Source organism: Salvia hispanica, chromosome 4, assembly GCF_023119035.1.
Source record: "Salvia hispanica cultivar TCC Black 2014 chromosome 4, UniMelb_Shisp_WGS_1.0, whole genome shotgun sequence".
In the NCBI taxonomy this organism is placed as follows: domain Eukaryota; kingdom Viridiplantae; phylum Streptophyta; class Magnoliopsida; order Lamiales; family Lamiaceae; genus Salvia; species Salvia hispanica.
In genome coordinates, this window is record NC_062968.1 from 57,054,061 (window position 1) to 57,121,384 (window position 67,324).

The 67,324-nt window shown below is 38.3% G+C and overlaps 13 protein-coding genes and 1 pseudogene across 14 annotated transcripts in view; 9 read left to right on the forward strand and 5 right to left on the reverse strand.

Annotated features, from left to right (window-relative positions):
* The first annotated feature begins 403 nt into the window (after positions 1 to 403).
* On the forward strand, positions 404 to 7,034 carry LOC125221502. The gene is made up of 8 exons (XM_048123621.1): positions 404 to 568; positions 676 to 893; positions 1,121 to 1,614; positions 1,712 to 2,522; positions 4,793 to 5,033; positions 5,165 to 5,382; positions 5,483 to 5,982; positions 6,114 to 7,034. The coding sequence occupies exons 1-8, from the start codon at positions 433 to 435 to the stop codon at positions 6,916 to 6,918; spliced, it is 3,423 nt and encodes a 1,140-aa protein (XP_047979578.1). The 5' UTR covers positions 404 to 432; the 3' UTR covers positions 6,919 to 7,034.
* Positions 7,035 to 9,134: 2,100 nt separating this feature from the next.
* On the forward strand, positions 9,135 to 11,397 carry LOC125218732 (protein NRT1/ PTR FAMILY 5.10-like). The gene is made up of 4 exons (XM_048120468.1): positions 9,135 to 9,365; positions 9,436 to 9,653; positions 9,947 to 10,437; positions 10,508 to 11,397. Exons 1-4 carry the CDS (start codon positions 9,212 to 9,214, stop codon positions 11,310 to 11,312), a joined length of 1,668 nt encoding a protein of 555 aa, XP_047976425.1. The 5' UTR covers positions 9,135 to 9,211; the 3' UTR covers positions 11,313 to 11,397.
* Positions 11,398 to 12,284: 887 nt separating this feature from the next.
* Positions 12,285 to 14,306, forward strand: LOC125218733 (protein NRT1/ PTR FAMILY 5.10-like). Its single transcript, XM_048120469.1, has 4 exons — positions 12,285 to 12,518; positions 12,581 to 12,798; positions 12,881 to 13,350; positions 13,425 to 14,306. Exons 1-4 carry the CDS (start codon positions 12,365 to 12,367, stop codon positions 14,206 to 14,208), a joined length of 1,626 nt encoding a protein of 541 aa, XP_047976426.1. The 5' UTR covers positions 12,285 to 12,364; the 3' UTR covers positions 14,209 to 14,306.
* A 1,108-nt stretch (positions 14,307 to 15,414) lies between these two features.
* On the forward strand, positions 15,415 to 24,005 carry LOC125218730 (annotated as a pseudogene).
* Positions 24,006 to 24,096: 91 nt separating this feature from the next.
* On the forward strand, positions 24,097 to 24,668 carry LOC125218734 (protein NRT1/ PTR FAMILY 5.10-like). Its single transcript, XM_048120470.1, is given in 2 exon segments — positions 24,097 to 24,211; positions 24,214 to 24,668. Coding segments are annotated over 2 exon segments (486 nt in total). The 3' UTR covers positions 24,585 to 24,668.
* Positions 24,669 to 25,879: 1,211 nt separating this feature from the next.
* Positions 25,880 to 31,542, forward strand: LOC125221738 (protein NRT1/ PTR FAMILY 5.10-like). 2 transcript variants are annotated; one of them, XM_048123960.1, is made up of 6 exons: positions 25,880 to 26,041; positions 26,145 to 26,362; positions 26,730 to 27,939; positions 29,554 to 29,634; positions 29,733 to 29,950; positions 30,160 to 31,542. In XM_048123960.1, the coding sequence occupies exons 1-6, from the start codon at positions 25,903 to 25,905 to the stop codon at positions 31,474 to 31,476; spliced, it is 3,183 nt and encodes a 1,060-aa protein (XP_047979917.1). In that variant the 5' UTR covers positions 25,880 to 25,902; the 3' UTR covers positions 31,477 to 31,542. The 2 variants fall into 2 exon arrangements, with proteins under 2 accessions (XP_047979917.1, XP_047979916.1); XM_048123959.1 differs by having other exon boundaries at positions 26,730 to 27,899; positions 29,541 to 29,634.
* A 405-nt stretch (positions 31,543 to 31,947) lies between these two features.
* Positions 31,948 to 32,964, reverse strand: LOC125223924 (cytosolic sulfotransferase 12-like). Its single transcript, XM_048127235.1, has one exon. The coding sequence runs from the start codon at positions 32,937 to 32,939 to the stop codon at positions 31,971 to 31,973; it is 969 nt and encodes a 322-aa protein (XP_047983192.1). The 5' UTR covers positions 32,940 to 32,964; the 3' UTR covers positions 31,948 to 31,970.
* Positions 32,965 to 38,664: 5,700 nt separating this feature from the next.
* LOC125221647 (patellin-3-like) lies at positions 38,665 to 41,088 on the forward strand. The gene is made up of 4 exons (XM_048123831.1): positions 38,665 to 40,031; positions 40,141 to 40,265; positions 40,354 to 40,495; positions 40,575 to 41,088. Exons 1-4 carry the CDS (start codon positions 38,787 to 38,789, stop codon positions 40,824 to 40,826), a joined length of 1,764 nt encoding a protein of 587 aa, XP_047979788.1. The 5' UTR covers positions 38,665 to 38,786; the 3' UTR covers positions 40,827 to 41,088.
* A 5,177-nt stretch (positions 41,089 to 46,265) lies between these two features.
* On the reverse strand, positions 46,266 to 48,948 carry LOC125222304 (patellin-3-like). Its single transcript, XM_048124832.1, is given in 5 exon segments — positions 46,266 to 46,655; positions 46,726 to 46,876; positions 46,952 to 47,076; positions 47,824 to 48,653; positions 48,656 to 48,948. Coding segments are annotated over 5 exon segments (1,500 nt in total). The 5' UTR covers positions 48,807 to 48,948; the 3' UTR covers positions 46,266 to 46,412.
* Positions 48,949 to 51,743: 2,795 nt separating this feature from the next.
* Positions 51,744 to 54,262, forward strand: LOC125219401 (pheophytinase, chloroplastic). The gene is made up of 6 exons (XM_048121371.1): positions 51,744 to 52,233; positions 53,008 to 53,119; positions 53,194 to 53,287; positions 53,355 to 53,532; positions 53,620 to 53,689; positions 53,831 to 54,262. The coding sequence occupies exons 1-6, from the start codon at positions 51,875 to 51,877 to the stop codon at positions 54,140 to 54,142; spliced, it is 1,125 nt and encodes a 374-aa protein (XP_047977328.1). The 5' UTR covers positions 51,744 to 51,874; the 3' UTR covers positions 54,143 to 54,262.
* Positions 54,243 to 57,005, reverse strand: LOC125219402 (60S ribosomal protein L6-like). Its single transcript, XM_048121372.1, has 4 exons — positions 56,686 to 57,005; positions 56,483 to 56,589; positions 54,577 to 54,758; positions 54,243 to 54,487 (listed from the first exon to the last, which is right to left on the reverse strand). The coding sequence occupies exons 1-4, from the start codon at positions 56,928 to 56,930 to the stop codon at positions 54,332 to 54,334; spliced, it is 690 nt and encodes a 229-aa protein (XP_047977329.1). The 5' UTR covers positions 56,931 to 57,005; the 3' UTR covers positions 54,243 to 54,331.
* Positions 57,006 to 57,630: 625 nt separating this feature from the next.
* On the reverse strand, positions 57,631 to 59,548 carry LOC125219403 (MICOS complex subunit MIC10-like). Its single transcript, XM_048121373.1, has 3 exons — positions 59,282 to 59,548; positions 58,746 to 58,885; positions 57,631 to 58,007 (listed from the first exon to the last, which is right to left on the reverse strand). Exons 1-3 carry the CDS (start codon positions 59,412 to 59,414, stop codon positions 57,993 to 57,995), a joined length of 288 nt encoding a protein of 95 aa, XP_047977330.1. The 5' UTR covers positions 59,415 to 59,548; the 3' UTR covers positions 57,631 to 57,992.
* Positions 59,549 to 61,886: 2,338 nt separating this feature from the next.
* Positions 61,887 to 63,657, forward strand: LOC125224551 (60S ribosomal protein L6-like). Its single transcript, XM_048127970.1, has 4 exons — positions 61,887 to 62,201; positions 62,303 to 62,409; positions 63,075 to 63,256; positions 63,351 to 63,657. Exons 1-4 carry the CDS (start codon positions 61,957 to 61,959, stop codon positions 63,504 to 63,506), a joined length of 690 nt encoding a protein of 229 aa, XP_047983927.1. The 5' UTR covers positions 61,887 to 61,956; the 3' UTR covers positions 63,507 to 63,657.
* Positions 63,658 to 65,443: 1,786 nt separating this feature from the next.
* Positions 65,444 to 67,324, reverse strand: part of LOC125222379 (U3 small nucleolar RNA-associated protein 14 homolog A) — a 4,631-nt gene continuing 2,750 nt past the window's right edge. The window contains exons 6-11 of the mRNA XM_048124940.1: positions 67,162 to 67,324; positions 66,955 to 67,032; positions 66,776 to 66,874; positions 66,324 to 66,695; positions 65,863 to 65,994; positions 65,444 to 65,759 (exon numbers count right to left, since the gene is read on the reverse strand). The exon at positions 67,162 to 67,324 is cut by the window's right edge and continues 200 nt beyond it. Of these exons, the coding sequence (XP_047980897.1) occupies positions 65,625 to 65,759; positions 65,863 to 65,994; positions 66,324 to 66,695; positions 66,776 to 66,874; positions 66,955 to 67,032; positions 67,162 to 67,324 (979 nt within the window). The 3' untranslated portion in view covers positions 65,444 to 65,624. The remainder of the gene's footprint in view (positions 65,760 to 65,862; positions 65,995 to 66,323; positions 66,696 to 66,775; positions 66,875 to 66,954; positions 67,033 to 67,161) is intronic.

A 67,324-nucleotide genomic window follows, 5' to 3' on the forward strand; every position in this document is an offset into this window, starting at 1 on the left:
TGAATAGTATAAATGAAATTTATCATAGGCACTTATTACGCCTCGTCAAATAATACGCAAAATTTCTAGGCACTCATTATTGTCATAATAGTATTAATTTGTTAGGACATTTTTTCCACATGGTTCACTAAAAATAGGAACAATTCAAATTATAGTAGTATTTACGATCATGTTAAGCTTATGTCTATATATTCTAAAATAAACATAATAATAGTAATATTAATTATAATCTTAGATAATTAGTTTATTTCCAAAATTCTTGTAAATTATTGCTAAATTCTCGAACTAATTTTGATACACGTACCAAAATGAAAAAAATAAGAATGAAAGATAAAAATATGGGATCCCCACTACAAATATTGATATAGTAGCCCCCCACTAATATTTTGTGGTAACCAAATAAAATTAGGCCCTCTAACAAAATCTTTTCGCATGGCTATCACCGACGCCGGAGAAGCAACCGCCGCGGCCGAGCCAAACGACGTCGTTCCTGGCTACGTCGACTTCAACGGCCGCCCTTCCATCCGCTCCAAATCCGGTTTCTGGAAATCAGCTTTTTTCATCGCCGGTACATTCAATTTTCCCACTTTTTCTTTACTTTTTTTTTTCAATAATTGCATTTTTTTATATATATTTGTTGAAATTTAGTTTTTTTTTTTTTTTTTGTGTTATAAGGTTTTGAAATGGCGGAGAGGTTTTGTTTCTATGGAATCAGCTCGAATTTGGTGAATTACTTAACCGGCGAACTAGGCCAATCCACGGCCGCCGCCGCCGCAAACTTGAATGCGTGGTACGGAACGGCGGCGCTCTCGCCTATCCTCGGTGCCCTTATTGCCGACACGCTTTTGGGCCGCTTCCGAACCATTGTCTTCTCATCTCTCCTATATGTATTGGTCAGTAATTCTTTACACTTTCGCGATTCGACGAATTAAAATAAGACAAATTTTCACGGACGGAGGTATCTAGTCTTAGATAACTTATAATAATTAAAAAAAAGTAATGTGTAGTAAGTAACTGATAAAAGTACTTTGGATAATTGAGCTTTTTTAATTTAGATTGAAATTACTATAATTTGATTTTCTAAACAAATTATAAAATTATACTACTAATTCTTGAATAGGGACTTGGCTTCTTGACTCTATCTTCTTTACTCAATTCAATGGGCTCCACAAGCTTCAAAATTGATGGAAACAGCAGCAACACATTATGTTATCCATCTCAGATTCAGACAATTTTCTTCTTCTTTTCTTTGTATTTGGTTGCATTTGCTCAAGGTGGGCTCAAGCCCTCCCTGCAAGCATTTGGTGCGGACCAGTTCGACGTTGCGGATGATAACGAAAACGCGGCGAAAAGCTCCTTCTTCAACTGGTGGTTCTGGTTCTCGTGTCTAGGCATCGTCCTCGCCCTCGCTGTGGTTAATTACGTAGAAGAGAATCAAAGTTGGGTGGTCGGATTCGGAATCCCTTCCATCGTTATGCTCGTCTCCTTGATTCTCTTTTGCATCGGGTCACTGGTTTACCGGTTCAGTACTGAGAGGAAAAGGAAGAAGGGGAGGCATCCGTTTGTCAGAATGTTTCGCGTTCGTATGAAAAAACGCGAAACTTCTGTCCTTGAGTGAGTCCTTTACAAACAGACAATTTTCATTTTTTGAAAATTACATGACACTGGTGTTGATGTATGTTGATCCTGACACTGATATGACATGTGTCAGGTCTTTGGACAAGGCACTGCTTCCACTGTCAGACACGCCCTCGGCTGAGTCTGACAATGTGGAAGGTGCCAGGGAAGCAAAAGCAATGCTAAGGCTTGTCCCGATTTGGTGCACAAGCCTGGGCTACTCCGTCGTGTACGCACAACCTTCCACTCTGTTCACGAAGCAAGCCGTCACGATGGACCGTCGCATTGGCCCGACTTTCGAAATCCCTGCGGCCTCGTTTCAGATCTGCATCTCTCTATCAATCATGGTCTTTGTCACGATCTACGACCGCGTGTTCGTCCCCATTGCCAGGTCCATAACCAAGAAGAGCTCGGGCATAACAGTGTTCCAGAGGATCGGGGTCGGGCTGGTCCTGTCCCTCCTGTCCATAGTGATCGCGGCCGTCGTTGAGGCCAGGCGCCTCAGGACTGCCCGCGAGCACGGCCTGGTGGACCAGCCCGACGCCGTGATCCCGATGAGCGTGTGGTGGTTGGCCCCACAGTACACGCTCTCCGGGATCTCAGACGTTTTTGGCATGGTTGGCCTACAGGAATTTTTCTATGACCAAGTCCCGAGTGAGCTCAAGAGCACAGGGCTTGCCCTGTACTTGAGCATACTCGGGGTGGGTAGCCTTGCTAGTAGCTTGTTGGTATCCGTGATCCAAAAAGTGACGAGTGGAGGCGGTGGGGCCGGGTGGTTTTCCGACAACTTGAACCGGGCGCATCTCGACTACTTCTATTGGCTGCTGGCCGGGATTAGTGCACTCTCCCTTGTTGGTTATGTTTACTCGGCTAAGTACTATGTTTACAGCGGAAGAGCCGCTCACTAACTAGCCTTTTTTGTCATGTTCATATTAAGTTATTTAAAATGTTAATGATTGTTTGCCTAGTTAATTTTTCAATTATTGTTTGCAATGAAAAGAGAGGATCTTGCCTAAATTCACAATGGCCCACTTAGGTATGAGAGTCCCAGTTAAACTCTCCAAACGTTGTTATATGTGCAGGCCCAATATTGTCGCATGAAGTTATTACTAGTATTTAATTTCGTCTTGTTGTATTTATATCATAATCTAGTGCACCTAGATTTATTAGACTTTGTTCAGTATAATGAAATTGAGCCTGCATAATTAAAATTGGAATCTTCAATTTCAAATATAAAATTTTATTACTATAAAAAAAAATTGGATTTGGAATTAAATCACAATTTGAATTCCATATCAAAAATGGATAAATGAAATTCCAAATAAATAGAATAAATTAAGTAACTTCGCATACACTTGCACAAAGACACTACACATGCACAACTGACACACTACACAAACTCACACACATACTCGCACTTGCATACACAATACCCAAACTTGCACACACACAGTAACCACATTACCTTGCACACACACACACACTTGCACACACAATACACAAACTTGCACACGCAGAGTAAACACATTACCTTGCGCACGCACACACACTTGCACACACAATACACGAACTTGCACACGCACAGTAAACACATTACCTTGCGCACACACACACTTGCACACACGGCGGGTGCACACATTACACTTGCACACACAAGCACACACCATATAAATGATTTGAATTTGAATTATAATTCAATTATATGAAATTCTAGTTTCATTCAATTCCTTCGTATTCAATTCCATAGATCAAATTTTAATTTCAATTCAAACCAATTTGTTTTCAAAAATAATTGACATATACCGTAAAAGAAGCCTACGTATAAGTCAATTAGAAGTAATTCGGGAAATTAATCTAACCTTTCATGACTGATACATATGGGGCAAGATTTTACTCTTTCTCATCAACTTTCCCACATGTATGCATGAAATTCAAGAAATTAGATTTATATTAATTAAGTGAGGTGATGTGTTAGAAAAGACTTGATAGAATCCCTTCCGTTAACATTCGTTGCCTCCAAAAAAAATATGTATATGTTTCAATTTTTCATTTTATTGTCCAAGTCTAACAATCAAAATTAGTCTATATTTAATTTTATACTAAATTCCCCTTTTTAACTAGGTAAATTCTAGGGGTGGGTAGGTACGGTATACCTTACCGAAACCACCATACCGTATACCTTACCGTAAATACGGTATGCGAAAAAGTCATACCTTTACCTTACCAAAGTTTTCGGTATACCGAACTTCGGTATACCTTATTTTTCGGTATGACGAATTTCTATACCGATACCATACCTCATTTTCGGTATACCGTACCGAAGTTTGGTATATCTTACTTTTGCGGTATACCTGACTTTCAACAACAATTAAAATAGAAAATTAGAATTTTTAGAATATTATTTATATTTTATAATTTTAAAAATAAATTAAATATAATTTATTCATAATTATATTTATATTTCACAATAGATTTTATAATTTAAAAATATATAAAATATATTTTATATGTAATTGCGTTTATATTTTTGTGGTATATACCTTAGTTTACGGTATACACTTTAATTTACGATATGTACCGAATTTCGGTATGTAGCGGTATGCCGCGGTATTTGAAAATTCATACCGTTACCTTACCGGAATCTTTCGGTAAGGTATCATACCGTACCGAAAGTCACGGTATACTGAAAATTCGGTATTTTTGATATTTTTTCGGTACGATAAGACCGATATTTCGGTATTTCGGTATTTTTCCCCAGCTAGTAAATTCCATTATTTTAGTAATTTGACATTATAATGTGTAGTGTTTAGTATCAAGACTATATTTTGTGAACATAACAAAAGTCTAAAAACGAAAAAATATGGTCTTGGATGGTCTAAAATTAACCACTCCTCTTAGAAGTACTAGGTTCACTTTAAAATGATATCAACTAGACAACTACCACTATAATTTAACATTTAAATTTAATCAATCAAACATCATTATACAACTAAAATATAAACATAACAACTACAATAAAAATAAAATATCTCGTTGATTGTAAATTTACAATATTGTATGTCGATTTTCAACAAAAATAAATGAAAGACGTGACTTCAAAAGTTGTTGATGATTAAATTAATATCAACGTGAAACACAAAATGATTCCTTATTTAGTTATTTTTTCAATTTTCAGTGCTTATTCAGTAGAGCAATATGTTACGTAAAAAACTACTCCTTCGACCAATTAAAATTTAGCACAGCAAACCCAGAAAACGAGAGAGATCAAATGGGAAGAAATGCGATTACCGGAAACGGTGGATCGGAGGCCGAAGCTGCGCTGATAAACGACGCCGTCAGCGGCGCCGAAGACTTCAGAGGCCGGCCGGCGTCCCGATCGAGAACCGGCAGCTGGAAATCCGCCTCTTTCATCATAGGTAGGAGGAGAACGCTGCTGATGATTTTGAGCTGTTTGATTTTATGAATCTGAAGCGAATCGAGCTCGATCGAGTGATTTTGCTGAAATTTTTGAGCAGTAATTTGATTTTTGGGGGTTAATTTGATTTAGGTGTTGAGGTGGCGGAGAGATTTGCGTATTACGGAATAAGCTCGAATCTGATCAGCTATTTGACGGGGCCGCTGGGGCAGTCGACGGCGGCGGCGGCAGAGAACGTCAATGCGTGGAATGGCACATCGCAGCTTCTTCCGATTTTGGGCGCTTTCGTCGCCGATTCGTTTCTCGGCCGATTTCGCACCGTTGTCATCGCCTCTGTGCTCTATGCGGTGGTGAGTGCCCTAATTTGGGGGTTAATTTTGCAGATTTGATGAAATTAATTCGATAAATTGTGAAATCATGGCTGAATTTTGCATTGTGATGAGACTACAGAGTATTGGCCTGTTGTCTATGTCAGCTGCATTTCACTCATCCAACTCTGCTTCGTTTCTCGAGGTCGCCTTCTTCTTCTTCTCCTTGTACTTAGCTGCAGTCGCGCAGGGCGGGCATAAGCCCTGCGTGCAAGCGTTCGGGGCCGATCAGTTCGACGATGAAGACGAGCACGAGCTCCGTGCGAAGAGCTCGTTCTTCAATTGGTGGTACTTTTCGATGAACATAGGGATCTTGGCGGCTCTCTCTGTTTTGAGCTATGTTCAAGAGAATCTGAGTTGGGAGCTTGGCTTTGGAATCCCCTGTTTCGCGATGTGCTTCGCGCTAGCCGTGTTCTTGTTAGGATCCATGACTTACCGCTTCCGCCTGAGCGGGGACGAGAGGAACCCGTTCCTCAAGATCGGGCGGGTGTTCGTTCGGGCGGCGAGGAACCGGAAAGCTTCCCCTTCCTGTGCGGAAGAGGAAGCTCGCTGCGTATTGCCTCGTGAAGGCGCCAAATTTAAGTAAGTTGTTAATTTTGAATTGTATCATGATTTAGTTTTAATATATTATATATAATAACTCTTTATTAAATGTTCGCGAATGATATTAGGTGCCAATAACCTTTATGTATTTTTGCGTTGGATTGCAACAGATTTCTTTACAAGGCAACCCTAGGGCCTCCAGACAAGGACGGAAACGTGAGCACCGCGGCCGACGTCGAGGCCGCCATTGGAATCCTCGGTCTCGTCCCGATCTGGTGCACGTGTCTCGGATACGCCGTCGTTTCGTCACAGGCCACGACCATGTTCACGAAACAGGGTGCCACGCTGGACCGCCACCTCACCCCCGCCTTTGAAATCCCGGCGGCCTCGCTTCTATCCCTCATCTCCGTCTCTATTATCGCCCTCGTCCCAATATACGAGCGGATCATCGTTCCAGCCACTCGGTCCATAACCAAGAAACCGGCCGGAATATCCATGCTCCAGCGAATCGGCATCGGCATATTCCTCTCCTTGATGACCGCGGTCGTTGCGGCCGTAATTGAGGGGCGCCGCCTCGCCATTGCAGCCGAGCACGGGCTGCTCGACAAGCCGGAGGAGACGGTTCCCATGAACGTGTGGTGGCTGGCGCCGCAGTACATCCTGCTTGGCGCCGCCGATGTTTTCGCAATGATTGGCTTGCAAGAATTCTTCTACGATCAAGTTCCTCATGAGTTTAAGAGCTCAGGGCTTGCTCTTTTCCTTAGTATCTTTGGTATCGGCAACTTTTTGAGTAGTTTTTTGATATCGTTGATCGAGTTTCTCACGGACCGAGCTGGGTCCGGAAGCTGGTTCTCGAATAACCTGAACCGGGCCCACCTCGACTACTTCTATTGGCTCCTTGGAGGGATTAACGCCGCCACTTTGGCGGCGTTTGTTTGCTCCGCCAAGTGTTATGCATACAAGAGGAGAGACTAGATAGGGTTACTAAAATCGACTAAGGCCTGTTTATTTTTCTTGTACATGTAATTTTGTTTGAAAGGTTGCATAATCATAAAAATTGAAGTCTAAATATATTATGAATTCAAGTGCAAGAGGAAAAGAAAGTTTATCTTACTATAATTATCATATGTGAAGTTTATAGCTCAAACTTACTCTCTACTCTATTTTTACCAATTTTGCACTAAACTCATACCAAATTCAAAGTATATATATTCTTTTGGTATGGAGGGAGTATATCATATTCTCTTTCTATCCCACTACAAGTGAGACGTTTCTTTTCGACCGTTGTTTTGCGAAGATGATAATAAATAGTTAGAGTGTAAAGAAAGTAGAGTAAGAAAGAATTACTCCCTCCGTCCCACGTAATTTGATCCAGTATTCCATTTTGGTTCGTCCCACATAATTTGACACATTTCACTTTTACCATTTTTGGCAGTTGACCTCATATTCTACTGACTCATTCCTACTCACATTTTATTATAAAACTAATACTTTAAAAGTAGGACTCACATCCCACCGACTTTTTCAACTCACTTTCTATTACATTTCTTAAAACGCGTGCCGGATCAAAGTGAGACTATCTTTGTGGGACGGAGTGAGTATTTTATAGTTAACTTACTTTCTTTTCATTCTAACAACCAACTCTGCATTTTTTTTAAAAATGGGAGTGGGTCCCACACACGTTGCCATCAACGGGGATGGATCCTCTGCTGTGTTAAAAAACACAGCAGAGGCTGCGGTGCTTAAAACGCAGACCAATCCCCTTGAAACGCAGCAAATATAATACAGCCGCATTTCTTTAATCAATTCACTATGGGCCCACATACAGTTGAAATATTATGCATATACGCTGTCAATACTTCTCTTTCTCTTTTTACAATGTATGTAGTAAAATATTTTGTTTTATTTTTGCACCGTTTCTATTTACAATGGAAATATATGTACACGCCCTCAATTCCCCTTTTCTTTCTTTATAATGCCAAAAATATTTCGAAATCAAATATTATATATGTATTTATATACTTATAAATTGTAATTATGATGTAATAAATATTTGTATATTTCATATTTCATATTTTAATTTTAAATTTTAATAATAACAATATTGGGACCCACTTTTTATTGAGGGTTCAATAAATAAATGTTATAGTGGATGTTGGGACCCACTTTTAATACTTTTAACACTTTGTAGGCAATTTTTTATTAATTTATCTCAATCGAGACTCCTAAAGCGGGACGTCCAAAATTGATCAACCGGGACTCCTAAAGCGGGACGGAGGGAGTAATAAATATTTTTATATTTCATATTTTAAATTTTAATAATAACAATATTACAAAATCAATCTGTCTCACTTAAGATGACACGTTTTTCTTTTTAATTTGTCCCAATTAAGATGACACACCTTTTTTCGGAAACTTTATTTCTCCAATTAATACACTCAACTATTTTTTCTCATTCCTATTAAAATATTCATATTTCTTTATGTCTCTATTTTAATACTTACATCCATCTTTTATCTCTGTAGTTAAACTTTTTAACAATAACTCAAAAAGTCTCATGTCAGCTAAAAAATGTGTCATCTTAGCCGGGACGGATGGAGTATGCATGTATATTAATATACTGTAACTATAATGTAGTAATAAATATTTCATATTTCATTTATTGTATAGTTTATTCTTTCATATTGATTCACACATGAGTTTTATTTTTATTTGGAGATGTTCCTATTTGATATTGATAAATACGCAAATATTGAATTTGATAAAACTCAAAAATTTTAAATTGTTATTATTAAAATTTAAAATCGTAATATTGTTATTATTAAAATTAAAAATTAAAATATGAAATATGAAATATACAAATATTTATTACATCATAATTACAATTTATAAGTATATAAATACATATATAATATTTGATTCCGAAATATTTTTGGCATTATAAAGAGAGAAAAGGGGAATTGAGGGCGTGTACATATATTTCCATTGTAAATAGAAACGGTGCAAAAATAAAACAAAATATTTTACTACATACATTGTAAAAAGAGAAAGAGAAGTATGGACAGCGTATATGCATAATATTTCAATTGTATGTGGGCCCATAGTGAATTGATTAAAGAAATGCGGCTGTATTATATTTTGCTGCGTTTCAAGGGGATTGGTCTGCGTTTTAAGCACCGCAGCCTCTGCTGTGTTTTTTTAACACAGCAGAGGATCCATCCCCTGCCATCAACATATATTTTGCTCACATTGAGCTGAGAGAGACGCAATGGCGGAAAGTTCAGCTACCTCCGCAGAGAGCGACGCAATGGAAGCTCAAGCTCCGCTACTAGTCAACGCCGTCAGGGGATGCGTCGACTTCAAAGGCCGCCGCGTTCTCCACTCCAAATCCGGATGCTGGAAATCCGCTTCCTTCATCATAGGTAGTCGATTGATTGATTCCTTCGATTTTATTCATTTTTTCGTTTTATTCAGATTTAAAATCGATTACAGGCGTTGAAATGGCGGAGAGATTCGCTTACTACGGAATCAGTTCAAATATGGTTACCTATCTAACCGGCCCGCTAGGCCAATCCACAGCCGCCGCCGCGGCGAACGTCAACGCGTGGGCAGGGACGTCGGCACTCACGCCGTTGCTCGGCGCTTTCGTCGCCGATTCGTATCTCGGAAGATATTGGACGATTATCGCCGCCTCTGTCCTATACATCCTGGTAATCACCAACTCATTCAAATCAGTTTATTCCGATTTATGAAATTGAATTCTTCGTTTGCTTCAATCGGTTGATTGAAGAGTTGTTGAAATTTCGGATCACGCTGATTTTAAAATTGAATCGTATTTTTACGATTTGTAAGCTGAAATTGGTTGTTGATTCACATCGATTAGTCATTTAGATTCAAATTTTGGATCGTATATTGGCTAGCCTGCAACAGATTGTCGCATTTGATTACCATACATTTACCATTTAGTGATTGAAATTATGTTTAAATTTTGGATCATATATAGGGATTAGGTTCACTGTCTGTATCAGCAGCTCTCAATCCGTCCGATTCGTCGTCTCCTCCGTTAATTGATGTGATTTTCTTCTTCTTCGCGTTGTATTTAATTGCGTTTGCAGTAGGCGGCCACAAGCCTTGCTTGCAGGCGTTCGGAGCTGACCAATTTGATGATGAGAATGAGAAAGAGCTCCAATCGAAGAGCTCATTCTTCAATTGGTGGAATTTTTGCTTGTGTGTTAGCACTCTGGTAGGTTTATTGGCCTTGACCTACATTCAAGAGAATCTAAGCTGGGAGCTAGGCTTTGGAATCCCCTGCATTGTCATGTGTTTTTCCCTATTTGTTTTCGTGTTTGGGATTGGCACATACCGATTCCGCGTGAAGAGTGATCAGAGGAATCCATTTGTGCGAATCACTCGTGTTTTCGTGAGAGCTCTGAAAAACCGACGTGCTTCCTCCCCTGAAGGTGTTGCTATTGAGGAGGAAGTAGCTCACTTTAGGTAAATTATGAACAATTGGAAGATGAAATCACATGTTTTCTTATGATTAATTATGTGGTGTTTGTGGTAGATTTCTTGATCAAGCATCACTAGAGAGTAATGGTGAGGAAGCTTGCAGCATGAATGATGTTGAAGATGCAAAGGCAATCCTAAAGCTTCTCCCAATATATTTGGCATGTCTTCCTTTCGGCGTTGTCTATCAACAATCCGCAACTCTGTTCACCAAGCAAGGAGTCACGATGGACCGTCACGTGACCAGCAATTTCCAGATACCAGCTGCCGCCCTTCAGGTCTTCACGGCCAGCTCCATCATCCTCTTCGTTCCACTCTACGAAGCCGTACTAATCCCCTTAGCCAGAGCCATTAGCCACAAACCGACCGGCATATCACTCCTCCAAAGGATAGGAACCGGCCTAGTTCTTGGCGTAGTTTGTATGGTCGTTGCAGGCTTTACTGAGCGTAAACGCTTGGAGACTGCTCTTGAGCACGGCCTGGTCGACTCTCCTGAGGAGACCGTGCCAATGAGCGCGTGGTGGCTGATTCCTCAGTACTTGGTTATGGGGGTTGCGGATGTGCTGACCTTCGTTGGCCTTCAGGAATTCTTCTATGATCAAGTCCCCGGTGAGCTGAAAAGTTTGGGAATTGCTCTGTCGTTTGCTGTGGTCGGCATTGGTGGTTTCTTGAGCAGTTTCTTGGTGTCCGTCGTGGATAAGGCCACGGGTGGAGACGGCCGAGATAGTTGGTTGTCGGATAACTTGAACCGGGGCCATCTTGACTACTTCTATTGGTTGTTGGCCTTGCTTAATGCAGTGTCTGTAGCCTTGTACATCTATTTTGCAAAGTCTTTTGTGTATAGCAAAAGAATCACTGTTTGAAAATATATGTGAAGTCTAGCCCAAAAATCATTTGTGTTCAACTATGATTTTATTTAGTTTAGAAATATTTTACTCCACTTCAATAGGTCCTATTTTGTCATTTCACGATTCCACAAAATAATTCCATTTCTAAAAATGGAATGAAATTAAATATTTGCACATGTAGATCATTGGTTTCCTTCATTCAGATAAATTATTGGCACATGGTCCACAAGTCGTACATGTCCCCACAACTTCAATATCAATCAATAAAGTAAACTGTTTTTTCGTATTTTTTCGTATGTGTTGAGAAAATTTACAAAATAAACATGAAATCATAGAACATTTAATTTATGGAGTATAAAACGTTCATCTCAGCCATAGATATTGTTTTACTATTTTATACTCCATCCCGATTAAGAGTCACACTTTTCCATTTCGATCCGTCCCCAATTAAGAGTCACACTTTATTTTTACCATAAATAGTAAATAGGTCCCACATTCCACTAACTCAATTCACTCACATTTTATTATAAAACCAATATAAGAAAATGGGTCCCACATTCCACTAACTTTTTCAACCAACTTTTCTTTACATTTCTTAAAATTCGTGTCCGGTCAAAGTGTGACTCCTAATGGGGGACGGAGGGAATAGTATTTTGCAATATCGGAATCCGCAATTTAAAGTTTCATTTATTTTTTTTCATTCTAAATAAATGGACTTTATCGTTTATCTAAATTATTACACTCATATTCTATTATAAAATCAGTATCTAAATATGAGATCTATATTCTATTAATTTATTTTTTCTATATTTTTATCCAAAATTAATGAAACTATAAATGACAGACTAACGTATCTAAATAAAATATACTACATGTCAATTAAAAATTATAATAATAATATAGTATAAATAATGTTTTGAAAAGTTTCGTGTCGTTATAAGAAAAAATGATCATTGCGTGCTAACGGTGGGACCCACACAGTCACAGTGTCGTCAAAATATGTTTTGTTCACACTTCACAGTGACCTGAAAACACACCTCCGACGTGAAAGGAGAGAGAGAGAGGCAATGGCGGCAAATTCAGCTTCCGCCGCAGAGAGCGACGCAATGGAAGCTCAAGCTCCGCTGCTAGTCGACGCCGTCAAGGGATGCGTCGACTTCAAAGGCCGCCACGTTCTCCACTCCAAATCCGGCTGCTGGAAATCCGCTTCCTTCATCATCGGTAGTGTTAGATGCCTACGATTCTAATCTGTTTCGATTTCGTTTCTAAAAATTCGATTACAGGCGTGGAAATGGCGGAGAGGTTTGCTTACTACGGAATCAGCTCGAACATGGTTACGTATCTCACCGGTCCGCTCCGCCAATCCACGGCCGCCGCCGCGGCGAACGTCAACGCCTGGGCAGGAACCACGGCGCTCATGCCGCTGCTTGGCGCTCTCGTCGCCGATTCATTTCTCGGAAGGTTTTGGACGATTATCGCCGCCTCTCTCCTCTACATCCTGGTAACAATCACCAAATCACTGAAATAATGAAATTGAACATTTGATCTATCATCTGGTGATTGAAATTCTGGATCTAATGTAGGGATTAGGTTCGCTCTCTGTATCAGCAGCCCTCAATCCGTCCGATTCGTCGTCAATTGATGTGATCTTCTTCTTCTTCGCCTTGTATTTAATCGCGTTTGCAGTAGGCGGCCACAAGCCTTGCTTGCAGGCGTTCGGAGCTGACCAATTTGACGATGAGAACGAGAAGGAGCTCCGATCGAAGAGCTCATTCTTCAATTGGTGGATTTTTTGCTTGTGTATTAGCACTTTGGTAGGCTTATTGGCCTTGACCTACATTGAGGAGAATCTGAGTTGGGCGCTAGGGTTTGGAATCCCCTGCATTGTCATGTGTTTTGCCCTGTTTGTGTTTGTGCTTGGGATTGGCACATACAGATTCCGTGTGCAGAGTGATCGGAGGAGGAATCCGTTTGTGCGAATCGCTCGTGTTTTCGTGAGACGTGCTGCCTCCCCGGAACGTGTTGCTATTGAGGAGGAGGGAACTCACTTTAGGTAAATTATGAACAATTAGAAGATGAAATCATGTTGTTGATTTCTTATGATTAATTATGTGGTGTTTGTGGTAGATTTCTTGATCAAGCTTCACTAGAGAGTCATGGTGAGGAAGTTTGCAGAGTGAATGATGTTGAAGATGCAAAGGCAATCCTGAAGCTTCTCCCAATATGCTTGGCATGTGTTCCTTTCGCCGCGGTATATCAACAAACCACAACTCTGTTCACCAAGCAAGGAGTCACGATGGACCGACACATAACCAGCAGTTTCCAGGTCCCAGCTGCCGCCCTTCAGGCCTTCACAGCCGGCTCCATCATCCTCTTCGTCCCACTCTACGAATGCGCACTGCTCCCCCTAGCCAGAGCCATTAGCCACAAACCAACCGGCATATCGCTCCTCCAAAGGATAGGAGCCGGCCTAGTCTCTGGCATAGTTTGTATGGTCGTTGCAGGCGTTATTGAGAGGAAACGCTTGGAGACTGCTCTTGAACACGGGCTGGCAGACTTGCCTGGGGAGACTGTGCCAATGAGCGCGTGGTGGCTGATTCCTCAGTACTTGGTTATGGGTGTTGCGGATGTGCTGACCTTCGTTGGCCTTCAAGAATTCTTGTACGATCAAGTCCCCCGTGAGCTGAAAAGTATGGGACTTGCTCTGTCGTTTGCTGTGGTCGGGATTGGTGGTTTCTTGAGCAGTTTCTTGGTGTTCGTCGTGGATAAGGCCACGGGTGGAGACGGCCGTGATAGTTGGTTGTCGGATAACTTAAACCGGGGCCATCTTGACTACTTCTATTGGGTGTTGGCAGGGCTTAATGCACTGTCTCTAGTATGCTATATCTACTTTGCTAAGTCTTATGTTTAGGGTGAGTTTGGTATAACGGAATTCGAATTTTTTAATAATTGCACATTTATGTATTGACTATTGAAGTTTAATTTATATTATTCTAATTCGATTCCAAATCCATTTCAATTTTCTGTATATTCTAGCATATCAGGTGTGTACGTGTGCCATATATGTCAAGTGTTCGTGGTGTATCGTGTGTGCTCGTAGTGTGTGCACGCACAATGTTGCGTGTGCGTTTGCGGTTTTTGTTGTGTGAGAAAATTTCAAATATTTACTTTAGCTTCAAATTATAGAGTTTGTTATGATTACAAATTCAAATAATTTTTGTGATATAAAACAATGGGATTTACAATTGAAAATTAAATAGAGCTACATGTATCATTGATTATGCTTATATATATTGTTACCTAAAATGTGTATAAATCATTTATCACCATGATCTTGCTTGTGAATCACAATTCACAAATATGGCTCATGTCTACATTTTTGGGATGAATTTTAGGTATGGAACCATTGATATTCTAATTAACTTTGTGAATTACATGGAAATTTATTCTACTCTTGAATTTCAAGACAATTCACGCAATTTATAAAGTATAGAAACTAGGCAAGAATATAATAAGGCAGTGAAATTATTATATTGGCCATTACTTTCAAAATTAATTGTGACAAAATGCCCGATGTTGATGCGTCACCAATATTGCCATTATTTAGTGAGACCAAAAAGCTTATTAGTGATATTTCTAGCTATTTAAGTTGTACACAAATTATTTTGACATCGATTATTTTGGCAAATTGTATAGTAACGTGAAAAAGTGTATTATTTCTCGTGTTACGTCAAAACAAGTCATTAGATAGTTGAATTCAAGATTCGTATTGGATTTATTTATTTATGATTAGACTACCACAATGGGAAGATGTTGATTTGATTATTTGAACATGAATCGTATTAAATTTATTTATTCATGATTACACTAGGAAGATACCAATTTGAAAAGTAAATTTATATAATGTCTTTCAATTTCGTAGCCTAATTTCTAATTATGTGCGTTGGATGTTACGTTATTTATATGATATGACTATCTAAATGCATACAAAGAGTGAATTTCTATAAATAAACAATGCATTTGGAAAGTAATCCTTTCGTGTGATTTTAATCTTTTTTGTAGAAAATGCATACCATAAATCTTTGAATTTGATGCTCAAATTATTCCGAGAGAGAGAATGGATATCGGAGCGGCCATTCCGGAGGCCGAAACTCAGCTACTAGATGACGTTGTGCCGGGTTTTGTCGATTTTAATGGCCGCCCTTCCGTCCGATCAAAATCCGGACGATGGAACTCCGCTTCTTTCCTCGTTGGTAATCGTCTCGGCCTTTAAATTTCTTTTCATTTGTCCATTTAAAAAAAAGAGTTTTGTTATATTTTTTTCCTTTTAATTTTCTGCATTTTATCTAATTTTACAATCATTTATTAGTGATGATTATATCTAACTAGGTCTTTATAATTTTCTTTAGCATTAATTTTAAATAAAAAAGTTGGGACATCATCGTAAACCAATTCCACCAACATAAGTAAAAAACATTGTAACATCGAATATTTAGTTGTGTAGGGTTGAATTTCTAGCTTAACCAAATTATATGTAAATATATGAATATATTCTTGGGATTTTTGTGAAAGTCACAGTTAAAATTTCTTTACTCAGATTATATTTGAAAGTAATATGTTTAATAGGTGTGGAAATAGCGGAGAAATTTGCAAACAGCGGAATAAGTTCAAATCTCATCATGTATCTAACTGGGCCGTTAGGACAATCCACGGCGGCCGCGGCCGCGAACGTCAATGCCTGGAATGGAACGGCATCGCTTCTTCCGTTGTTGGGTGCTTTCGTGGCCGATTCATTTTTGGGCAGATACCACTTGAAAAGTATAGGGCTTGCCCTATACCTTAGTATTTTGGGAATTGGGGATTTTTTAAGTAGTATTTTAATAGGTTTAATAGAATGGATGACAAGCCGAGGTGGCCACGCTAGTTGGTTCGATAACAACATGAATCGTGCACATCTTGATTATTTCTATTGGTTGCTAGCTTTGATTAGTGCGCTTGTCATGTTAGCTTATGCATTCTTTGCAAAATCCTATATCTATAAGGGGAGAGATTTGGTTTGTTGATATGTCTTGTGTGTATAAATCAACAATAAATATAAGGCTACTTGGTCATGTGGTATTTACCTTTTTTTAGTTATGCAAACTCCTAAGTAGCTACTTTTGAGTTTAAATTTTTTTTGCTTAGATAATTGTTGAGGGTCATAATTTTTTATTAGATGGATCGAGATTGGAATCCAAATTGGATAACACTATGGCATATTTAGGGCGTGCAACCGTTACATATATTCGAAAAAATGCTTTAATAAATATTATACATACAGAAGTTGGGAGCGTTGCTAACTTTTTAAGTTGTTAACTCTGTTAACTCATCAACACAGTGTATTAAAAATGTCAACACGATATATTGAAATGTTAACAAAATTATGTGTTGAAATTTTAATGTTTTTGTGTTGAAATTATTTATAAGCTGCATTAATGAGTTAGCAGAGTTAACAACTTAAGAAAATTAGCAATTGATCATACCCCTATAGAGAGTTTTGTACTCCCTCCGTCCCATAAAAGTTGAGACAAAACTTTTGGGCACGGAGATTAAGAATTTATATTAAATAAATAGGAGAGATGAAAAAAGTAGGAAATATAAGAGAGAGTAAAGTAAATGATGGAATAAAATAAGAGTGATTAGATGTTTTGTCTTTAGTTAAAAAAGGAAATGACTCAACTTTGTTGGGACAAACTAAAAAGGAATACGACTCAACTTTTATGGGACGGAGGGAATATATATTTTAGAGTTAGGATATGAATACATTATATTAAAAAATGTCAATACAATAACATATGAGTATGTCAACACAAATTTATATTGACATTTTATGGATGTCAAAATAAAAATTTATATTGACCTACTCATGTCATTATGTTGATATTTTTAATATAATGGATTGATTAATTAGTAAATAGCACATTATTTAGTTAGCACAATGACACAACCCCATCCTAATATAGACATACCAAAAGTCAATGCACATAATTCATAAAACTCAATCTAGTCCCTAAAAATCTGCAAAAAAGTGGATGCACTTGAATCTTGATGGCCTCATGGTACATCTTAATTGTGATTAATTAGAGTTGCAAACCTTATTTTTCTTGAGCTAATTACGAAATTCAATCTCTTTCCAAAAAATTTTGATTTTATAATGCTATTAAATTTTTGTTTTGCTAAATAGATATTGATGCAAGTTTTTATTCTCTGCTGATAATTGGAGTATATTTTAATCATGCAAATTGTTGATCCTGAGCCACGATGAACATGATAAATCGACAAATTGAATCGTCAACTATTGAAATTTCTTATACACTATTTATTAAGTATATTAAGAAGCTTGTATGAGGGTTTTCAACTAAGGATTCCTTTAAAAATTGATGTTGTATAAAGCCAAAAAATCTGGCCTCGTTTTCAAACAATGGGAAAGGTATAACATAAGTAATAAAAAATAAGTTCAAGGATGTTGCGAATCCCCCTTTCTAATTTATAAAGCACCATTCTCAACATGCGAAGTTGTTAAACATTATAGAAATAAAATCACGATTGACTTTAATACTTTAAGGCATGACATTTGATATCTTACATCGCAAGAAATTCTTGAAAAATCATAAACGAGAGAATTTAGGTGTAGAAGTAGCGGAGAGATTTGCGTATTATGGAATTAGTTCGAATTTGATCAACTACCTGACCGGGCCGTTGGGCGAATCCACTGCGGCCGCGGCCGCGGCCGTCAACGTGTGGAACGGGACTTCAAAGCTGCTGCCGTTGCTCGGGGCTTTCGCCGCCGATTCCTTTCTCGGCCAATACCGTACAATTATCGTTGCCTCTCTTCTCTACGTCTTGGTTAGTATTCAAAATTTTTCCCAAAATTGTTTTGTTGATTTTTGTTATTACTCCAAAAATTATGTAAATATAGTACTAATTGTAACATATTTTAGGGTCTTGGGCTCTTGTCTTTATCAGCTGCACTTCATTCATCCGACTCGTCCCCTTCTCCCCTCGATGTCTTCTTCTTCTTCTTCTCGCTATATTTAGTAGCCTTCGCGCAGGGCGGGCCATAAGCCCTGCGTGCAAGCCTTTGGAGCCGACCAATTTGACGATGAACACGAGGCCGAGCTAGTAGAAAAGAGCTCATTCTTCAATTGGTGGTATTTTTCAATGAATGGGGGCATTTTTGTAGCTCAATTGGTTTTGAGCTACATTCAAGACAATCTAGGTTGGGGCCTAGGTTTCGGAATCCCATGCATCATGATGTGTTTTGCACTAGTTGTTTACCTACTGGGGTCCACTACTTACAGGTTTCGCGTAAGAAGTAGTCAGAAGAATCCGTTCGTAAGAATTGGTCCGGCCCTTGCTGCTGCAGCGAAGTCCAGACAAGCATTAATGCCTACTTCTATGTCCAAGGAAGAATCCTCTGACATAGAAGAGGCTAGGGAACTTCTTCGTATCGCCCCAATATGGGCCTCATGTTTGGGGTATGCGATTGTCTTTGCACAAGCGACCACTCTCTTCACGAAGCAAGGTGCCACAATGGACCGTTCATTCGCCTTTGGCATTCAAATACCATCGGCTTCCCTGCAGAGCCTCACATGCCTCTCTATCGTCGCCTTCATCCCTTTATACGACCGTGTCCTGGTCCCAATGGCCAGATCATTCACCAAGAGGCCCATGGGCATTACAACGCTAGAAAGAATTGGCACGGGGATAGTTCTATCCGTCATTTTCATGGTGGTCGCAGCCATTGTGGAGAGGCGACGAATTTCCATTGCTATAGAGCATGGGCTAGTGGACCGGCCAGAGGTGACGGTTCCAATGAGCGTGTGGTGGTTGGCCCCACAATACGTGCTTTTGGGGATTGCGGATGTTTTTACAATGGTTGGTCTTCAAGAGTTCATGTACGATCAAGTTCCCAATGACCTAAAAAGCCTAGGGTTGGCTTTGTACCTCAGTATTTTCGGCGTGGGCAGTTTCGTCAGCGGCTTTTTGATATCTACGATTGAGTGGATCACTAGCCAGGCTTCGGGTGTGGGCTGGTTTTCTGACAACTTGAATCGAGCACATCTTGATTATTTCTATTGGTTGTTGGTAGGGATTACTTTGGCTACATTGGCGCCCTATATTTACTTTGCAAACTCCTATGTGTACAAGAGGAAACACAAAACTTAGGGGGTGTTCGGTTGGCAAGACTAAATCTCATGATTAAATATGTATCATGTTTAGTTCATAAGATTGACCCCACAACTTAATCCTAGATGGATAGTCTTATGATAATTAGTCATAGCCTCCCTCTTCCAATTAAAATAATCCCACAACTTAATCCTAGATGGATAGTCTCATGATTATTAGTCATGACAACCGAACGCCACCTTAGTTTCTGATCATCTTGTGTTGTCCGGATAAATATTGAACAATTAATTCACATGTTTGTATGTGTTTTATATGGAAATAATCTGTCCCAAGTGATCAAAAGGATGGTAAATTTAAAAAGTTTCAAAGTGTCTATTCATGTTTTGACCATATTATTCCTAGTGCCAGTCTATGACTGGGTCCTGGTGCCAGCCGCCCGATCCCTGACTGGGCGGCCGACAGGGATATCCATGCTCCAACGTATTGGAGCCGGTTTGTTCATGTCGTTGCTCTCCATGGTGATTGCCGCACTAGTTGAGATGCGGCCGTTGAACGCCGCGGCCGAGTGTGGGATGGTGGATGATGCGGGGGCCACACTCCCGATGAGCGTGTGGTGGTTGGCGCCCCAGTACGTGTTGTTTGGTCTGACGGATGTGTTTGTGATCGTTGGGCTTCAGGAATTTTTCTACGACCAAGTTCCGAGTGACTTGAAAAGTATAGGGCTTGCCCTATACCTTAGTATTTTGGGAATTGGGGATTTTTTAAGTAGTATTTTAATAGGTTTAATAGAATGGATGACAAGCCGAGTTGGCCACGCTAGTTGGTTCGATAACAACATGAATCGTGCGCATCTTGATTATTTCTATTGGTTGCTAGCTTTGATTAGTGCACTTGTCATGTTAGCTTATGCTTTCTTTGCAAAGTCCTATATTTATAAGGAAAGAGATTTGGTGTGTTGATACTAGTGGCCTAGTGGGATGTTATTTATGCAACTATATGTCTTTTGTATATAAATCAACAATAAATATAAGACTACTTGGTCATGTGGTATTACTTTTTTGTAGTCATGCAAACTCCTATTCCATCCTAATTAACTATAGAGTAAAGGTCAAAATTGGTCCTAAACATATGGGTAGAATACCAATTTGGTACAAAACATTCATTTTTTGAAAATCGCGTCCAAAACATTTGAAACCGTTAACGAAGTGATCCTAAACATTTGACATCGTTGTTGAAGTGGTCCTTTTCCGTAAAAAACTAACGGTCAACGCCTAATTAATGATTTTTTAACTTAATTAATATACTAGTGCATAATTAATTAAACAAAATTAAACATAAAATTAATAAAATGCTAAAAAATTCTAAAATCGACTATTTCTCCCTCTTTTTCATTCTCTTCCAGCAATGGACGGTGACAACAATGGTGAACAGCGACGATTTTGATCTCGGGCAGCAGCAATGCGGAGAAACACACGATGACGACGATTTGTGGAAGAGCGGGCAAAGAGAGAAAGACGCGACGACGTTGAGCGCCGGAGAGAAGAAGAGAGAGATTCCGATTTAGGAAGAACGAAGGAGAGATGGAAGAGAAGGAAAAAGAGGGAGAAATAGTCGATTTTGGAATTTTTTAGTATTTTATTAATTTTATATTTAATTTTGATTAATTAATTATGCATTAGTATATTACTCCCTCCGTCCACGATTAAGAGTCATACTTTTTCATTTCGGTGCGTCCCCAATTAAGAGTCATACTTCATTTTTACCATAAATAGTAAGTAGGTCTCACATTCCACTAACTCAATTCACTCACATTTTATTATAAAACCTATATAAAAAAATGGGTCTCACATTCCACTAACTTTTTCAACCAACTTTTATTTACATTTCTTAAAACTCGTGTCCGATCAAAGTGTGACTCTTAATCGGGGACGGAGGGAGTAATTAAGTTAAAAAATCATTAATTAGGCGTTGACCGTTAGTTTTTTACGGAAAATGACCACTTTGATAACGATGTCAAATGTTTAGGACCACTTCGATAACGGTTACAAATGTTTTGGACTTGATTTTCAAAAAATGAATGTTTTGGACCAAATTGGTATTCTGACTATATATTTAGGACCAATTTTGACCTTTACTCTTAACTATATCATATTTTCATTTTCATCCATCTATAAATATATATCTCATGTCATTTTTACTCTTTCTGATTAATGCAATGGACTACATATTTAACTCATTGTTGATATTTATTATTTCAACAAAACATGATAATCAACATTCCACAACTATCACGGATTATTGAATCGTCAATTTCATAATACAAGTCTTTGCAAACTAAGGATTCCTTTTAAAATTGATGTTGTATAAAGCCACAAAATCTGGTCTTACATTTAAACAATCACATCACCGCATGTTTTGCTTAAAATATTTAATGGGAATAGTAATAAAAAAATTAGTGCAAATATGTTGTGAATCTCCACTTCTAATTTATAAATCACCACTATCATCATGCAAACATATTTAAAAGACCTATAAAAATAAAAGCATGATTGACTCCAATAGTGAAAACACGACTTTCATTGTACATCACAAGATATGAAATATCTTGAAAATCAAAAACAAACAAGATAGAAAAATTGATAGTATGATATCCACAAATTCCGCCACCGGAGACGACTCAACGCCGCTGCTCGACGACGTCGTTCGCGGCGTCGTCGGCTTCGACGGCGGCCCCGCGCACCGCTCGAAATCCGGTTGTTGGAAGTCCGCTTCCTTCATTCTAGGTAAGTATTTGTTTTAATTCTAAAAATGAATACTCTATATTTTTTTGTTTTCTCCTAATTAATTTACCAATTTATTTACTTTTGCATGAATTAATTAGGTGTAGAAGTGGCGGAGAGATTTGCTTATTATGGAATAAGTTCAAATTTGATTAGCTATCTTACCGGCCCGTTGGGCCAATCCACGGCGGCCGCGGCCGCGGCCGTTAACGCGTGGAACGGAGCCGCCATGCTGCTGCCGCTGCTCGGGGCTTTCGCCGCCGATTCCTTTCTCGGCCGATACCGTACCATCATCATTGCCTCTTTGCTCTACATCTTGGTTAGAATTCAAAAACTTTTCTCAAAAAAAAATAAATAAATAATTTTGATCATCCAAAATTTTTTAAATAATTATCCTTGATTGGTAGATAATAGTACTAATTGTAACAAAATTTTAGGGTCTTGGGCTCTTGTCTTTATCGGCTGCACTTCATTCATCCAGCTCGTCTCCTCCTCTCCTCGAAGTCGTCGTCTTCTTCTTCTCACTATATTTAGTAGCCTTCGCGCAGGGCGGCCATAGGCCCTGCGTGCAAGCCTTTGGAGCCGACCAGTTTGACGATGAAGACGAGGCCGAGCTAGTAGTGAAGAGCTCATTCTTCAATTGGTGGTATTTTTCAATGAATGCGGGAATTTTTGTAGCTCAATTGGTTTTGAGCTACATTCAAGACAATCTAAGTTGGGGCCTAGGTTTTGGAATCCCATGCATCATGATGTGTTTTGCACTAGTTGTTTACCTACTGGGGTCCACCACTTACAGGTTTCGCGTAAGAAGTAGTCAGAAGAATCCGTTCGTAAGAATTGGCCCGGCCCTTGCTGCTGCAGCAAAGTCCAGACCAGTTATGCCTACTTCTATGTCGAAGGAAGAATCCTCTGACATAGAAGAGGCTAGGGAACTTCTTCGTATCGCCCCAATATGGGCCTCATGTTTGGGGTATGCGATTGTCTATGCACAAGCGACCACTCTCTTCACGAAGCAAGGTGCCACAATGGACCGTTCATTCGCCTTTGGCCTTCAAATACCATCGGCTTCCCTGCAGAGCCTCACATGCCTTTCTATCGTCGCCTTCATCCCTTTATACGACCGTGTCCTAGTCCCAATGGCCAGATCATTCACCAAGAGGCCCATGGGCATTACAACGCTAGAAAGAATTGGCACGGGGATAGTTCTATCCGTCATTTTCATGGTGGTCGCAGCCATTGTGGAGAGGCGACGAATTTCCATTGCTATAGAGCATGGGCTAGTGGACCGGCCAGAGGTGACGGTTCCAATGAGCGTGTGGTGGTTGGCCCCACAATACGTGCTTTTGGGGATTGCGGATGTTTTTACAATGGTTGGTCTTCAAGAGTTCATGTACGATCAAGTTCCCAATGACCTAAAAAGCCTAGGGTTGGCTTTGTACCTCAGTATTTTCGGCGTGGGCAGTTTCGTCAGCGGCTTTTTGATATCTACGATTGAGTGGATCACTAGCCAGGCTTCGGGTGTGGGCTGGTTTTCTGACAACTTGAATCGAGCACATCTTGATTATTTCTATTGGTTGTTGGTAGGGATTACTTTGGCTACATTGTTGCCCTATATTTACTTTGCAAACTCCTATGTGTACAAGAGGAAACACAAAACTTAGTTTCTGATCATCTTGTGTTGTCCGGATAAATATTGAACAATTAATTCATATGTTTGTAAGTGTTTGGTAAATCTAAAAAGTTTCAAAGTTTCTATTCATGTTTTGACCATATTATTCCTAGTGCCAGTCTATGACTGGGTCCTGGTGCCAGCCGCCCGATCCCTGACTGGGCGGCCGACAGGGATATCCATGCTCCAACGTATTGGAGCCGGTTTGTTCATGTCGTTGCTCTCCATGGTGATTGCCGCACTAGTTGAGATGCGGCGGTTGAACGTCGCGGCCTAGTGTGGGATGGTGGATGATGCGGGGCCACACTCCCAATGAGCGTGTGGTGGTTGGCGCCCCAGTACATGTTCTTTGGTCCGGCGGATGTGTTTGTGATCGTTGGGCTTCAGGAATTTTTCTACGACCAAGTTCCGAGTGACTTGAAAAGTATAGGGCTTGCCCTATACCTTAGTATTTTGGGAATTGGGGATTTTTTAAGTAGTATTTTAATAGGTTTAATAGAATGGATGACAAGCCGAGGTGGCCACGCTAGTTGGTTCGATAACAACATGAATCGTACGCATCTTGATTATTTCTATTGGTTGCTAGCTTTGATTAGTGCACTTGTCTTGTTAGCTTATGCTTTCTTTGCAAAGTCCTATATTTATAAGGAAAAAGATTTGGTGTGTTGATAGTAGTGGCCTAGTGGGATGTTATTTATGCAACTATATGTCTTGTGTATATAAATCAACAATAAATATAAGACTACTTGGTCATGTGGTATTACTTTTTTGTATTTATGCAAACTCATATTCTCTCCGTTCGCAATAAATATATCATATTTTATTTTTCTTCCGTTTTCCAATATATATTACATTTCACTTTTACTATTTTGTTCCACTAACTCATTGCTCGCATTTATTATAAAATAAATATATAAAAATATGATTCATTTTTCTTTTTTTATCTTATAAAATAAATAATTTCTTGAAATTCGGCCAATATAAAAGTATGATCCACTTTCAACTAAACATGATAAACGACAACTATCACGGATTATTGAATAGTCAATTTTTAAGTCCTAATACAAGTTTTTGCAAACTAAGGATTCCTTTTAAATTTGATGTAGTAATAAAGCCACAAAATCTGGTCTTAGAGCATCCTTAACGCGAAGGGGCCGGGCCACATATCGCGAGTCCCGGCCCAGGCCATGCGTTAGATGACGGCGAGTCATGGCCTGGGACGGTCCCGGGGCCGCAGTTCCGTCCCTGGGCCGCTCCCGGGGTCCGGCCCGGCTCAGGGTTATGCGCACCGGGATGGGCCGCAAACCCCCAAATTTATTTTTTTTCTTTTTTTGATTTTTTTGCCATTTTATTATACCCATTTCTTCAACATTCTTCCACCAATTTCTCCATTCCTATCCTCTAAATTATTTCAATATTTTTTCTAGGATGAAAATTTTATTTTCTAGGTCTTAATGATTTTTTTTCCAAGATTCGTAAAAAAATTTCCTCGAATTTTTAATTTTCTATTTTTCGACTGAACAATGAATTTTCCCGATTTTAATTGTTCAACGTATTCAATTTTACGAGTAAAATAGGTTGGAGTTGTGAATAGTGCAAAATAATAGTTGTGGCCCGAGTTGCGGCCTACGGAGTTAATGGAGTTGTGACTTGGAACCCCAAATTTAGGGGAATGATGACATGGAGGGGACTTGCGGCCGAAATCCGGGATGGAGTTAAGGATGCTCTTATATTCAAAACAATCACATCATCACATATTTTGCTTAAAATGAAAGTCATGGAAATAGTAATAAAAAATTAGTGCAAATATGTTGCGAATCTCCATTCCTAATTTATAAATCACCATTATCATCATTGCAAAGTTGTTAAAAACTTAAAATACTTATAAAAATAAAATTATTATTGACTCCAATAATTATATATACGACTTTCTACACCACAAGATACTTAAATATCTTGAAAATCATAAACAAGAGAGAAAACTCACATGATATCCACAAATTCCGCCACCGGAGACGACTCAATGCCGCTGCTCGACGACGCCGCTAACGACGTCGTCGGCTTCGATGGCGGACCCGCGCACCGCTCGAAATCCGGTTGTTGGAAGTCCGCTTCCTTCATTATAGGTAAGTATTTGTTTTAATTCTAAAAATGAATTTATTTTTTTTGTTTTCTTTCTCCTAATTAATTTACCAATATATTTATGTTTATTTTGCATGAATTAATTAGGTGTAGAAGTGGCGGAGAGATTTGCTTATTATGGAATAAGTTCAAATTTGATTAGCTATCTTACCGGCCCGTTGGGCGAATCCACGGCGGCTGCGGCCGCGGCCGTTAACGCGTGGAACGGAGCCACCATGCTGCTGCCGCTGCTCGGGGCTTTCGCCGCCGATTCCTTTCTCGGCCGTTACCGTACCATCATCATTGCCTCTTTGCTCTACATCTTGGTTAGTAATTACTCCCTCCGTCCCCTAATAATTGTCCACTTTGGTTTCGGAGTATGTTCTATGAAATATAAAAGAAAGTGAGTTGAAACAGATAGTGAATATAGGTTTCACTTTTATATAATAGTGTTATAATAAAATGTGAGCGAAATGAGATACTGGAACGTAAGATATACTTACCATTTATAGTAAAAAGTGAAAGTAGATAATTAATGGATGACGGATGAAATTGACAAAATTGGATAATAATGGGGGACGGATGGTGTATAAACTTTTCTAAAAAAATGTTTTTTGTTATTTGTAACTCCAAAAATTATTAAATTCTTTTTCTTGATAACTAGATTATAGTACTAATTGTAACAAATTATAGGGTCTTGGGCTCTTGTCTTTATCGGCTGCACTTCATTCATCCGGCTCGTCTCCTCCTCTCCTCGAAGTCGTCTTCTTCTTCTTCTCGCTATACTTAGTAGCCTTTGCGCAGGGCGGCCATAAGCCATGCGTGCAAGCCTTTGGAGCCGACCAGTTTGACGATGAAGACGAGGCCGAGCTAGTAGAAAAGAGCTCATTCTTCAATTGGTGGTATTTTTCAATGAATGGGGGAATTTTTGTAGCTCAATTGGTTTTGAGCTACATTCAAGACAATCTAAGCTGGGGCCTAGGCTTTGGAATCCCATGCATCATGATGTGTTTTGCACTAGTTGTTTACCTACTGGGGTCCACTACTTACAGGTTTCGCGTAAGAAGTTGTCAGAAGAATCCGTTCGTAAGAATTGGTCCGGCCCTTGCTGCAGCAGCAAAGTCCGGACCAGCATTTATGCCTACCTCTATGTCGAAGGAAGAATCCTCTGACATAGAAGAGGCTAGGGAACTTCTTCGCATCGCCCCAATATGGGCCTCATGTTTGGGGTATGCGATTGTCTTTGCACAAGCGACCACTCTCTTCACGAAGCAAGGGGCCACAATGGACCGTTCATTTGCCTTTGGCCTTCAAATACCATCGGCTTCCCTGCAGAGCCTCACAAGCCTCTCTATCATCACCTTCATCCCTTTATACGACCGTGTCCTGGTCCCAATGGCTAGATCATTCACCAAGAGGCCAATGGGCATTACAACGCTAGAAAGAATTGGCACGGGGATAATTCTATCCGTCATTTTCATGGTGGTCGCAGCCATTGTGGAGAGGCGACGAATTTCCATCGCTATAGAGCATGGGCTAGTGGACCGGCCAGAGGTGACGGTTCCAATGAGCGTGTGGTGGTTGGCCCCACAATACGTGCTTTTGGGGATTGCGGATGCTTTTACAATGGTTGGTCTTCAAGAGTTCATGTACGATCAAGTTCCCAATGACCTAAAAAGTCTAGGGTTGGCTTTGTACCTCAGTATTTTCGGCGTGGGTAGTTTTGTTAGCGGATTTTTGATATCTACGATCGAGTGGATCACTAGCCAAGCTTCGGGTGTGGGTTGGTTTTCCGACAACTTGAATCGAGCACATCTTGATTATTTCTATTGGTTGTTGGTAGGGATTACTTTGGCTACATTGGTGCCCTATATTTACTTTGCAAAATACTATGTTTACAAGAGGAAACACAAAACTTAGTTTTGGATCATCTTGTGTTGTCCGGATAAATATTGAACAATTAATTCATATGTTTATAAGTGTTTTATATGGACATAAACTGTGCCAAGTGATCAAAAGGATGGTAATTTTAACAAATTTCAAATTTAATATTCATGTTCTTAACTTTTTTATAGTACTTCTAAACTTTGAGTTTGGAAAATATTGTCTCCGCTTCGAGGACCACAACTGGAATTATTAGATGAATATAGAAAAGGATATGATCATACGGTAGTGATAAAATGCAATCTTATATACTGTACAAACTCCAAACTTTTCAATACAGTGTCAACATAACATCAACACAATGTAAAATTTCAAGATTTTAATGTCAACACAATATCAATACAATATCAACACAATGTCAACCGTTGATACTGTGTTGACATTTTTTGTTGCTACTATTTTGTCATTTGTTGATATTTTCTAATGGTCCAGATCATAATTTGGAGTTTGTACAATATATAGAATTTGCATTTGATCATATTCTTATGATCATATATTCATATGAATGCTGGGTTCTATTTAGTCGTAAACAAAATGCTAAAAGACTGAATATCTGATTCGAACTAAATTGAAAAATAATTTTGGTTCAGTTTTTGGAATTTATTTTAATTCTTTACAAATTTCAGTTTTTGGATTTAAAACTTGGAAAATCAGTATTTAAACTTTATGAGGTTTGTAATTGTTTATGTTAATTATAGAAAATAATTATATTCAGGAAATTTCGGTTTTTCGGTTGCTATACGTTTTTGTGGAGTAGTTCGGATTTTGTTTTCTAGGTTGTTTTTCCGAATTTAGAGCATTAAAGTGTATATTTGTCATGACATTTTTGCCATTATATTTGAATTAGAAATTTATTTATTTTAATAGAAATGTATGTGGTTTGAGTAGACATTACATTTGGATCACTAAAACGAGGGAGTATTTTACAAATATCAGATGTATAAGTAGTAGTTGAGGTAGCTGAATATATTCACGTGTAAATTTCACCTAATCAAATTCATCACCTACCAATATGTGTTAGTGGCTCAAAAATATTCATTCAACTCTTCCTACCACATCTGAGTCAACTTTTCCTACCACATTTTTGACTTAAATGAATTCAATATAACCACAAACATGCTAAATCTATTACTCCCTACTTCGTGCGATTCCTTAAAAAGAAACGTATTTTTGTGGGGGTGAACTTAATTCTTTCACTAATATTAATTCTTTTATTTTATTATTTTTCTCTCTGCTTAATTAAATATATACTACTTCCGTCAACATTAAGTGTCACGTTTAGGGTGGGCATGGGTATTAAGTGTCACAAATCGAGTACTATGATACATTTTTTTTATTAGTAGTAATTGAGAGTAGCATGATCAAAAAAATTAAGTCAATGGCCATTAAAAATTTCAAATTTTTGAATCAACTGAAGAAATCCATGATTTTCATGTGTGAATGATATGAGACACAATGATTTCTTATAACTAATACCAATAACACAGCCAACAACCCACAAAGTAGAGAGAGAGAATGGCAGGCGGTGACATATCTGACGTGGAAGCGCCGCTGCTAGAGCTAGACGACGTCGTCGCAGGCTCCGTCGACTTCAGCGGCCGCCCCGCCGTTAGGTCGAAATCCGGCACCTGGAAATCCGCCTCTTTCATGATCAGTATTAAATCCTACTAATTCCTAATCCAAATTCAAATCTAATCACCTCCAATTTTCGGATTTTGAATTCACTTCTCATTTCGATTTTACTCCATACAGGTGTTGAAGTTGCGGAGAGATTCGCATATTATGGAATCAGTGCCAATTTGATCAGCTATATGACTGGACCGCTGGGGCAGTCCACCGCGGCGGCGGCGGCCAACGTCAATGCGTGGAGCGGCACGGCCTTGCTCCTGCCGCTCCTCGGCGGATTCATCGCCGATACGTATTGGGGCCGTTATCGCACCGTTATCATTGCCTCTGTTGTCTACATCTTGGTTAGTCATCATCACTAATTCAAATTCAAAATTATGAACATTCGCTTAGGGTTCATCAATTTCACTTTTAAATTGGGGTAGAATTGGATAATTAGGTTAGGGATTTGTCAAATTTGCAGCCGTAGAAATCGAAAATAGATCAGCATTCATCCAACAATGGCTAATGGTGCTAACAATTGCAAAATTTTGTGTGATTGATGGATTGGTAGGGTCTTGGCTTCTTAACTCTATCAGCTGCTCTTAGCTCATCCTTTCATTCCAAGTGTGAAAGTGTAACAAACGGCTCAGCTTGTTCGCCTCGGGTGCTCGAGGTCGTCTTCTTCTTCTTCTCGTTGTACCTCGTCGCGCTGGCGCAAGGCGGCCACAAGCCGTGTGTGCAGGCCTTCGGGGCGGACCAGTTCGACGAGGATGACAAGAAGGAGCGCTTAGCCAAGAGCTCCTTCTTCAACTGGTGGTACTTCTCATCGGCTGCTGGCGTGTTCGTAGCTCAGCTGGTTCTGAGCTACGTTCAGGAGAATATGAGCTGGGAGCTCGGGTTTGGGATCCCGGGCGCCTTCATGTGCGTGGCGTTGGTTCTGTTCTTGCTCGGGTCCACTACCTACCGGTACGGGAGTGGCACCGAGAAGAGGAATCCGTTTGTGAGGATAGGGTTGGTTTTCGTGAGAGCTGCGCGCTCGCCATCGTATCCTGTTCCTGCTGACGAGAGCGATGGCGAGCGCCATTTCCTCGACCGGGCGCTTGTTGTAGTGCCGGGGGCGGAAGGGCGTGTGTGCACCGCCCACGACGTGGAGGATGCCAAGGCGATCCTCAGGCTCGTGCCCATCTGGTGCACGTGCCTGGCCTACGCGGTAGTGTTTGCACAGGCCGCGACTCTGTTCACCAAGCAGGGCACGACCATGGACCGAGCTATCACGGACACTTTCGAGATCCCGGCCGCGTCTATGCAGTCGATCATCCACATTTGCGTCGTTATCTTCGTGCCGATCTATGACCGCGTCCTTGTCCCATTGGCCCGGGCTTGGACCAAGAAACCCGCGGGGATCACGATGCTACAGAGGATTGGTATAGGGATGCTTTTCTCTATCATGCTGACGGTCACCGCAGCGATTGTTGAGAGGCAGCGTCTCTTAATCGCCCGGGCTCACGGGCTGGTGGACGAGCCGGACGCCACGGTGCCCATGAGCGCGTGGTGGCTGGCGCCCCAATACGTGCTGTTTGGCCTGGCCGACGTGTTCACCGTGATCGGGCTTCAAGAGTACTTCTACAAGGAGGTGCCGGCCGACCTCAAGAGCGTCGGCCTCGCCCTGTACCTCAGCGTGTTCGGCGTCGGGAGCTTCTTGAGCAGCTTGCTGATAACGTTACTCGACGGGGCGACCGGCGGCGACGGCGGGGGCAGTTGGTTCTCGAGCAACTTGAATAGAGGGCATCTTGACTACTTCTATTGGCTGCTGTCTGGGAGTAGTGCAGTTACAATGTTGGCATATTTGTACTTTGCCAAATCATATGTTTATAAGAGGAAAGTGTAACGTTTGCAATTAAACTCAGTTGGTAAGACGTTTCTCCTTGATGTAATAGATCGGGAATTTAATTTATCTTGGGATAGACCGGGAACAATTATTTATATTCATTAAGACATACATAGTTAAATACCCCCTCTGTCCCAGTTTTATAGTCACATTTTGCCATAAAAGTCTGTCTCATATTTAGAGTCAAATTTAGAATTTTTCATATTTGGTCATACAATTTTTACCTCATTATTCATCAAAATGCAATTATCTATATTAAAATAAATCAAAATAAAAATAAAAAACCAAAAAGTAAAAAAGGACCCACCTTCAATCATCTCACTTCATTTATTACACACTCCACCTCTCACTTCATTAATTATACACTCCACTAATTCCTTAAAACTCGTGTCATAACTAAATGTGACTATAAATCTTTGACAGTATTTCACAAAGAAACACATACAAATAATTGTAGCAAACACACACGCAAACACAAAAACATATGAAAATAATTATAGAATAAGCCCAAAGTCCTCAAGCTTAAGCCCAATGGTTTGATCAATTCGATCTTCCATTTCCGAAGTCAAATAATTCTTCCAATCTCCAACTTCACCTTTCCTAAAAAAAGATGTATTGGGCACATTCAATAAAATTGATCCATTCTTATTCACCTCCAAATTCTTGAGCCTCTCCAAACTACACCTCCACAAAACATCATCAACTTGTCCCTCCTCTCCAAATGGCCTCCCTAAGAACTCGGCGATCCTCGAAACTTGTCCCTTCGGGTCGGATTTCATCTCCTCGTACTTCACGAACAAGATTTTGTCGGGCCTTTTCTGGCTCTCGAGCCAGTACTCTGCCACGTGGTCGGAGAACGGCCCGTATTGATGTAGGCCCGAGCAGAAACAGTCAACCGCTTTATCCAGCGGGAACGGTTCCTGGTCGGGCCTTAGGAATGAGTTGAAGAAATGCCACATCGAGATCAGGGTGTCCTTAGGGTTCCGTGCCAAGTACACGACCTTGCAGTCCGACTCTTTGACCGAGTCGGGCAGCACGGCGTACGGCAGGTGTGTGTGGAGAAGGCGGGGACATGACGCGTCGTAGATGTCGACGTGTAGTGGCTTGGTAGAGAAAAGAGCGCTCTCGATTGTCGGGACGTGGAAATGAGGATTTTCAGTAGCCAGCATGTCATGTTTGCAGTCGTCATGATTTTTTAGGATGCAGAGGGAAAGTGATTTGAGCCACGTGGTGCCGGTTTTCATGGTCGATGCAAGGATGACATCATCATCTCGGGCTTCGAAACTCGACCGGAACGTTAATGCGGGCTTCAATAAGCCCGGCCCGAACCAAAAGCCTTCCCATTGGGTGATGTCCATTGCATCCCAAAAGCGTGCTTTAGGTAGCCCGATTGACCATTTCTCCACATCGTTATCTTCGATAGGAGAAATGATTTGAGTTGGGAAATTAGGAGATTTCATCATTTTGCATGTAACAAGTAATTGTTTGGATCTTAAAGAGGTTAAGGATTTAAGTGCATTTATAGTATTTCTAACATAGGGGCACCTTTTCTATTAAATGATTCACAAACTAACCCGAAAATGAAATGACATTTATTTAAATTGTCCAATTGGTATCAAATATATTAATTAAGTTCAAATAATTTTCTCAATTTCAAAAGTTTGTTAAAGTTAGTGTTTGATTGGTTCATTGGTCCCCCACCATATCCATCGCAACATTTAAAGAATGCATTTTGTGCTAAATTATGATAATATACAGTTAAAATCAACCATGTCACGTCGAGTCTAATTTGTAAAAATGTCGCATCATTTCATAAATTAATTAAAACTGAAAATGAGAGATTTAATTTACAAAAGGCTAATCATTCATTAAATTAAGTATCCAAATATCAAAATATATATCAATGTCATAATGTTGTCATCGGAGACCAAATTTTCGAAAAATAAACTGTGAAAATATTTAGCAATATGATGGAAAATGAAATAATATTAAAATACATTTCCAAATGAACATTGCCCAACTTATAGCTCAAATTCAAGTGAATGTGTGGGTTCCGGCCACTTTTGACATGTCTATTTATCAATGCAAAAATTAGGATAGTCAAATCACGAGAATTGGGTTGTTATCGTATTAATCTAATTATTATCCAATTAATTATAAGGTTTAATCCAAACATGATTAGTTAAAGAAACTTTTAACCTGAACACGAACCCGACCTGATACCTTCAAACTCAATCACGACCCGCACACGAACACGATACGATACAATTAGTGTTGACATAACACGATAACCACACAAGTCTGATATACACGATTAAAACCTGATTTATACAACTAGAACTCAGCCTGAAATTATTAAGTTTCTAAAGATCGATTCGATAAAGACACAAACCTAATAATGAGACTTGACAGAAGCCCATTAGTCCTTGTGTGTATTGTGTCTTGGCAAAAATTGTCGATCCAAGATATTACTATATGTTTTCTTATGATATAAAAATCTATGAGGGCTTGAAATTTGAAAGAATAAAGAGTAGCAATTTATGGCAAATATATGTCTTTATATCTTTTGGCTTAGAGGGCTTGAAATTCAAAAGGGCCATTTGTTAGCCCAAACTACATTTGGTTCGAAACCATTGAGAGTCCAATAAAATAATGCATTTGTATAATCAGGCTTACCTTCCCAAACAAGCCCTATCTTATTGTTGTAATTTTACATATTTAAGATTACTCTTTAAAAATTTTGGTCAATATACTTGATTTATAAATAATTCATATTATTATTTGATTCGTTGTATGCTTTAATAAATATTGTAGCAAATAATTTTGGCGGTTGTTGGTGGGGATGGCTAGAGTCTAATCATAGCTATAATATGATAACAACAGGAATTGACATCCTCCTTAATTATCGCTTAAATATTCATCTTCTTATGATAATTTTAACTACCCATACCTTCCTAATTGGATTCTTAACTTTTATTTATTCTTATTAATTTTTAATTGGGATTTTTAGAATTTAATTCATACTTTTATTTATGTTATTTTTGGTAAATAGACTTTACATTATTTTCTATTAATTCATGTTGATCATACTTTATTATAAAATTGTTACAAAAATACATTCTACTTATTAACTTTTTCCACTTTATTTACTTTAATTTACCTATAGCAAAATGCTTCATTCCCAATTCATTTTTATACAAATAGTTGATGTCATCCAAACATAGATGACAAAATGTAAGAAAACTTTGTATGGAGTATTATTTATGCAAACTTTATATAATAACATGAAATTACACTAAAATGTTTGTATGAATAATGTAATTAAAGATGCGTTTTTTTCAATTATATGTCCCTTTCAGCTATTAAAATAAAACTTTTGTAGACTTAGCTTGTCGTGCTTACAAGTAATCTTTCTTGTTAATTCAAATTTAAATATGCGAGAACAATATCATTAAGAATATATTATAATAATCGTATGTTATCATTATGAAATTGTATTTCATGTATATTTGGTCGTATTCACTCTATTTATGCCATATGCTATTTCCTCGTCATTTCAGTTCCTTGTCTCTATCATTTGTCAATTTATGACATTTAAGTTTCGCCTGCACATATATATATGTCACACTTCACATTAATTTTGGCAAGACATTAGTCATTAGGTTATAATACAAATTGTTATAATCAATATTTTGGATTACATAAAAACAAAAATACTCGTACATCTTTTTATACAATCAACATACAAATAACACGACGCTTTCAACTATTTATAACCAAAATTTCGAAAATAATAAATTAAATTTTATAGAATATTGCGGTAAAAAAAAACTATTTTTAAATTACATCAATAATTTATATAAGCTCAATAATTGTACTATTAAGTTGCCCCTTACATTTTGTCCAAATTTAGATACAAATTCAATTGGTATATGGAGTATAAAGCTTGGAAATATTCCCTAAATTGGCACTTGCTTATGTTCGTGGACAAAAATGTGTGATAAAACAGCAAAATTTGAGCTAATGTTTAAATTCATTTATGTGATAACTTATTGTCACACTGTCAATTTATTAATTTGTACCCTACGCTAAGAAATCAATGTGAAATTCACTACGTTTTTTCCTTTTATGAACAGTCAACAAACAATAATGGATATGATAAAAAAAAAACAAAAAAAAACAGAGTATTTAAATAGTATTGTGCTGAATAGGAATGGGAATATTAGGGATAATATATTCAAAAATTTTAAAAACACGACTTTGAGCTAAATAAGATAATTAATCAAAATTGAAGGATGTATACGTTTTAATTAAGATTCTAAATTATCATAATTGTTAAGGGTATTTTCATGTGTTTCATAACGTTACATATTGAAGATTCCAAGAAAAGGTAAAACAAATAGTGACGTTATAAAGTAGTGACAAAAAAGGAGAACGTTAAAAGCGGTGATTGTCTTTAACGACACTAATACAAATTAAATTAGTAATTAATTGCACTAAATTCCAAGACCTTATTTAATCACACTGACTGTTGCTTGCAAAATTGCAGCACATCAGCATATGCTTGTCTCTAAAATTTGGGTACTATATATATCTTTACTAAATTCGGCAGAATTTTAATTATTTTTCAATGGGCACATCAACTATGGCTTTTCTAATAAAATAATCAAGTTATTGATAATAAAATTTGTTAAGTACTATTAATTATAGTGTTTTTGTTTAATACTACTACTGTATAACTCAAATATATATTGTTATCTTTGCGGCGAAATATTGTTATCTTTGCGGCGAAATTCTACCGTTATTTTTTTTAACAATTTATAACGGTCTGGTTGAGATTTTTTTAGTATTTTATTTGTTGATTTATTTCCACTCTTGACTTTTATAAAGTTTAAATTAATTATTCCATTGAAAAAAAGTGGGAGGAAGAATTAACTGAAACACAATTAATTAGTAGGAAATAACAATTGGAATTTCGCTTCTAATTTAAAATTTTGATGCAAATAAAATATGCCAGTGATATAAATAGTAAAATTAATAGTACTCACCTTTTGAATCATTTTTCTGTGGAAATGAGGCAATAATAGAGATTATTAGTATTTGGATATAAATAGTTGTTTGGTGAGCCGGCGACGATGATTACAGAGAAACATGCACGAGATATTTTATAGTAGTATTTAATAGTAGTAATATATGGTGGGATCATACGACAGCATATCGAATAACAAGTTGCTTAGAATAAATATTTCTAAAATAAATTAAATTGTGTGCGACATTTTTATGGTAAAAAACAATGTTGCCCATTTTCTCTATTTTGTTTTTTAAGTTGATTGGTTATATTATAATTTGGCTTGAGTTTTGGGGGAGATTTTATTAATATAATATAATATTACATAGACGAAATAAAATTTGTGAGTTTGTTATACAAATATTTATGAGCTCTGAAAAGTGCTTTAAATATTATCAAAATGTATTTATGAGTATATTTTATACTATTAATTTCACAATTCTTAATCTAGATTGTTGAAGTGTTAAAATACAGTGCAAATAAAGATCTATAGAACATGAATCTTATTTTATGTAAAATTTTTTATAACAATTCTACTAATAAAATTTTAACAACGGAACTATCGTAATATTCAAAATATATATGGTATACTAACAAATATACAGCTGGATATATACCATTTTGGAACTATACATGGTGATTTTCACAATATATTATACTCCATATAGTATTAACCAAACTACATATATTTTGGTAAGAATTTTGATTCATAAATATCATCGCAATTTACTACTACTAGACACAATTATATGTGATGTATTGATGTTATTAATTTGTCTGAATTCTTTTGTATTGTTATAATCGTGTTGCTACGTAATCTTTTTTCTAAATCAAAGTTTCCCACAAAGTCATTCTATCTCAATGATTTATTAAATAACAAGATTGATAATTTATGAAACTGACAGCTTCTTTTTCCATGCTTATCTAATTAGCCAAATAAATACTAGTAAAATATTACTCCATGAATAATTATTTGCAAGTTTCACTAGGACTAGGGAGTATTTAAATTTTTATACATAGATTGCTTGTAAGAATAAACTTATTACGCCATAGTTTTTTTTTTTGCCCTTTTTATATCGTGACAAAATTCAATTTCAATGGTTGAACTATTCGTTCCAAAGAATTTCATGATTTCCAACTAGGTAACATATAAAATATAATAAAATATTCCAAAAAATTATTTTATCTTACAAACTTTAAATTTGACGTATAATATTATAAATTTAAGTAGTTGTTGTATTTTTCTCACTAGCAACAAAATTCAGTTACATTCATTTATTATGCTTATGACTGAAAATTGATAATTATTTTCAATAAATAGTAGACAAAATATCAACAAAATAATAATATCGTCATTATGTTATCATATGATAATTTTCGTGAATATTTTTTTATATCAACATAGTGTATTACAAATATCAACAATATTGCATAAGTATATCAACACTAGTACAAGAAAATATCAACACATATTTATTGAGATTTTTACATGATTTTATTGAGATTTTTTGATGTATTTGTTGATAAAAATCTGGTTATCAACATTTACGAAAACTAAAATAAAAAATATCAATTTCATCATCCGAACATCGCCGGAACATATGCAATTGAGATCTCGTTGGAATCCTTATAAAATTATCTTTAATTTGATATATTTTTTGCGAAAAAATAATTTAAATCGAGAGGGTTACGTAAATTTAAAGTTTTAAGATGATTTTAACGAGAGAGGATACCCTCTAATTTTATTTATTAATTGTTTTAATTAAAAATATAATTCATATGACATTATTTCAACCACTAAATCTTCTAATTTAATGATTAAAATTTAGTCCAATTTAGAATTGCTAATTAATTAGCAATTCATCACTCCCATGAGAAGAATTCAAATAATTATTTAAAATTCAAAAGTTCATGAAAAAAATATTTTTTGATAAGTTTAATATCACTAAAAATAAGGATCAAATTAATCACCCAAAATTATTTTAAATTTGATTAAGCAAGAAATAGAAAGTGGAGGTGGGTCCCATTTCAAGAGTGGTAACGAGCTGGCAAATTCCTAAGCAAACCTTGACAGACTGTTCCATTTCAACACACACTCAATCTCAATCTCCCTCCTCTTCAAATTCAACCAAAATTTCCCATTTCAATCCATTCTTCTCCTCTCTCTCTCTCTCTCTCCATCAAATTTCCCAATTTCCCAAAATTTGCATATTTCCTCTCTAAATCTCCTTGCTGCTTCCACATGGCGGAGGAAACCAAGAAGGCGGCGGCTCCCGAGGCGGCCGAGGAGGCGGCGGCGGCGGTGTCCGACGTGCCGGTGGCGGAGAAGGAGGTGCCCCCGCAGCCGGAGCCGGAGAAAGCGGCGGAGGAAGGAGAAAAGGAGAAGGAAGCGGCGCCGGAGGAGAAAGTTGCCGAATCCGCTTCCTTCAAAGAGGAGAGCAACAAAGTCGACGACCTCGTCGATCCGGAGAAGAAAGCTCTCGATGAGCTCAAGCTCCTCATTCAAGAAGCCCTCAACAACCACGCCTTCACCGCTCCTCCGCCGGCGAAGAAGGAAGAAGAGCCAAAAACAGAGACAAAAACCGAAGAGAAGAAGGTGGAAGAGGTAAAGATCGAATCTTGCGACGCCCCACCTGCTGAAACTCCGGCGGAGACGCCTGCAACGGAGGCGCCGGCGGCGGAGAAGAAGGTGGAAGAGGTAAAGATCGAATCTTGCGACTCCCCACCTGCTGAAACCCCGGCGGAGGCGCCTGCAGCGGAGGAGCCGGCGGCGGAGAAGAAGGCGGAAGAGGTAAAGATCGAATCTTGCGACGCCCCACCTGCTGAAACTCCGGTGGAAGAAGCAAAAATCGAATCTTCAGAGGCGGTGGAAGAGATCAAAGAGACCATAGTCCATGAAGTGACGCCCCCATGCGAGGAGCCCGCGGCGGAGGAAGAAGCGCCGCCGCCTCCCACGCCGGAGGAGGTTTCCATCTGGGGCGTCCCACTCCTCGCCGACGAGAGGAGCGACGTCATCCTCCTGAAATTCTTGAGGGCTCGTGATTTCAAGGTGAAGGAGGCGTTCACCATGCTGAAGAGCGTGGTGGCGTGGAGGAAGGAATTCAAGATCGATTCTTTAGTGGAGGAGGAGGGGGAGGAGTCCGCCATTGTTGAAGGGCTTGAGAAAGTTGTGTTCTTGCATGGTGTTGACAAAGAGGGCCACCCCATTTGCTACAATGCCTTTGGGGCTTTTCAGGACAAGGAGCTGTATAACAACACCTTTGGTGATGCTGAGAAGAGGGGGAAATTCTTGAGGTGGTATATTCTCTTGTTGGAGAAGAATATCAGGAAATTTGATTTCAGCCCTGATAGCATTTGCACCATTGTTCAAATCACTGATCTCAAGAATCTGCCTGGCTTGATTCTCTTCAAGAAGGATTTCAGACAGGCTACTAATGAGGCTCTTCAGCTTCTCCAGGATAACTACCCTGAGTTTGTTGCCAAACAGGTATACACACACCAAGATTCAATTTTTTTACATGGGTTGTTGTTTGTATGTTGGTTCTTGAATTGGGTTTGTGTGGTTTTGATTTATGGATTGATTTTGTTTTTTGAAGGTGTTCATCAATGTTCCATGGTGGTATGTGGCTTACAATAGGTTGATCAGTCCATTCTTGACTCAAAGGACCAAGAGCAAGTTTGTGTTTGCTGGCCCTACCAAGACTGCTGAGACCCTCTTTAAGTAAGTCTATATCTTTCTTGATGGTATTTTTTGATGTATATTTATATCAAGTTTTTTAATAATTGAAGTTTCATTTTCTTGTTGTTAGATACATAGCACCTGAGCATGTCCCAGTTCAATATGGTGGCCTAAGCAAGGATGGTGAGGCAGAATTCACCACTGCTGATTCTGCAACAGAGGAAACCATCAAGCCGGCGGGCAAGCACACCGTTGAGCTCCCCGTCACCGAGGTGGGCTTCGTGATCCGAGCCTAAATCAGCGAAAAGCTCGAATCTTTTTCTAATGGTGATTCTTGAATTTTGTTTGCAGGCTTGCACACTGGTGTGGGAGGTGAGGGTGGTGGGGTGGGAAGTCTGCTACGGGGCGGAGTTCGTGCCCTCGGCTGAGGGTGGATACACGTGGGTTGTGCAGAAGTCGAGGAAGATTGGGCCCGGGGACGAGCAGGTCGTCGGGTGCAGCTTCAAGATTGGTGAGACTGGCAAAGTTGTGCTCACATTTGACAACCAAACATCCAAGAAGAAGAAGCTTCTTTACAGGTTCAAGACTAAGCCCTCTGAATGAATGGAAACATGAAATGTGCAGCAAAAGAAATAGGAGAGGAAAAGGGTGGTTTTCTTTCCTTTGTTCAGTTACATTATTCTTTTTTACTTGATTTGTGTTTTAAAAAAAGAAGAAACTTGAAAATGTTGTTGATTCTATATTTGTTGGTTGGTTGGTTGGTTGGTTGGTATTATAAATTGAAGTTTTTTGTTGTTGGATTGTGGGTGTAACAAAATTTGGGATGCAAGTACATATGGTGAATGTGAAACAGAAATATTTATTAGTGTTTGCTTCTTTGCTAGATTGGAAATGTGGACATACATTTATTACTACCTTGTTATTGGTAATTTTCTTGATGTTACTTTGCCTTAGATTTTGTTACTATCTTTTCTTACAGTCCTTTTTTCTTTTCATGGATGTTGATGTCTCTAAAATTCTCTTTCCCATATATCTCAATATCTGCAGTACATAGTAGAAAATGCCAATCTGTCTAATTCTTGCATGTGTGATTCATTCATTGCAAAAGTGGATGTTTTTATTGTGTACTACAACCAATATACCCTAGATATGGGACCATATACTAATTACACATTAAAATATGGATGTAAAGTTATTTTTGGTTCATCTTTCAAATTTTCTTTTGTTATAACTTAGTACATCGCAAATACTCTCTTTGTCTTATGTAATTTGAAATGGACATGGAATTTAAGAAAATTGTATTATAAATTGAATGTAGATAAAATAATGTAAAAGAGAAAAATACTCCCTCCGTCTCACTTTAGCAGTCTCGTTGACTTTTCTACACTCGTTTTGTAAAAATGATAATAAATAGTTAAAATTGAGAAATAGTAAAGTAAGAGAGAGAATAATGTAGAGAAGAGTCTTATCTACATTACTCTTTCTCTTACTTTACCATTTCTTCACTCTAACTATTTATTATCAATTTTACAAAACGGAGGCAGAAAAGTCAATGAGACTGCTAAAGTGGGACGGAGGGAGTATATAATAGCAAGTAAAGTAAAAGATATCACATTGTAAGAGGGATAAGATGTTCTTTTTTTGCAATTAAAGAAAATGATTCGAGTAACTTTAGACCGATTGAAATAAAATTTGAAGTAACTTGGATAGAAGGAGTACTAGATATGAGATGCATTCGTGAATAAATCGAAAATTGAATATTAGTGCTATAATATACTTATTCTACTCGATCCACTATCGAAATAAAATTTGAAGTAATTTGGACAGAAGGGATACTAGATAGGAGATGCTTTCGCGAATAAATCGAAAATGGAAGATTAATCCTATAATATACTTATTCTACTCGATCCACTATCGAAATAAAATTTGAAGTAATTTGGACAGAAGGGATACTAGATAGGAGATGCTTTCGCGAATAAATCGAAAATGGAAGATTAATCCTATAATATACTTATTCTACTCGATCCACCTGAAATTAAACTATGCAGTTATATTATATCTTTCGTCCCACAAATTTTATTTAGTACATATACAAAAACTAATCATTTTAATTACTAAAGGGAACTATTGTATTAAAGGTAACAAAAAGAGGCCATTGGTAGACATTTTTCTTGTAAATATCTAAATAGAACAGTTAAAAATTCAAATACAGTTTTGTTAGGCACTTTACAGACAAAATTGGTTTCATTTTAACAGTTTTAAATTGCTAATCAGTTTGTCAGAAGCACACTTCTATTTTGACAGCAGTCAACTCATAAATTCCCATATTTTACTGTAAAACATCTGCTAATTAACTTGTAGAGTACTTTGGTAGTATAAAATATAGTTGGATTCTAATCATTCTTCCCACCTACTTAAATAAATAAAAAGGTGTTTTCATCATCAATTTATCAACACACGTTGTAGCCCCACCCTTTGTTTAAATAATCACAAAATTGGATTCCACCAGTAATCCTGCAAGCACACAACTAGATTTCAATCTTCTTTTTCCCCCAAAGATTCCTTAATTATGAATATTTTTATTTTTATAATTCATCTTGAAATTTAATTTCCATAGGATGGTAAAATAGTGGAGCCGAATAATACTAGCATACTTAACCTTGTACAGCTTAATTTTGAATCTATTTTTTATTTAACTCACAGATAATCATATCTGCAATTTTTTTAATTACTTTATAATTTGTGTTTTGTTTATGTGAAGGATGATACTACATCATTAAGTTGACAAAAAGTTTGAATTTTTTTAATCATAGTTTGAGCTGTTTTTGCCTCTAATTGTGGAAGACATTTCTCCCTCGCATGAGCTTATCATCTTTTGGATATCTCAAGCTTGATTTCTTTTATTATTCAACCAATTCTTTAATTTAAAAGTAAGACTTTTTCTAGAAGTAATTGATTTAGATAAACTCTTCCAATTAAAGTCATTAGTTTTTGTATATATAGCCCCTTGTTTCTTTCATTATAGAATCTAGACTAATCCCCACCCCCAATATTTTTTGGAATTTTATTGTAAAATGATGTTTTACCAAACAATTGTGACTTAATTATTGACAAACATAATTAGATGTGAGGTGATAAAATATAGTCCATTTAAAAAGTATACTATCTTAAAAAATTGGGATTTACTTATTCTCCACCAAAAAAGTAAAGAACATAGCAATGTTTACTATTTACACACACAACAAACATTCTTGTATACACTCAACCTTGTTTTGATAATCTAAAAATATAGTTTATTTATTTATAGTTGGGGATCCAAACCGCTTGAAATTTTTATACCATATATGAACTGGCTTATAATGTCTTGATACAGAGGGAATCTAAGTCAACTTTGCTAAATTTATGCTACAAGGTTGTCTTGTATCTATCTTGTCCTTGAGTGGCTTACATTGTTTCCTTGTCGAAATTTCTCTTGTTGTTTTCTTTTCAAAAAATTAAATATAGACATCTGTATATAAATCTAGCTTCTTTGATTCTTATAACAAAAAAGAAGAGGAAGTGTATATATGTTGGTAAATCATGTACCATAACTTTGAAAAATGACTGATTTTATCATAATTTTGAATTTTTTTTTCTCAAATTTTCATAATCTTGGATTTGAGAAAAATTATGCATGATGTGCTATATAAAAAATATTATGTGGATAAAACGTTTGACTACTTAAACAACATCGTTCAATACATCTAGATAGCTACGTCTTGAATTTTCACACATGTATAAGTTGCGTCAATAAAATTAGACATGTAGCTCGATGGAATTTTCGTCTTGTGACAATTTTAAAAAATGTAAAAGATAGATATAAGTTTATCCCATAAAATTATAGAGTACTATTTGGATTTCAAGAATTGCTTTAAAAAATGTGAAGACAGACAGATTAGAATTGAGTAGCCGCAATATTTATGAGTGAAGAATATGCATGTGACACTGCAGAATTCTGATCACAAAAAATTGTATGTATCCCAAAATATTTTCCAATAATGTCCATTAATTTGGTTAAATAGTTAGCATGTGAGTAGGGTTGATCACATGTTATCTTTGGGGCCTCCCTTTTCATTTCATTTCTCTTGTTTCTCGATGTTGACGAAGATGGTTGATTTTTGAGGATCTTATCTCAATGATTCTATCATTTCCATGCAATAGCAATAGCTAATGTCTTCTTCGGACAACCGCGCAACCCATCACGTTAGGTGCGTGCACGTTGAAGCATGGTGTTAGAGATCGAATTGAGCACGACGTGCTTACATTGTGCTCACAATTCTCCTCCACTCGTATGTCCCCTTCATGCATTGTCTTTGCCTAATTAGTACCATGTATTCAGGGACGGAGCTAGAAAATTATAACAGAAGAGGCAAAAATATTAACATGTAAATAAATAAATATTAAAATAAAATAAAATATATTATTTTATTAAATGTAAAGGTATAAGATGGTGTGTTTTTAGGGGAGGGGCAAATAAATTATTACTCCCTCCGTCCCATGCTACTCGCACTTTTCATTTTAGGCCGTAAATTTGAGATTGATTTTTTTGTGTAATTAAATTAGAATTTTAAGTGTAATGAGACGTCACTTAATAAAGGACCTCTTAACTTAAACTAACATATTTATTAAATGCATTAATTCTAACTTAAACTATAAATAATGTAAGGAGTTTGTGACGTGCCGAAAAGTAAAAGTGCAAGTAACATGGGACGGAGGGAGTACTATACTATTTTCTTAAATGTAAGGGGGCAAATAGCGTGAATTTACATATATTAAGGTCATATAATTAAATGCCTACATAATTATAAAAAATTGAGGTAGCGCATTTGCCCCTTCTCATTTTATACTAAATCCGTCCCTACATGTATTGCACAAATAAGATAATGAGACTGGGCATAAAAAAACTGAAATTAATCATTTTATTTTTTTAATTTAGGTTAATCGTTATTTACAAAATTAACTTTCTCTTCTTTTTTTTCCAGGCCAATTGCAGATCAACGATCTTTTCAAATTTTTTATATTGTAATTCTCATCTATAAATATTTATTTTTTGATTAGCTAGTACCTAAAAATAATTGAAATGAATGGCCCACAGCAACCCAAGCACCTTAGAGCTCTAATACTTATTATGGGCCCATTCCTAATCACAAACCCTATTTATCCAAAAACATATAAACATCTTTGTCTGTCTAAAAACTCTATGATGTTGTTTGATTCATTAGACAATTCAATAATAAGATACAATATGGATTAAGTCGGAATAAGATTTGTCTAGGGTGAAATCAATCATAGTGGTGAAAATGAAATAAACAATTATGATATAGTACAATATAATTACAGTATTGTGGAGACGGACCCAGATACATTTTTGTGGGCCAAAGTTTTAAATAAAAATACAACTGAACAAAAGATAAGAATAGATATGACTGCTAGTCACAAGTAACATGACAACCAAACATGCTACATAGACAAGAAAAATCTACACTAATTATCGACCCATTTTATGCAAAACGTACACGATATATCTATTGGCCCAACTACCCCAAAAGATCCAACTTTTCATGCCCGACCTTCGTTCTATATACATAAGTATATCAATAAAGGTCAAAGGTCTCAAATCCAAGTCCAATAATACTGCCTTTAAAAAATGTCCACTATAACAATCATCGCTATAATGTTTGACAGAAATGGAAGTTGCAATGTTGGTTGATAATCAAGTGATTCATGAAAGCTCAACTACACCCACATTTCCTCACTCAGTGACTCAATTATTATTACAAGTTGGTGGCGGTTTGTCGTTAGAATTCTGTTATAACAATTTATTATATCCGCTTTCAATCATGCTCCTATTACAAGCATTTTCTTTGAAATATTTTAGACCAACATTCATTAAAATGAAAACACTACTCTTTCCATTTTATTTTTTTCTAATGTTTTATTCTTTATCCATTTAACTCAAAAAAATAATAGCACTACATAAAATTTCGTACCAAACAAGAAACGTACCAATAACAACGGACCATCGTCGTAGGAGGTGCCATAGATAGATATTGACTTAGAAAACACACAAGTTTAGCTTAACTTAACCCAAAACATGTTTCATCAAACAAGATTCACAACAAACAAGACATCGATCGCTCTCTCGTTAACTCAGAGAACCTTGAATCGGTAGACGAGCCTCTTTTTCTTCGTGGTGGGGTTGTCGACTGTCAGCAATATCTTACCCAGCTCGGTCACGTTGAAGCTGCCCAACACGACAGGCTCATCCGATGGGAGCATCTTCCTGGTCTTGTGCACGATCACCGTGTAGCCCCGTACATCATTTGGGACGTACTCTGCACTGTAGCTCACTTCCCACCCGACCACACGGAGCTCCCAACACAAAGTGCATTTCTGCAGATAATTTCAATATCAGATCGAGTAAACGGGAACGAGAATGGCCTAAACATGTCATATAGCAAACCTCATTCACGAGGATCTCAACGATCTGCTTCGTTGCAGGTTTGATAGTGATCTCCGTGGCCGGATCTTCAACAGTGAACTCGGGGTTGCACTCGCAGAAGTCTACACTCAGGCCACCATATTGAGTTGGAACTTGCTCCGGTGTTATGTACCTGTGGTGCAATCAAAAGGTATAAAACAACGAACGAATGCTACAAAGTTTCAACGATATAGAAAGCTGTACGCACTTGAAAAGGGTTTCAGGGGTCTTTGATGGGCCGGTGAAGACAAATTTGCTTTTAGTCCGTTGAGTCAAGAACGGACCCATCATCGTGTAGAAAGCCAGATACCACCACGGAACATTGATGAACACCTACACGCAAGAAACACGGTTATGGTAGTAAAACACACTCTCAATCAGAAACATGACAGCCTGTATAAAGCAAACAAGGCGGACGAAACCATAACTCTGCATAAGTTTAGACAATCAACGACATTTCTCTAATTAGGGCTAACTTCACTAAACCAAGATTGCACTTTTACTAGTCAAAATTCAAGATATCAAGCTCCACACTCGATCCTCTTCACTCTTCTTCCTCGAACAAGCATCAAAACCTTAATCTCACACAAGTTTACACAATCAAATTCATGATCTAAATAGCATTACTAACTTCAACACACCAAGAACGCATTTGCATTACATCTCACATTCCACCCTCATCGCCCTTTTTCTCTCCAAACGTAGCGCCCAAACTCCAAATCTTACTCCCACATAAGTTTATACAATCAACGACATGATCTGAATACCATTTCTAACTTCACAACACCAAGAACACGTTTTTGCAGCTGAAAACCTAATCGAATATAACTCTCCTATCACAACATCCTAATACACCTCAAACATGAAATCTCCAGCCACATTTTTGTGCTCATATCTCACATTCTCGCGAGCTTCGCCACCAAGAACACACTTTTGCAGCTCAAAACCTAATATATCGAGCTCAACGCATAGACAATAATTGAATGAGTTACCAAAATGATCATCAACGAATGCACCCTCCTAACCTATCACAACATCCTAATACACCTCAAACACAATCACATTTCGTGTTTCGAATACCTGCTTCGTCACGAACTCAGGATAGTTATCCTGCAGGATGACCAATGCCTGCTTCGTGGCAATCCGAAGCTCCCTCTTCCCCGGGCCGGGCGAGTTCCTCAAATCACTCACTTGAAAGATGGTATTAATCCCCCCCGGATTGAAATCCAGCTTCCTAATACTCCTCTCCAAGAACTGAATCCTCCACCTCAAAAACCTCCGCCTCTTCTCCTCATCCCCAAACGTTTTCGCATACAATTCCTTATTCTGGAACTCTCCATAGACGTTGTAGCAAACGGGGTGGCCCTCTCTGTCGAATCCGTGCATAAAGACCACTTTTTCGAGATCGTCGCCCAAGTCCTCCTTGAGCAGCTCGTCCACGCCGAAATCCTTTCTCCACTTGAGGGTGTTTCGCAGCATGGAGAGGGATTCCTTCACTTTGAAGTCGCGGGCGCGGAGGAATTTGAGCAAAACGACGTCGCTGCGGTCGTCCTTGAGGAGCGGGATTCCCCAAATTGAGACCTCCTCGGCGCCGAATTGGGCGGCGGAGAGGGATTCCTGGACGAGGGCTTTGAATTCGTGGAGGGATTTGAGCTCGGAGGGGGCGAGATCTGAGGCTCGGTTGCTCTCCTCTTTGAACGAGCCTAGGGATTGCGGCGGCGGTTTGGATTTCTTCTCCGCTTCTGCTGATTCTTCGGTTTCCTGGGAGACTGATAGCGCGGCGGCGAGGGGCTGGGATGCGGTGACGGCGGTGGTGACGGTGGTGGAGGGGGGAGATTCCGGCGGCGGCGGGGGGAGCGGCTGCCATTTGGCGATGGTTAGATCGGATTCTTCGGCGGCGGGGGAGGGGGCTCTTGGTGGAGGTCTAGTGAGAGTGAAGCTAGCGGAGGTTCGGGGAGCTGTGGAGGGGGTGTTTCGGTTTCCTCAGCTGTGGGCGGCGGCGGCGGCGGCGGTGTTGATTCTTCTGGTGGGTGTATTGGGTGGGTTTGGGGTTCGTCGGCCATTTTGGGGGGAGAGAGAGAGTGAGGTGTGTGTGTGAGTAGGAGAGGAGGAGAAGGGGAGTGAGAATCGTGGTGAATTGATTGTGAAGAGGAATGAGGAAGGTGAAGACGGAACAGAAGTGAAAGCGACTGTGTTTTTTTTCTTTCTTTTTCTTCTCAGGCTTTCTTATAGGCTGTGTTTGGCATCACTGTAATTCTTTTTTCTTTCAAGAAAAAGAAATCAATGTCTCGGCGGACGTTGGACCGCCGTCCCCGACGTCCGCACGTCCGCCGCCATTAGGCTATCGAGGGGCGGACACGGACGTTAGGAGTGGACATCGGATATCCGCGACGTTCCCGGGACGTCCGTCATTGCGGAGAACCAACGGACGTCGCCGGCAGATATCCAGATTTCTGAATTTAATTTATTTATTTAAAAAAAAACTCTATACAACTCGTTGAACTTCATTTCATTCGCACCACTTGTTTTATTAAACGAGTTTCTCTCTCTACGTTTCTTTTATTTTTAGTATATTCAAAATGGCTAGGGGTAGTGGAGGGGGTGATGATGATATACGTCGGAGGGGTCGTCGTCATTGATATTTATAATGAAATTTGTTTAGTAATTTTTTGATTTTGAAATGTACTTTTTTTTTTTAATAAATTTATCCGTCCGTATTCGTGTCGAAAATTAAATTCCGTAAAAATTGATTAATTTGGTGAATTGGTGAATTTTTATTATGGATGTCCGCGCGAAACATCCACCGGGATGTCCATAATTATGCAGTGGAATGTCCTTATGATGTGGCAGGAGGTGTTTTTGAGATGTCCGCCGGGACATCCGCACCATTGTGGATGCTCTTATAGAAGAAATCAACTATTGAAGAAAAAGAAATCTACTATAGTACTACTAGTACTACATTTCTTTTAAGTGAAATTTGAATAAAATACATAAATAATGAGAGAACAAAGTAAAATAAATTAAATTTTGAATCTAACCTATATCCGAAACAGACATGACACAAATAAAGCAAAAGGAACACAATAATTCAAACTCACCTGAAAAATAATCATCTCAACAATGTGATTGTAAATTACTAAATTTTGACTTTGAAGACTTCAATGTACTATATAGACTGGTAATCATATTTGAGGTAACTGTATAATTTTCAATATTCCACCATCATTACATTATGAACATTAAATTAGTGGTACTAAACAAACTACTTCTACTTTGAATAACTGTCAAAAATCTCAGCATCATTACATTGTGAACATTAAATTAGTGGTACCTAAATGCATAATCACAAGACAAAGCAAACACGGCCTTAGTGAGGGTGAGATAATTAATGTCTTACTTTTTGAATTTTATGACAAAAGAAGAGAGAGAGATGGAATTTAGAATTTGGGATGATGGAATCCTATGTTATCATTTATCCATATACTTCGGCGCTCTGCCTTTGCCCATGTGAATATCATCCCACCTATTTTATTTCATTATTATACTATACTTTTGTAGAATGGATATATAACTTTTAGTCCAAATTGTCCCAAATATTATATAGCTTTGTCAAACTCTAGTGCATCATGTAAATTTAAAAATCATAAAATTATATAGCTTAGTCAAATTCTAGCCTACTTTGTAAAACTATAAAATTTAGATAAATTTAGTCCAAATTGATAAGTACATATATTTTCATCCATTTGTGTATTGTTAATGGGCCAAAATACCTGCTCAGAAACATCCACCTCGAAGTCGGCCCATGACGAAGTTGGGCTGAATGGATCCACAATCAAGTTAGAGCCCATCAAACACTGTAAAAAGCAAATCAGTATCAACATTGTCAATTATGGAGAAAAATGCAAATCTTATTACTCCATTGAACAATTTTTCCTCAATTTAGGATGCAATTTATCAAAATCGATAGTTAAATATATTTTCAAAATATTACTCCCTCCGTTCCATAGTAATGGACGCATTTCTTTTCGACACGGAGAATAAGAAAAATTGTGTTAGGTGTGTTAAGTAAAGGGAGGGTAAAGTGAAAAATGAAAAAAGGTAGAGAGATGAAGAGAGAATAAAGTAAGAGAGAATAAAGTAGGTGTGAGAAATGTGTTAGACTTTTACTAAAAATGGAAATGACTATATTACAATGGAACGTACCAGATGACGTAATGGAGGTAGGGGTGGGAATACGGGTATCCGTGGATACCCGACCCGAAAAAACCGTGTACCCAAACCCGAAAATCATCGAAATATCTATCCAAAACCCGCCCCGATATATTTTCGGGTACTCCAATACCCGCCCCGGGTATCCATACCCGACGTATTGGGTACCCAAATACCCGGCTCTTTACAAGTGTTATTAACTAATTAAAAAATTCAAATTTTATATATTAAAATAAATACAGAAATATTTAAATTGACTAATATCTTTAATGTTTCATTTATTTTAAAGTATACGATTATATTTTTGGGGATTGGTTATGCAATACGTAAGTAAAATAATAAAAGGTACACATTTAATATAACTGTAGAAGCAACCAATAATATAATTCAAAAGTCAAAATAATTATAAAAACCACATGAGTTGGTCGTGTAATACGTAAAAGTCATTGAACAACTAAGAAAAATATAGAAGCATTCAGTGCTAAACGCCTAAACCTAATTTAAAAAATGCGTTTAAATAACAAATTGGATATTCGGGTAATACCCGATGCCCATTCGGGTTATCCAATACCCGATTTATCTCAAATTTCAATACTTAATTCCATAAAATTGGATATTGGGTATCCAAAACCCTGCGGGTATCGGATCGGGTATGGGTAAATCCAATACCCGATATCCGTATTCCCACCCATAAATTGAGGGAATAGTTTAACCAACATGAATAGTAACTTAATTATTTCAATTTTTAAAATCTTAAAAAAATAAAAATAAAAATCTTCAGCTCAGACTCGGAGTTCGGTGGCGGAGGTTTCAGTGACTGTCAGCTCCCAATTTTCTACTAAAACAAAAATTCAGTGAACAACACATCTTCATAAATTAAATGCAATATTTTCGCTGAATAAAGAATTGATTTTGGTTGGTTATGGCAGTTAATTTTGGTGCTAGCCATGCTGTTCTCCAATCATTTTCCTCTCCGCGCCAAATACAGCAGATTCCCAGTTGCAATTGGGGGAATTTGCTCAGGTTTCCTCCTTCTCGGAGAATTCCCATTTCCGCCGTAGCTCGTGCTAGCGCAGCGGAGGCGGTTACGGCCGAAAAGGAGGAGTCTTTGGCGGCGTTGGAGGTGGGCGAGATTGATGGGAAGTGCAAGAAGTGGGCGTGGAGGGGTTACGCCATCAATTACTTTGTTTATCCCGAAATTAGCAGTGAAGCTGCTGCTGATTTGAAACCTCCCCTCCTTCTAGTTCATGGCTTTGGAGCATCCATTGCTCATTGGCGAAGGTTCATCTCTGTGTGTGTGTGTTTGTGTGTGAGAATGAGAGACAGAGAGAGAGAGCTCTAATTCTTGTTTAATTCATGAAATTTTGTGTGTTTCTTGTTAATTTGATGAAATTGTGTGTGTTTCTTGTTTGAAATTGTGTGTGCCTGTGCTTCTTGTTCAATTGATGAATTTATGTGTGTTTCTTTTTGAAGTGATGAAATTCTGTGTGTGTATGTGTGTGTTCAATTTATAACATAATCTGTGTGTTTCTTGTTTCAATTTAGTAAACTGTGTGACCTATTTGAAGCAAGAAGATGTATTTGTCCCTTAGAATTGTCCAGAGAGTAGAGACTATCACTCATGTCGGATGGATAATTGCTACGAGGCGCTTGTTGGATCGAGTTCTTGTAGCACGGTGTACCTCTTGTGTGCTGATTGGCGTGCGATTGCATAGTTAAAAGTGATCCTTGAGCTTGTTTGTTGGGCTATTTAAGTTGCTTGGTCTGCTATTGTATAGTTTAAAGTGATTCTTGAGTTGTTGCATTGAGTGGTTTTTCGAGTATGCTTGGTTTACCTCCTTTGAGTTGCTTGGTTTGCTATTGTACAGTTTAAAAGGTTGAATAATGCATCAAAGTACTTACCGAAAGCATCTCATTACCTCGATTGCCATCGTTTTACGACATCTAGAGGATGTTTGATGGTTTTCTTTGATAAAGTGGAGAAGTGTATGCGTGTGGTGTTTTGGTTGCACTTATTGTGTCTGTTGCTGAGTTGTGTATACATATGTCATTTAGGAATATCCCGACACTTGCTCAGAGCCACACGGTGTACACCATCGATCTCCTTGGCTTTGGTGCTTCGGATAAGCCTGCAGGCTTTCAGTACACCATGGAAACATGGGCTCAGGTGATATAGTTTTTCGTATCTTGTAGAAACTACTCGTTTTCTTCTTTGGTTGTGACAGATGATGGTATTTGCAGTTGATACTCGACTTCTTGGACGAGGTTGTTCAAAGGCCGACTGTGTTATTGGGGAACTCCGTTGGTAGCCTCGCCTGTGTGATCGCTGCTGCAGGTATTGTTTTAACCCGAAATACATTTTAGGGCTTTATTTGGCATGCTTCCCGATTTTTGTTTTGCAGAGTCGAGTCGGTCTCTTGTTCGAGCCCTCGTGCTGTTCAACTGTGCTGGTGGAATGAACAACAAGGCCATAGTAGATGACTGGAGAATAAAGCTGTTCTTGCCTTTGCTTTGGCTGATTGATTTCTTGCTCAAGCAGAGAGGAATTGCTTCGTATTTGTTTGATCGTGCCAGGCAAAGGTACCTCCTCATCTCTCTTTCTTTCCATTTACATAATTTCGTTGAGGAAGGAAGACAACGAGCTTCATGTTGGTTATATTCGTGCAGAGAGAATCTGAGAAACGTGTTATTATCCGTTTATGGAAATAAGGAGAACGTCGATGATGAACTTGTGGAGGTACGAACGAAATGCTTTTGATTTGCTCATTCGTATAAGAGCTATAATCAAGTGTGTATGTTGGCCAAACAATAGAGTAGTTAATGCTTATGGTAAAAGGCCTCAAGTTCGAAGAGCTATGGTGAAGAAATTGATGTGCAGATAATTAGGAGGCCTGCGCTCGATGAAGGTGCTCTTGATGCTTTCGTCTCAATCATCACGGGCCCACCAGGGCCGAATCCAGTCCAGCTGATGCCAAAGATCAGCTTACCAGTCCTGCTTCTATGGGGAGACGAAGATCCGTTCACGCCCATTGATGGCCCCGTTGGAAAATACTTCTCATCACTACCAGCACAACTGCCCTCCGTGAGCCTATTTATGCTGGAGGGAGTCGGGCATTGCCCTCACGATGACAGGCCCGATTTGGTCCACGAGAAGCTGCTACCTTGGCTGGCTAGTCTCCCTGTTCCATAAGATTTTTACGATACCAAACTGTATAGCTCAAAGCAATATATGTTGTTGTTATATTGATCAAGAACAGAATCAGATTTGTGTGCTTCATTTTATAAAATCATTGATTGAATCTTGATTTCATTACGTTTATACCAGAGAGAAATAATTGTTCAAGGAAGCAAGCTGATATAAAAAACAACAAAATTGTGCCTAAAACACCAACTCATGTGGCTTCATGCCAGCCTTCAACGAGAACCTTGCTCCCAAATAAGCCTTCAAATCTGGGACGGATTCCAACGCCTTTAACAACGGGGCATCAATGGCCTTCTGGTCATCCTTCTTCTCAGCTGGGAGCGTGTTCTTCTCCTATAATTTTCAAACCACACACAGTTAGGAAACAGAAAAATCAACTTGAGAATCAGTCATGCGTTGTGAAAATGATGGGAGAAACAAACCTGTTTATCGGCCTCAAAGAACTCAGTCTCTCCCTTCTTTTTCTTCTTCTCGACTTGTTTGCCAAAGTACTTGTCATCAAACTTGGACACATCCACACCAGAAATGTCGACCTTGGTGGAGGTTCCAATGACGTAAGCCTGGTTGACACGTCTTAGGGGAACACCGTTAACCTTGTAGGGACCTGCAGCAGCATTAGAAAGAAATCAATGACCACATTCGAGAACTATCTGGTTCAGCATCTAAAGAGGTACACATTCTCATCACAAAACACCAACATGGACTAAATCCCTAAAGACTATAAAAAATCATTTATTAATACATGTAACTCTCATGGCAAGTCCCAAGTGGTAATTGTGGCAACCCACTACCCAAGGCAATAGGATATGAGAGCACCCCCTCCGGAAAAAGTGAGAGGTCAACCACAATGGACGACCAAAACACAGAATCAACAAAAGGGGATCGCTGTTTGATGATTAAAAACCACTTGGGCAATACAAGAATTCAAGATATCTCACCCCAAAATGTGAATCACCATATAAGGCCAAAACTTACGCGGACAAATAATAGTCAAGACACATAAAGTTCACATCTTTATTAATAGACAAGACTTCCCAAGTGGTTCCATTTCATCTACAGATCAGGGAAGCGCAGTTTGCAAATTAAAGAAAATTAAACTTAACTCAAGACTGAAACAAAAACACAGGTTAAATGGCACAGTAACAAATACAGTAATTTACTTCTCATGACAATTCCAAAATAGTAACTGCGAGAAAACCCGCAACCAAAGGAAATAGGATATGAGAACACCACAGTCCAGGAAATAAATAGTCTCCCAAAGTGGATATAATCAGCAGAAGGGCTCAAATTGCTTGGGCAATACAAGAACTTAAAATATCTTACCCCGAAAAGAGAATCACCATAAACCAGTGTTATCAAATATTCGCCCGGGCCGCGCTCGGGGCGCGGGGCGATCAAGCCGAGAGAAACTCGCCCCCGATTCGGTGGAGCCGAACGAAATCCGTGAGTCGAGGTTGGGGCGCGCTTGGGGCGCCGGGGCGAGTCGGGGCGAACGGGTCGGCCAGGGCGAGCGGGTCGTTTAGGGTTTACATTTAAGTGACTATTCATCTTCTTCCTTAAATAAATCAAATTTATATCTTCTTCCTTAAATAACTCAAAAAAACGGTAACTTCTCATTCTCTTGCTTATTTAAGGAATACCTACATACCTTTTCTTGAGCAAAAATCGCCGCTCTCTTCTTTCTTCTTCAGCAAAAATCACAAACCAAATACTTACTTTCAGCCTCTGCCTTTCCAAGTTCCAACCACGAGTTTTACTTCATATTTTGCAACTTGTTTTGGAACAATTATTGAGTTTGTGTTTTGGACTTATGCTATTTAAAATTTTTCTACTATATTTTTCCTATAAGCTTATCTTTAGAACTGTGCAGGTAGGAATGTATCACAGATTCACAAATATATATATATATATATATTTATATAATATAATTCGCCTATTCTAGCGCCCCGATTCGTGGGGCGCTCGCCCCGACGCTTCATCGGCCCGCGACCCAGATTCCCACCTCATCGACCCAGAGCGCCCCACGACCCTAACAACACTGCCATAAACTAACATTTGCACACATACAACAGAGACATCTTCACAATTTACAGCATCTATTTAGGCATATCGCATACAGATTACTACTACTATAAATCAAGAAGCTAAGCAAACAATTCACTACGCAAAATGAGCTTAAGAGCATGCTTGAATGAGATTCATCCATATCATGAAGCACCTAATGTCAACCTAATCAATCTTCCAATCAAAAAGCAAAACCCTGAGCTCAAACATAAAAAAGGCACACACAAATACAGCAATTTCAATCATTTTGCTAAAAAAACTCACCAGTGATGAGCAACAATCCAGAAGTGAGCTGCTTCAAAAACACAACTCTCTTCCCTTTAAACCTCCCTGTCAAAATAATCAGCACTGTTCCGGGAGTAACACTCGCCCTAAACAAACAAAATCACAACCAAATCAGCTCAAGCCCCAAAAAAAACCCTAAAAAACCAACACAAAGCCTAAAAATGAAAAAATGATATAAAAACCTGAGCTTGGTAGGCTTAGGCTTGCGCTTGTTGGAGAGGGGCTTCCTGACGTCATCAGCTGGATAAAACTTAGGCTGCTTCTCCTCGACGACGGCGGCGGCGTCCTGCTTGGCGTGGACGGGGAATTTGCCGCCATTTTTGGCCTTGATAGCCCACAGGCCGCGTTTGTGGTACATCTTGGAGCGGGAGACCTTGCCAACTCCGGGAATGAGCTCCGGATTGCGGGCCTTTTGCTTGGGAGCCATTGCAGCAGCTCAATCTGTGTGTCTTCTTCCCTTCTCTCTGAGATTGCGCTGCTGAAATATGAAATCTCAGAAGCCCTAATCAGATTGGGCTTCTTTTAGTGGACTGTTTTTAGCCTTTTTAATTCATTTTCATATCTAATTTTTATTCATAAAAATGTTTCTTTCTCTATTTTACTTTATCAATCATACATTAACCTTATATCTTCATAAATTGGACAATTATTTTAACTAATTTCAATTTTTTTTAATTTGATCACCGACAAAAGAACGAAGAGTTCTTGAGCATTTAGGGACAATTAATCGTTTGTTTTGATTTTTAATCTATAATGAAATAGTTGCTGCTCATTACACACTTTCATTCGTCCACTAGAAACATTATTTATAGATGGCATAGATTTGTATACGTATATGGTAAAGTATAAAAGAGAAATCAAAAAAACATTGTGGAAAAATATCTATAGAAGGAAGAAAGAGTATATTGCAACTATTGTCATCATTTTCATTTGGAGAAATTGACCTAATTTCACAAAACCAATTTTCAGTGTCTCACATAGCTCCAGTTTAAAAAACCTACTTATAATTTGAGCCAAACATTGATAAATAAGATAAGAGAGGCAGGCAATCTCTTGTTCATTAGTCGGTTCATTTTTCTAAGACCACATCAAACCAGAAAAGGCAAAACATGAAACAAGAGCCAACATACATGAATAGGCAGCAAGGCAATCCGCCACAACTAGTGCATTTGATCCGTTCAATCAAAACCAATCGAACCAACATTGGAACCATAATTCTCTTTTGGTACCCAATGGGGAAATAAGAGTATTGATAGACAGGAGACATGTTCTCTTCAATTACTAGGAAGTGTTTGGTTTCCTCTGAAAAGGAGATTCAAATACACTAAGAGATAGAAGCATTCGTGATAACAATGCTACATATTGTTGTGTTATTGAGTAAAGCCAAGCAGAATTCTGGCAATGCATTCTCTGAGTAGAAAAAAGCAAATGTATGGAAATGGAAGTCGAACGCCTAAGAAAACATGCTCACTCTGAAATTGCAGTTGCTTTATTCATCTCCAGCCTGCAATTGGTAAACTAATTCATTCAAAATGTGCATAGGGGTGGGAGATAAAGAAATGACTAGTCGATAACAATAACAAGTGGGAAAGGAAAACAAAGCAAGAAATAACATTTAACACTGTTACAAAGACCTTACGTTCCAGAAAACAGATAAACTTATAAGACCGACTGTCTAAGGCTAAGCTGAACCATTCTCGTCTATCTACTTACAGCTACCCACTAATCTCTGATTTCTCACTCTTTTAAGGGTTTGCACACAACACAAAACTTTCAAAACCAGAGACAGATCCATAATTTTACAAGGACATGGTTTAGCTACGCTTCAAGACTATTAAAACTTCCTACTATTGCATGGTTAAATTCATTTCTAACCAATCCAAACTATCCATGGATTATAATATCTGAGGTGTTAATTCATTGTTTACCAAGAACCGCCGCCACACTACAATAAAATCTTCATATACCATCTCTATTCTGTATTCACTTATTGAGCTGAGGTTTTGATGACACTAATTGCATAACTAGGCATCCAACAGACCAGCAAAAAAAAAACCAAGAAACCGAACAGTGCAGCCAAACTCTTGTTAACAAAAAACCACATGATTTACTACTTCGGATGCAACATTTAAATGCAATGTCACACATAATTTCTTTTGAGGAACAACCAAATGAAAGTGATACAACCAGTGATTATCGGGGAACGAAAGTAACAAAAAAGGTAGAATTTTGACTTGCTCACCTCGGGCATAGGAGTCTCAGAAACGTAAGAAGTTAATTTTGGTGAAGAAGTATTAAACTTATGAGCACACTCAGAGTATGCAGAGCCGATCCCCAGCCCGGCACCAAATGCTACCGAAGCCCAGCGTGTTACAGGACTTCCTGATGCAACATTCACATAGCTGACTAATTGGTCAAATTGATCTATAAACTAATCCAGCTTAATATGAATCCAAGTAATTGCTATGAAAATGCAGGCTTTCTCTCAGCAAAATTGATAAACTCTCCTAATCAGAATACTCTACAGAAAAATGTTGAATTGGAGAAACAGAATCAGCATACATTCAGCATTAGCAATCAATTAGCAACATTTGCACAAATAATAAGCACATGACAATACGATCTACGCCTATTCGCATACATTCTTCTGCTACAACAGAAACCATCAATTGAAAACCTAAATATCAATTTATCCAGCTCAGAAAACTGAAACCACAAATTTCGCAACATCGTCGATTAACAAAAGCTAAAAACACATCTGTGAGAGGAGGCACTCACGGAAGAGAAGAAGTCCGGCGAAACCACCGCCGAATGACGAGTAGACGAAGCGGCGCAGGCTTAAATCGAGACAAGCATCCCATTTCGCATTCAAATCGTATTTCTCTGGAATCTCAGCTTTGTTTTCAACCATTTTGAATTGTTTTCAACAAAATTGCTACCGAATTTTGACTCTGGAATCTCGCTCTAATTTCAATCAACGACGAAATTCTCTCCGATCTCCACCGAGGGTTGCGCAGTGTGTTGATATATACTCCATTTCTGCTTTTTCTTTTTCCATTTGCTTCTGCGATTTTATTTTTGTATTTATTTATTTATTTAGTATTAATTTTGTAATGCTAGATTTTAATCATATGCACTCTAAATTATATAAATATTAAGCATTGGTAGTCTTTATTGTTTTTAATTTATTTTTTCATATTATACAAAAAATAAGATTTATAAATAAAAGTAATTTAATAATTTCATTATAAAACTACGATAAAATTTTATAATTAAAATTATGTGATTACATGCATCATTGTCCTTCGATATGATTAAAGCGTGCTCAAAAATTTAAACTAGATCATATTGGAGTCAATCATGTTGCTCTTTTATCGCAGGTCAATTCACGATAAGCTCTCGAAAATTCAAATGAGCACGATCTCATATACTTGGGGCATGATTGGTAGCAATTTTGGGCTTTTATTCATTTCCCATTTCCCTGAATTGTAGATAATTTTTCTGGGCTTTAATGGTGTTTAGTAGCAACCTTTTTGGGCTTAATCCATTGTTTGGTAGCCAAGGTCAGTTTACTGAATCCTCACATAAACATTGTGATGCCCAATTTGGCCTTCCTTTTACAAGATAAATGACCCCCTCGCCCCCTTCTTCCTTGCGTTTCTGCACATTTGCGCGGAGTATCTCTTCAAGATAGTCGTGATCGGAGATTCAGCCATGGGGACCTGCTCTCGCGCTTCGCCAGGCACGAGTTCGACCACAACTCCAAAGCCACCATAGGAGTGGAGTTCCAAACGCAGGTGGTCCAGGTCGACGGCAAGGAGGTCAAGGCGCAGGGGCTTGAAATTATGCTTATAGAGCGACGAATGTGGGGCTTCCTTACTCCTTCTTCCTCGGTACCAACATATGAGTCGCCGAGCCATTGGAGGGCAAAATCGGTAACAAGAGGAAACTGGTTTTGGCGGAGATCCAGCAAAAAATAATACTCCCTCTGTCCCATTAGAAATGCAACGTTTTCCTTTTTGGGTTGTCCCACTAAAAATGAAACGTTTCCTAAAATAGAAACATTACTCTCTCTACTTTTCCCTCTCTCTTACTTTACTCTCTCTTCATTAACTCACAAAATAACACTTGCATAAAATCCTGTGCCGGAAACCAAATGTTTCATATTTATTGGGACGGAGGGAGTACCACACAATTGCGAAGAAAAGAAATTGCCGGAAATGCCTCAAGCAGTACGATTTTGTGGAAGATCCGAAGTTTTTCTTCCGGGTTTCCAGACTAGATCTAGATCTACCAAACAGGAGAGAAGGTTGTAAAACGGAAGCAAGCTCGGGCCTTTTCGAGGTTTTATGGCTTATTAACACCTACCAATCAAGCCCTTGGAGTAGATAATTGCATTAGTCGTTGGAGAGTCAAAACCTCATTTTTTCATACTGGAACTTCTTTGCAAAAACGATTCAATAATTCTCGTCTCATATTCTTTTCATGTGTAAGTACTCGTCGAACTGCCTAACACCTCTACCGATTGCAAGTTGTCAGATAGTCGACGTTCATTTTTGTAGTGTCGAGAGGCCTAGACAACCAATACTGTCTCACATCTTTTGCAAGTATTATTCCCTCGCGGCTAATATGTTTGCTATATGCAATAGTAAATTACAACTAGCACATGTCCGATGCTACTTTTTATCAATATACGTATGTCTTACAACGACGTTCATTAACTTCTTGAGTTGCGTTAGCCATCCATTTCACATCACCACATCATCACCTACATTGCAAGTCATTCAGAATAACGGTAGTAGTTAGAGAATTGTCATTTGCCAAATGACCTATCCACAAAATATAATTAAAATCGTTCATCAAAATTAATCCTTCCATGTGATTAAAGTGTGCTCAAAATTTTCAACTAGATCATATCGGAGTCAATCATATTGCTCTTTATTGTAGGTCAATTCACGATCCGCTGCGCATGCTCGAAAATCCAAATGAGCACGATCTTATGTACTTGGAGTAGAAAACTGCATTAGTCGTTGGAGAGTCAGTACCTCATTTTTTCATATTGGAACTGCTTTGCAAAAACGATTCAATAATTCTCGTCTCATATTCTTTCCATGTGTAAGTACTCGTCGAACTGGCCAACACCTCTACCAATTGTAAGTTGTCCGATATTCGACGTGCATTTTCGAATAATTGAACAGACTGACTCGATATATGAAAATTTAAGGTTAAGGGGGTATGAAATTATAGCCCGGACAATTTTTAATTTGAGAGGCCCATAATCCAATAATCAAACGGGCTGGGATAAGTAAAGCCCAGAATATAAGGCCTACACAGCCCAGCCCGCTAGAACAAGGATTGAATTAGGTTTATCGCAAATTAGGGTTTTTCTCATATTTCAGATCTCGCCTGCAAAATCTCTCCCACACGCAGAGAGGGTAGACTGAGCTGCTGCAATGGCGCCCAAGCAAAAGACCCGCAATCCGGAGCTCATTCCCGGTGTCCGCAAGGTCTCCCGCTCTAAGATGTACCACAAACGCGGCCTATGGGCTATCAAGGCCAAAAATGGGGGCAAATTCCCCGTCCACGCCAAGCAGGAGGCCGCCGCCGTCGTCGAGGAGAAGCAGCCTAAGTTTTACCCAGCTGATGACATCAAGAAGCCGCTTTCTAACAAGCGCAAGCCTAAGCCAACCAAGCTCAGGTTTTTATATCATTTTTCCCCAATTTTAGGCTTTGTGTTGGTGTTTTAATAGGGGTTTTTTGGGGATTGAGCTGAATTGGATGTGATTTTGTTTGTTTTAGGGCGAGTGTTACGCCCGGAACAGTGTTGATTATTTTGACCGGGAGGTTTAAGGGGAAGAGAGTTGTGTTCTTGAAGCAGCTCACTTCTGGATTGCTTCTTATCACTGGTGAGTTTTTATCTATTTTTTTTGTGAAAATGTTTATAATTGCAGTATCTGTGTGTGCCTTTTTGGCGTTTGAGCTAAAGTTTTGCTGATTAATGATATATAGGATTAGGTCTCACTTGATGATTCACATTTTGGGGCGAGATATTCTAGATTTTTGTAATGCCCAAGTGATGTTAGTCCACAAACTGGAGTAGTACAATTTATGGGTAGATGAAATGGAACCACTTAGAAGGTTATTATTAATTCCATAATTGACTATTAATGAAGAAGATGTGAACTTTGTGTGTGTTGAATTTGATTTGTCTTTGTAAGTTTAGCTTTTATATGATGATTCACATTTTGGGGCAAGATATCTTAAATTTTTGTATTGCCCAAGTGAGTTACTCATCAGACACCAATCCCCTTTTCTGTTGATTCTGTGTTTTGCTCGTCCGATGCAGGGGTTGCCACAATGACCTATTTGGACTTGCCATGAGAATTACATTGGCTTATAAATGTTAACTTGGAAATAATTAGTAATTAGGATTATCATCTGTTGATTTTGTAGTCTTTAGGGATTTAGTCCATGCATGTGTTTGCTTTCTGATTATAATGGGTACCTCTTTAGACACTCAACCAGATATTTCTCGAATGTGGTCATTGATTCCATTCTAATGCTGCGTCAGGTCCCTACAAGGTTAATGGGGTTCCCCTAAGACGTGTCAACCAGGCCTACGTCATTGGAACCTCCACCAAGGTCGACATTTCTGGTGTGGATGTGTCCAAATTTGATGACAAGTACTTTGGCAAACAAGTCGAGAAGAAGAAAAAGAAGGGAGAAACTGAGTTCTTTGAGGCCGATAAACAGGTTTGTTTTCCCATCACATGCACACAACCCCATGACTGATTCTTGAGTTGATTTTTCTGTTTTCCTGAGACTGTGCATGGTTTGAAAATTATAGGAAAAGAACACACTCCCCGCTGAGAAGAAGGATGATCAGAAGGCCGTTGACGCCCCGTTGTTAAAGGCTTTGGAATCCGTCCCAGATTTGAAGGCTTATTTGGGAGCAAGGTTCTCGTTGAAGGCTGGCATGAAACCACATGAGTTAGTGTTTTAGAGGACTTTTGAAACTTGGTCACTATTTTGTTTCTTTTTAACTACTTTGTGTCACTTGAACCTAAAGATATTAGGTGTTGTATTGAGAACCAATATTTCTCTCTGGTATAAACGTTATGAAAGTTTTGGTTTTATGTAATTTACTTTGATGATTTCGTAGTATGATTCTTGCTACCCAACCTACAATTGTGTACTACTTCATTCACCTTAAAAGATTGATTTTTTTTAATCGTGTGATTGTTAGATGTAGTCGATTTATGTTTTTTGAAGTTCAGTTTTCTTGTATGCCCATTTTGTTTTATAAGATAGACTTGTAGTCTAATAACCTTTCGAAAATCACTAACCCCTTGCTAATTTTACGTTTATTCAATAATGTAACTACAGCTCAGTCAATTGAATGTGAAAATTTGCAAGTTATCATTGTTGCCATACTAATTGCATCACATTAGTATTGTTAAAATCTCATATTATAGGCATACTAATACTATCATTTTAGGGAACGTTTGGTTCCTATATTTCGCACAGATAAGGATTCGATACCATGTTCAATCCTGTGTTTGGTTGCCAATTGAGTTTATGTTTGGTTGCCAATTGAGTTTAGTTCAAAGCCCGTGTTTGCCAAGTGAGGCCTGTTCACTTGGTTTCGTCAAGATCCGAAACTCACTCCATACCCCCAGATTGAGTCCATCTGACCTCGATTTCAGCGATCAATAATTCAATTTCTTCTCTTTTATCCTTCTCCCTTCTCATTTCAATCAAAGCTCTCAATTGTTCTTCTCTTTTGCCCTTCTCCCTTCTCATTTCAAATTGAATCAAAGCTCTCAATTGACCTCAACGAAGAAGACCCCTACACCAAAAGCTTCCCTGAGTCAGTGAAAGAAGTTACCCAGCAAGAAGAGAACGATGGTCGAGGTGCGACGAATCTACGGTTAGTTTTGATTTTTTTTTCCTTGGGTGAATGTTTCTCCTCCTTTTTCGTTGGTGCATTGATTTCACATCTTTTAATTTCAAAATTGAAGGTCCACTACATCAAAGAAAACCTACTGCACAAGATTCCCACAAATCTACACTTTTGTGTTGAAAGGACAAACACAGATCTATGTCGACAAAAACGCGTAGGTGCTTTAAGAAACAAATTGACTAGTAAGTTTGAATTTTTCTGCTCCGTTGAGGTCTCCGACGGCGCCAAAGTGTGAAAGTATTCCCGCCCAAATTTCAGTGTGGAGAGGGAACGAAATGAAAATAATTTGGGTTAGATCTAAAGAAAGGCTGCAATAGTTTATATATGCGTCATTTAGGTTGGTGTAAATTCACTAACACAATCCCTACCAAACATCAAATGGGCTTTTTATCCACATGCCAAAATAATAACCAAACATTAGTTATGTTACCCCCATCTTGGCCCAAGTTCCCATCTAGTATGACAGGAAAATGTTAACTCCCCCCTATCTTACCACTATCCTATTTGGTCTGTTAGGCCACACTATCTTACCACTATCCTATTTTTGTTTGGTATGATATACAAATCCAATTACCCGGGATATACCCACTGACCCGGTAGCAATTATGATAGCAACCTACCAAAACCTTATTGAGCTACCCTGCCCTTACTCCCCGATAAGAACTATGTCGTTCTTCTGGTTAGACTTCGTTTTGCTCAAATGTCCACTACACCCCTCCCCTTGTTCCCTTCTCCTTCGAATTTAGCCCCAATTTCAATTTGATATATCACATGGTCCTCTAATTGCCCCAGGCGCCCGCCCGTCGTCGTTCTGTGAAAAAATCTGCGGCGCCGACGAACCAAACGTTCCCTTATTGAGATGCAAGAATAACATTGCAATGTGGTACTACAAACTCAAGCATATGTATTTAAAAAAATTTGGGGATAAACGACAAGGTATATTGATACTCCATTCAACTTGAATGAGTGTTTGAACATGAATAAATAATGTTTCATTAGGCCAAAAATGGATACAATATCCTCACACTATATAGATCGTCTACAAAATTTGGTCGAACCAAAACACTCCTATCTATAGCCCAAGCATTAAAATAAGAACAAATAAAAATAAAATACATATAGCAATCATCATTGCCAAAAATTTGCTGTTACAGTAATCTATTTCTTTGAACGTTTTTTACCGTTAACTTTCCCTTGTTTCGGAGCGCTACGCTTGTGGCCTTCGCCTCTCTCGTGGACACTCACATCCTCATATTCAATTGGTTTGATTATAACTCCGGCTTTCTTAACCACCTGCCAAAAACAGCACAAGAAAATGAGAGATTTTACATGGAAATGGAATGAACTCTCAGAATGCAGACAATAATTCAAGGAGAAGAGAGTTTCCGAAATGCACCTCTGGACGGTTGAGTGCTCCGATGGCAGTCACTGGGTTGAATTCAGGACCAATTGGCATCCGGATACTTTGTTCAAATACCTCTTTTGATGTGTAAGGATAAGGCAGTGTCTTCGTATGGAGTTTCTCAGCCTACAAGGGCAAAGTAGTAATGAAAAACATGACAATGCATTTCCTAGTAAGGAAGCAATTAAAAAAAAAGATCAAACACTAAACCATATTTGCTACGAAATGCGATACATCATAAAACACACAAGAACACTTCTTCCCATGGTGGGAAGTTCCACCTTATTTTTTTAATTTTAATCAATAATGAAAAAATGTCATCATTTGGTGAATTACTGCGACTCAGGAACAAAAGATATGAATGTGTTACGATCATCTGACTTAACACAGATGCTTCTCAACAACGTGTAATCCTATTGCAACAATTAAGAAAAAATGACTAGAGATAGACTAACCTTTTTACCAAGCTTCTCTGAGATGATGACATTATTAAGATGTGCATCCTTTCTCTTCTTCAGAGATTCGTCCCTTTTCTGCTTTGCAGCCTCGTGCTCTTTCAACATCCATGAAGGTAAACCCCTCTTCTTTTGGACGCCAGTCCACTGACCCCAGCCGGGAAGCAAAACTGGTTTTTCTGGCTCTGGATTTTCCTCATCCAACACGGCCTCTTTTTGTTTTATAAAATCTTCTTCCACATCATCACCAGCGAAAGCCCGTTGTATCAGTTCCGCTTGAGATGGAAGTTCATAAGTGGACTTAGGGCCTGAAGATAATATTCCATCGACCATTTCCTCTTCACTATCACTACCAGAATCTTCATCATCATCCTGAACACATTTATAAGGAGAGTTAGTTGGCCATCCTTCACTTGACACAATAAGATCGATTATGTTTTCAAACAAAATACCTCGGATTCCGGATCCTTTTCTGTTTGTGCTACAATTCCAGGCTTGCGAACGTTTAGGTCAGCTTCAGAACCTTTCAGAGCGTCCGATGATTTTCTTACCTATTCATCAGCGACAACATTGAGTAAGTTTTCCAACAAATATGTAAGTGAGTTATGAGCCAGAAAGAGACGATGCTGACCTTTTTCCAGGTATCAGAAGATAGATAAGCAACTTCATAAGCTGTCTTAGGTTCAGGATCTTCGGCATCTCCAAAGCTCTGTTATAGTTTGCATGTGAGAAAAATTGGACAAAAGGGACATTTCTAGAATTGAACACAAACATCACATACTAATATTCTATAAAATAAACAACGAATAATCCATAAATTGATAAAGTATATATTCACCTTGAATACTGAATCGTGACTAAAACCGAATTCTTCCCGAAGTAAACTAGGGTCAATATCCATCTCTTTTAGAGATTTTCCAGTTTGATCATTGAGAGTATTATCGTCTGCGTTGGCCTCAGCATCACTTTCACTGTCACTATCACCATAGTAGTTATTCACT

What these genes read in the sequence shown, in the direction of transcription:
- LOC125221502 (XM_048123621.1), top strand. Translation starts at nt 433, where the DNA reads ATGGCTATCACCGACGCCGGAGAAGCAACCGCCGCGGCCGAGCCAAAC. An exon ending in CATCTCTCCTATATGTATTG is followed by an intron (nt 894 to 1,120) that starts GTCAGTAATTCT and finishes ATTCTTGAATAG; the next exon opens with GGACTTGGCTTCTTGACTCT. An exon ending in CCTCTGTGCTCTATGCGGTG is followed by an intron (nt 5,383 to 5,482) that starts GTGAGTGCCCTA and finishes ATGAGACTACAG; the next exon opens with AGTATTGGCCTGTTGTCTAT.
- LOC125218732 (XM_048120468.1), top strand. Translation starts at nt 9,212, where the DNA reads ATGGCGGAAAGTTCAGCTACCTCCGCAGAGAGCGACGCAATGGAAGCT. An exon ending in ATCCGCTTCCTTCATCATAG is followed by an intron (nt 9,366 to 9,435) that starts GTAGTCGATTGA and finishes AATCGATTACAG; the next exon opens with GCGTTGAAATGGCGGAGAGA. An exon ending in CCTCTGTCCTATACATCCTG is followed by an intron (nt 9,654 to 9,946) that starts GTAATCACCAAC and finishes GATCATATATAG; the next exon opens with GGATTAGGTTCACTGTCTGT.
- LOC125218733 (XM_048120469.1), top strand. Translation starts at nt 12,365, where the DNA reads ATGGCGGCAAATTCAGCTTCCGCCGCAGAGAGCGACGCAATGGAAGCT. An exon ending in ATCCGCTTCCTTCATCATCG is followed by an intron (nt 12,519 to 12,580) that starts GTAGTGTTAGAT and finishes ATTCGATTACAG; the next exon opens with GCGTGGAAATGGCGGAGAGG. An exon ending in GAGGAGGGAACTCACTTTAG is followed by an intron (nt 13,351 to 13,424) that starts GTAAATTATGAA and finishes TGTTTGTGGTAG; the next exon opens with ATTTCTTGATCAAGCTTCAC.
- LOC125221738 (XM_048123960.1), top strand. Translation starts at nt 25,903, where the DNA reads ATGATATCCACAAATTCCGCCACCGGAGACGACTCAATGCCGCTGCTC. An exon ending in GTCCGCTTCCTTCATTATAG is followed by an intron (nt 26,042 to 26,144) that starts GTAAGTATTTGT and finishes TGAATTAATTAG; the next exon opens with GTGTAGAAGTGGCGGAGAGA. An exon ending in CCTCTTTGCTCTACATCTTG is followed by an intron (nt 26,363 to 26,729) that starts GTTAGTAATTAC and finishes AACAAATTATAG; the next exon opens with GGTCTTGGGCTCTTGTCTTT.
- LOC125223924 (XM_048127235.1), bottom strand. Translation starts at nt 32,939, where the DNA reads ATGATGAAATCTCCTAATTTCCCAACTCAAATCATTTCTCCTATCGAA.
- LOC125221647 (XM_048123831.1), top strand. Translation starts at nt 38,787, where the DNA reads ATGGCGGAGGAAACCAAGAAGGCGGCGGCTCCCGAGGCGGCCGAGGAG. An exon ending in CTGAGTTTGTTGCCAAACAG is followed by an intron (nt 40,032 to 40,140) that starts GTATACACACAC and finishes TGTTTTTTGAAG; the next exon opens with GTGTTCATCAATGTTCCATG. An exon ending in TTGAGCTCCCCGTCACCGAG is followed by an intron (nt 40,496 to 40,574) that starts GTGGGCTTCGTG and finishes TTTTGTTTGCAG; the next exon opens with GCTTGCACACTGGTGTGGGA.
- LOC125219401 (XM_048121371.1), top strand. Translation starts at nt 51,875, where the DNA reads ATGGCAGTTAATTTTGGTGCTAGCCATGCTGTTCTCCAATCATTTTCC. An exon ending in TCCATTGCTCATTGGCGAAG is followed by an intron (nt 52,234 to 53,007) that starts GTTCATCTCTGT and finishes TATGTCATTTAG; the next exon opens with GAATATCCCGACACTTGCTC. An exon ending in TCGATGATGAACTTGTGGAG is followed by an intron (nt 53,690 to 53,830) that starts GTACGAACGAAA and finishes ATTGATGTGCAG; the next exon opens with ATAATTAGGAGGCCTGCGCT.
- LOC125219402 (XM_048121372.1), bottom strand. Translation starts at nt 56,930, where the DNA reads ATGGCTCCCAAGCAAAAGGCCCGCAATCCGGAGCTCATTCCCGGAGTT. An exon ending in CCTAAGCCTACCAAGCTCAG is followed by an intron (nt 56,590 to 56,685) that starts GTTTTTATATCA and finishes TTGTTTGTTTAG; the next exon opens with GGCGAGTGTTACTCCCGGAA. An exon ending in TGGATTGTTGCTCATCACTG is followed by an intron (nt 54,759 to 56,482) that starts GTGAGTTTTTTT and finishes ATGCTGCTGCAG; the next exon opens with GTCCCTACAAGGTTAACGGT.
- LOC125219403 (XM_048121373.1), bottom strand. Translation starts at nt 59,414, where the DNA reads ATGGTTGAAAACAAAGCTGAGATTCCAGAGAAATACGATTTGAATGCG. An exon ending in CGCCGGACTTCTTCTCTTCC is followed by an intron (nt 58,886 to 59,281) that starts GTGAGTGCCTCC and finishes ATGTTGCATCAG; the next exon opens with GAAGTCCTGTAACACGCTGG.
- LOC125224551 (XM_048127970.1), top strand. Translation starts at nt 61,957, where the DNA reads ATGGCGCCCAAGCAAAAGACCCGCAATCCGGAGCTCATTCCCGGTGTC. An exon ending in CCTAAGCCAACCAAGCTCAG is followed by an intron (nt 62,202 to 62,302) that starts GTTTTTATATCA and finishes TGTTTGTTTTAG; the next exon opens with GGCGAGTGTTACGCCCGGAA. An exon ending in TGGATTGCTTCTTATCACTG is followed by an intron (nt 62,410 to 63,074) that starts GTGAGTTTTTAT and finishes ATGCTGCGTCAG; the next exon opens with GTCCCTACAAGGTTAATGGG.